The 65,024-nt window shown below is 38.7% G+C and overlaps 6 protein-coding genes across 9 annotated transcripts; 5 read left to right on the top strand and 1 right to left on the bottom strand.

Moving 5' to 3' along the window:
• The first annotated feature begins 2,734 nt into the window (after positions 1-2,734).
• On the top strand, positions 2,735-7,639 carry LOC103704941. Of its 3 annotated transcripts, none has more exons than XM_039116513.1 (5): positions 2,735-3,055; positions 3,136-3,782; positions 6,471-6,671; positions 7,130-7,190; positions 7,367-7,639. In XM_039116513.1, exons 1-4 carry the CDS (start codon positions 2,755-2,757, stop codon positions 7,172-7,174), a joined length of 1,194 nt encoding a protein of 397 aa, XP_038972441.1. In that variant the 5' UTR covers positions 2,735-2,754; the 3' UTR covers positions 7,175-7,190; positions 7,367-7,639. The 3 variants fall into 3 exon arrangements, with proteins under 3 accessions (XP_038972441.1, XP_038972442.1, XP_008786692.2); XM_039116514.1 differs by having other exon boundaries at positions 7,372-7,639; XM_008788470.3 differs by having other exon boundaries at positions 7,130-7,583.
• A 7,788-nt stretch (positions 7,640-15,427) lies between these two features.
• On the top strand, positions 15,428-17,581 carry LOC120104770 (scopoletin glucosyltransferase-like). Its single transcript, XM_039116525.1, has one exon. It carries the CDS (start codon positions 15,428-15,430, stop codon positions 16,496-16,498), a length of 1,071 nt encoding a protein of 356 aa, XP_038972453.1. The 3' UTR covers positions 16,499-17,581.
• A 4,496-nt stretch (positions 17,582-22,077) lies between these two features.
• Positions 22,078-29,623, top strand: LOC120104771. The gene is made up of 5 exons (XM_039116526.1): positions 22,078-22,123; positions 25,969-28,234; positions 28,317-28,628; positions 28,714-28,813; positions 28,895-29,623. Exons 1-5 carry the CDS (start codon positions 22,078-22,080, stop codon positions 29,621-29,623), a joined length of 3,453 nt encoding a protein of 1,150 aa, XP_038972454.1.
• On the top strand, positions 29,063-30,938 carry LOC120104765. Its single transcript, XM_039116515.1, has 3 exons — positions 29,063-30,150; positions 30,252-30,375; positions 30,463-30,938. The coding sequence occupies exons 1-3, from the start codon at positions 29,804-29,806 to the stop codon at positions 30,847-30,849; spliced, it is 858 nt and encodes a 285-aa protein (XP_038972443.1). The 5' UTR covers positions 29,063-29,803; the 3' UTR covers positions 30,850-30,938.
• A 4,728-nt stretch (positions 30,939-35,666) lies between these two features.
• LOC103704956 (scopoletin glucosyltransferase-like) lies at positions 35,667-37,754 on the top strand. The gene has a single exon (XM_017842226.2). The coding sequence runs from the start codon at positions 36,036-36,038 to the stop codon at positions 37,509-37,511; it is 1,476 nt and encodes a 491-aa protein (XP_017697715.2). The 5' UTR covers positions 35,667-36,035; the 3' UTR covers positions 37,512-37,754.
• A 10,657-nt stretch (positions 37,755-48,411) lies between these two features.
• On the bottom strand, positions 48,412-59,020 carry LOC103704957 (calcium-dependent protein kinase 26-like). 2 transcript variants are annotated; one of them, XM_008788500.4, is made up of 7 exons: positions 57,749-58,490; positions 55,548-55,691; positions 55,308-55,460; positions 54,574-54,689; positions 51,719-51,886; positions 49,530-49,754; positions 48,412-48,757 (listed from the first exon to the last, which is right to left on the bottom strand). In XM_008788500.4, the coding sequence occupies exons 1-7, from the start codon at positions 58,488-58,490 to the stop codon at positions 48,635-48,637; spliced, it is 1,671 nt and encodes a 556-aa protein (XP_008786722.2). In that variant the 3' UTR covers positions 48,412-48,634. The 2 variants fall into 2 exon arrangements, with proteins under 2 accessions (XP_008786722.2, XP_026659623.2); XM_026803822.2 differs by having other exon boundaries at positions 55,308-55,691; positions 57,749-59,020.
• Between the last annotated feature and the right edge of the window lie 6,004 nt (positions 59,021-65,024).

Here is a 65,024-nt window from a genome sequence, read left to right on the forward strand (position 1 = left end):
TTCCGTCACATTATAAGGTGATTTCAGATAACCTATATGGGAGAATATTTACAAGAAGATGGACATGGAGGAAAGGTTGAGAGAAGAAGGTTATGTTCCTAATACCAGCTGGGTGTTGTTTGACGAGGAACTTGAGAAAAATGAGAGGTTTGTGATACACAGCAAGAGGATAGAATTGGCATTTGGACTCATTAAGATATATGATGGGAACCCTATTAGATAAGCTTGCATTCAGGATCTATATAAGATAGATTATCGCTCAAGACTTGAATTAATTTCATAAGTTCAAAGGTAGCAACTGTTTTTGAAAGCATTACCAGGACAAGTCAAAAGGAAAATTACAGAGTGTACAAGTTATACAATCTAAAAACTCAACGTTGTCAATCAATCCTATCATGGTATATATCATCCCAACATGCAATATATTGTACTTTGGCATGCAAATTAGCAGCATCTTGCCATTTTGGAGAACAAAAGTCACTGAGTCATGATTCGATCATGAAATTATCTTAAACTCAGACTAAGAAAGGCAGAATCATGCAATGTAATGACAAAATTGTAGTTCTAGTTGCCATGGTGACCAATGGGACATAATGAGCCATAAAATTTATCTTAAACATTATTCAGTGTAAAAGTAGTTGATGCTGAATAATGCTCTTGAAGCAAAGCATATAGCTTCAAATAATGGATGACATTCTCTGCACCCACAGCTTCTACTACTCTTTCACAAGTTGATGAAGGCCAATTCCTTGACTCTCAACTTGTTGATCCTTGCAATATTTCATTTTGAATGTGCCTCCCCTAGCTCATTATGGTAGTTGGACAAATTTAGCAACACCACAGCATGGCTACTTGCACTATCTTCAGTTGCCTCCTCACTACCCTCCATATCTTCTGCCTCTCCTCCTCCTTGGATCTATTCATCGGCCCTTATCTCTACATTCATTCGCATCCCGGATGTTTGATGATATCTCGCTTTCCTTTTTTTTTTTTTTTTGCTGAAAAAAAGGGGTAGGGGGGAGGAAGGGACCAGCTCACCTCCGCGTAGCAGCCCTCACTGGGCCCCCGCCCCGTCAGGAGAATGTTCGATGCGGGTAGACTCCATTTTACTCATACCCTCCCCATCCAAAGATGAGTACGTCATATCTAGCACCACCAAGCTATAGGTGGAAGGAAAGCATAATCACCAACAAGCCATCCGGGCGTGGGGCATCTCGCTTTCCATTTTTCCTCTACACTTCAGATGCTAAAAATATTTTAGAAATTTTATCAAGATCCACAAGATGATCATACGTGTCTTTTGCTAAAGTTCATCTAACAGAGCCAAACAGATCAGTGACTGAAAAAAGATTGAAATACTTCAAAGGTAGGTGAGTCACTATCAAAAGGGGTAAATCCAAGGTCTTGGTGCTTTTTTCCCCTAATTTTTATTCGTGTATGTGATTCTGAAAAACAAGGTGGACCGTATTGCATGCTAAACACAGTGCACCATAAGAAAATCATTGGATGCCGAATGATCTTTTATCTCTATAATAGGATAATGCAACACTGATTGGGAGCTCTAACCTCTAAGTAAGGAGAAAATATATCCAACACCATGCGCACCACATCAGCAGGGCACCACAGAAACAAACTGAGTTAAGATGCGCAGAGCAGCAATCCAAGATAAACCGAGATATATAATTGGTGTGGTGAACTACCACATGGTCCAGGTATAATTTCTTCTAAATAAGAATGTACTAGAGGAGTTAATTATGTCCAAGCAAGTTCAACCATACCATTGGAAAAAACAAAAAAAATTTCTTTACGCATATCAATTGTACCAATCAATTTTAGATCTGTGCTAGCCGAAGCGCTTTGAGAGCTGCATGGTCGATAGGGCTGAAAATGGATCATATTTGTATCTATATTTTTTAACGGATACAAATATAGATATAGATATTAAATAAATATTAAAATTAATATTCATATTTATTCTAAACGAATACGGATACGAATTGGATATTAAATATATCCATATTTGTTATAAACGGATACAAATACGAAGCGGATATTAAACATATCCATATTTTTTTATTCGAATACGGATATAAATCAGATACTTTTTAGATATTAATGAAATTTGAGTAAAATTCAATGGTAAAAATTAGTAATAAAGATATAATTATAAATAAAAAATTTAATTAAAAAAATATAATTCTAAGAAGCATTTATTAATAATAAAAATTAATGATTTATAAAGATTATATCGCGCAAGGTTACTTCAGAATAGATGAAATGAAGAGAAAATAAGAGTGGAATAAACGAACGAGAGATTTGCGCCTTTAATGTGTGTAAGGTGATTTTAAAAATTTTATTCAAATTGGGCCTTTATATGCGGGTTGCTATCTTAAGTGATAATCATTTAATATATAATTTTCACTTAATTAATTTTTTGATTTAATTTAACTAATTTTTTTTATTTATTTTTGTTATACAGGTATTTGGATTTGAATTCGAACTCAAAAAAATTAGTTGTGTCTGTATTATATTTTAGAAAAAATTAAATTAATGATTTGAATTTGTATCTAACGAATTAAAAAAAGTAATATATGAATTCGATCCAAATCTGACATAGAAATAAATATGGTTTGGATATAAATATATAATCCGACTAAAAGCCGCGCTGCAGGGTTCAACAGTGAATTCGCGCCGAGGACGCTCCAGTGGAATTTTATCCTCCTCCCACACGATCGCCTTCTTTTCCCTCCACGTATGCCAAAGCTAGCGAGGGGAACCAGAAACCAGATGGCGCTTCTCTCTGCCAATCTCCTGGCCCCAAATATTACCCTACTCCCCTTCAATCCCCCCTCCTCCCACCTCCCAAGAAACCCTACCCTCCTCCCCAGCTCCCTTCAAAAGTCTCTTCCAAACCCCCCTTCTCACAACCGAACTGCCGTCGCCGCCTCTTCTTCCTCCTCCTCGTCCTCCCCAGCCGCCGCCGCCGCCGCCGCCGCCGCGGCTACTGACCTCCATCCCCCGGAGAAGAACATCAAGTCCCGGGAATCTCGATCCAGTCCGGATCCCCCTCGCGCCTTTTCAATTCCGATGTAAAATTTTATACCAATGCATCTAATTTCTTCCCACAAATTCCAGACTGGGAAGCGTTCGCGAGGCGAGTTTCCGGTGAATGGGATGGCTTCGGAGCCGAATTCACCGCTGACGGGAAGCCTGTCGAGCTCCCGGAGGCGGTCGTCCCCGAGGCCTTCCGGGAGTGGGGGGTCCAGCTCTTCGACTGGCAGACCCAGTGCCCGACCCTGGCCACCGATGCAGGTGACCCCGTCCTCTCCTACAAGCTCATCAAGCTGCTTCCGACCGTGGGATGCGAGGCCGACGCCGCCACGAGGCACAGCATCGAGGAGAGGGTCGCCGGGGGCACCGGCAATAAGGTTTCGGCTTTCGGCTATGACTCGAATGGTTGTTATGTTGCAGTATCGGCTTTGGAGGGTCGGAATGGGCGGAGATTCTTGGAATTGGAGCACTGCTTGGTGGATCCTGGGAATCGGGAAGCTAGGGTAAGGGTGATTCAGGTGGTTCGGGTGGATGAAGGGGAAATGAGGTTGGAGAGTTTAAGAGTGTTTTCAGAGCAGTGGTACGGGCCGTTCCAAAATGGCGAGCAGTTCGGTGGGTGTGCCATTCGGGAGTCGGGGTTCGCTTCGACGGCTGCAGTGGGGGAGTCTGAGGTTGCTGGAGTGTGGCAAGGAACAAGCGTTGCAGTTGCTAGATTTCAGAGTGAACAAACGGTGAGTTGCTTAAGTTTTGTGTAGATTTCAGTTTTCAGTTGGATATTGGAATTCATAGTTGTGCTTGCTTCCCATGTAGTAGAAAAATATTCTAATGTTGATTTCTTCAAAAATTTGTATCTTCGTTACTTTTGGAATGATACTTCTTGCCTGGAGCCAAGCCTGTTTCTGTTCTACATAAAGTGATCTGCTTCTGTTTCGGATTTTTTAGTTTCAGCTATATATGGTATTATAGGTTTTCTTTGTCCTGAATATTATGTTCTTTTTGAAATATCCGTTGGTTTTTCAATTATTTCTTAACAGTCAATCTTTTTGTGAGGATTGTTTTTTCTTATCCTTGATGGGCATAGAATCAATACTTTGTTGCTTCGAGTTTTTGTTGGGAATGATATGCGGATCTAAGTCATGAATGATGACTTCTGCTAGTATATCTTAGGGCTTCTTTCCTTGCTTGCCAGTAAAGGACCTAAACATAGATGCTATTCGACTGTCACTCTTACCAACAATCTTTCTTACTGATCGGATCTACATTGAAGGACCTGGAACCAGTACTTGCTGTACTTTGAGGACCCAAATTGTGTCATGTGCTTGGCAACCTCCTCTCTCTGCCACCGATCATTTGGATTGTCTCATATCATAGCTTGAATTTGGGCCTTCATGTCATTTGGATCCGATGTTTCATAGTCTTGTGGATCCTTGGAGTGATATGATGGTGGCTTCTTGCCTAATGATCAATCTCTGCTTATTTCTCTGCAATTCTTTTTTGCCTTTTCTAAAGTTATGAAGTTCGTCTTTATCAACTGCTGGACCTTTTATAGATGTCTTTTACATGTAGTTATATCAGGGTGATCACTAGCCAGATGTTGCTTCAATCTTGTTAGCCCTCCCTCCACTCTACATCATACCATTTGTGTTTTTAATGGTGCTAATTTGAAGTCATTACACCATGCTTCCACCCTATGTTCCCATATTTATTCATCTTTTTCCTTCTTGAATCCATTTTTGCAAGTTTGACGGATATCATAAACCACATTTTTTATCACTCTACATTGCATAAAGTCAATCAACACATTTTAACAAAAAACAAATTTTTATATATTTTTAGATAAATTAATAATTTATAATTTAATTTTATTTCATATATATGATAATTTATAAAATTATGTAAAAACTATGCACATTGTTGATCTAATAGATTGATTTTGATGACGACATAATATTTGAGTATGATACTAACGATTTTGTATTTTTGGAGTGGTTAATTTGTTATATAGGAAGCTCAATGAGTTCCTATATAAATTGGGTCTCTATACGTTCGTAAAGAGAGTGACTAGGTTAAGATACAAGTAGTTGGGAGAAGATACAATAGGTTGCAAGAAATTTCCTAAGGGCCAGTCCAACCATGGGTTAAGCATGATTGAACCGGGAAGTCATGACAAACAACCACAATGGGTTGGTCTGGGTCATCATGTTCAGAACATTGTTTAGACACTAAGAAATTCAAAGGTGGGGGCTGCAAAATGAAAATCTAAGCATCAAGGTTTTGTCTCCTAGGTGGAAAATACTTATAAACAAAAAACCATAGCATTTGGATACCACTTTCCTGTGCATCAAATAGTTCCAAATTAATGGAGGATGGAGAGCGTGAAAAGAGAGAAAGGGTAAGGATTGGTGCTAAGAGAGAGGAAGAGGAAGGACAAGGTGCTATCAGCTTTAGACATGGTGGAAAAAAGGATGGGAGTGTTGATTCATATGGAGAGATGGGTGGGTTGGTGATATTGGAATGGTGATGGAGGAAGATAGCATAGTAGCGAGGAGTGGTGGTAGAGAAATGGGCAAAACTTGCTTCTGGTGGTGGTGAAGGGCGAAGTAAAAGGTTAATAGAAAAAAAAGGGTTAAAGATTTATTTTTTGTTTTTTTGTTTTTTGTTAGTGTTTGTCGACAAAGTGGGGAAGGCTTGTTTGGTGAAGGGTCGAATGGGCAGCGATGAAGCTAGGGCAATGGGGCATGATGGAATTGGAAGAGAAGTGGCTAACACGCCAAGAGGTTTCTGATAATCAAATCCTATAGATTCAATTTCATCCACACTGAAATACAAAGAGGTATGAAGCTGTCGTGCTTTCCCAAACCTAGAAGAAGAAAATATGCTTGCCTAGATACTAATCTCAACTCTGTATTGATACCTAAAACATGTTTTTAGTCACTTGGTTGCATTTGGCGATGTTGCAGCGATGGTGAAGGTGGTGGTGGAGGTGATGGTGGTGGCGGCAGGTTTCAACGTGGATTGTGGCAATGGTGACGACTGAGGCATGGTGCTGATCATGGGCAGTTTTGGTTTTCAGAAAATCTGAAACCAGATTTTTCAGCTTTCAAAATTTCTAAAAACTTTTATTCAAAAGAAATCCATAAACCAAGAAAGAGTTTTCAGAAACTAAAAGTGGACACCAGGTTACCAAACATCATTCCTGTCTCGGTGCTATGTTTCTGGGGCAAAAAAAAAAAAAAAACTGAAAACTAGAAACTGCAACCATGTCAGACAGGTCCTAAGCTAAAGCAATTTTGTTATCTGACTCCAACAGTTTCGTCCATGTATATACATGTTCTATAAATTTTGTTTATTTTACAGGAATCCTAATAACTTTTGATGTTTTCTTTGGTCTGCATCTAACTTAAGCTTCACATTTCCAGGATATATTCCATGAACTTGTGGTGGATCGTCCAGGAAAGTCAATTAGAAATCAATTGGGCCTTGTATTACTTCCTAAACAGTTATGGTGTTATTTTAAACAAAATAAGGATGGTGAAACATGGGGGGAGGTTGGATGGTTGTTGAATCATGGTAATGCCATGACATCAAGATGTATTTTCCTCAAGGATGGAAGATTGCAGGCAAGTCTTTGAGTAATTCTTCAGTCATTTACTATTCTTTTTTCCTTCTATGCACACTGAAATGCCAAGAAGTCATCAACTTTAAGGAACTCTACGTGTTTTAATTCACAACTTCAGAATGTGGAGAAGATTGTAGTCCACACATGGAAAGGGATTCATTTTCCATCTAAATAAATTCGGTTTGCTTGAACTGGGTATAATACTTTAGGCAAATTGAAGGAATTTCTCTAATGAATGAGTTCTGAATCAATTTATGACTTTAGGAGAAATTAACCAGCTGTTTTATGAAAGTTGACAGAGGTAGAGAAGGCATGTTTAACTTTCAAATTGATACTGTGTTGTATGATCGTTATTAATTGCTCTCTGTAATACAGATATGGCAAAATTTTTATAAACCAATTACTCTTTCTTATCTTTCAAGTAACAAGTGCCTTCTTTCTATGGCTTTCTGTTCACAGGAGATAGCAATTGGACAAGAAATTGCAGTTTTAATGGGCATATAATTCGGCATTCAATAAAGTCTGTTCTTCAAACCTTTTATTTATACTTTTATATCTGTATCTGAACCACATTCACTTATCCAAGTTGTACATAAAGTGGGGCTAAATACAATTATCTAGATTTTAGTTCACTTTGTGGCAAAATTGGAACAAAAACCACTCAATTCTCAATTTCTAGAATATGTTGACAATTAGGGCAGTTGCTGCTTGATGTTCTTACCTTGGAGGCAAAATTGGAGTAGGCCTGTTGCATCTAACGAGCAGGATTGCATGGATAGTTCATTCAACTTGGAGTGGAACAGTAAGACCACCTCATTTCTCTATGTTCTAAGAAATCCATGCCTCTAGATTGCCAGCCCTCCTGTTCTTTGTGTGCCTGAGACTTGTTCATAATAGTTTGTGCTGCTGTTTTCTATACATAGATTTTAAAGAGTTCTGTTCTTCGTAGCATGTGCAACACATGAGAAACATGGATCGCTGTGGTTCTTACCATCCTTTCTTGGTGCTTTTACTAGATGTTGGCCATGTTGCTAACCCTTGTGGGACATTAGTCCTATACATGCACAAAGATTTTACGAACTTTTGTTTTTGTTCTCATTACATAGCTTGAAATATTTTTCATACTCTGAAATGCACTGAAGATATATTGGATTTTAGTAAATCCTTACGTGTTTATTTTTATTTGACATGTGGATATGGATAAAATTAAATAAATTAGGTACCAAAAATTTGAATACGAAAATGAAAACAAATTGGAGAATATAAACTTTTCAACATAACATTGCTTAGGTAATGGAGAGAAAGAACTATTTCTGTAAATTACCATTTTGTATTGCAATTACAAGGCATCATCATGATAAAAAAATATTCAATCATATCATAAATAATTGTTAAATGCTATGAACCTTTTGCAACAATTTTTAAAACTATAGCTATACAACACAATCTTTTTCAGCAGTTACAAGGTACCATCACCACATAAAAAAAATTGGCAATAACTATAGATAATCATTGCAATATTATAGACCTTGATGATGAATTTTAAAACTGTTACTATAGAGTATAATTTTTTTCATAGCGATCATAAGGTGCTATCATTTTTTTTAGTAGCAGTGCCGACGAACAGCTGTAACATAATATCTTTGGAGACATTTCTTTAAATCATTACTTGAGAATATTTATGGTAATGGATTTTGCCAAGTGTTATTAAAATTTCGTGGCTATAGAGTTTGTTGGTTATAATGCATATGACTCTAAATAGAGTGGAACAGAGAAAAATGATTCTTGTAGTCAGCCCCAACCAACTTGAGATTAAAACTTAGTTGAGTTGAGTTTAATTATTATTGGATAAATATTATTTTATATTTATTTATTTTAAATTAGTACAATATATAAATAATTAAAGTTATTTCAACTATATAAAATATAAGTAGAAATAACAGCCAAATTTATAATAATTTTAAAGGACCTCAAACTTTAATAACATGTACGGTTGAAATAAATTAGACAGATCAAACATCAATATATCCAAATTTATGTCCATTCTTCTTGGATGAATATGTGTTTGAATTTGGATATTAATCAAATATTACTTGTATTTGTATTTGTTTTAGATCGATTCTGGCATGTTTCAAATATTGACAAACATGGATACTTTATGGATATAAACCATATACTAAAATTTTGTGGTCAAAATATTATTTCATGAGTATATAAATCTCCCACCTTTGTTGTTATTTCAAAGAGCTACATAATCATATAGAAAGTTGACAAAGATATAATTGCATCCATTTAGTGAATGCTAATAATTGTTACTTTGATTATTAAGGATATAATCCACCAAATCAAAAATGATATTGTATAGGAAGCATATTGATCAAAGATATGTTATTATTATCCCTTATTTATCTTTTGAGTTGAAGACAGCTATATCAAATTGAATAAATTTGCAAACTCCGCTTGATACCAGATTTTTTTAAAATGTAGGTAAGGATTGGATATTGGCGGCCACACCCCAATAGAATATATTTGATCTATATGAAAAAATTGCGATTGGTTTTGGATCAAATAAACTGATTGATTTGCTCATTATAAAATAAGATGAGCTTGGAGCTTAGGGATGGCAATCATGTCGGGTCGGATTAGGTGCAGGTCACAACAAACAATCCCAAAATTTGAACTTGACTTGTATATTAAATAGGTTGGAATTTCAAATCTGAACTTATTATGTTTAATGATCAAATAACCTGACACACCCGTGTTGTGGTTCAAATCTGGCCCGAGGGTGACCACGTCGGAGGAGTCGAGGTAGCTTGAAACCAGTTCCTGCACGACGGTGTACCTGCACAAAGCCTCACCGGTGTTTCCGGTGAGGGTCCTCCGACGATCAAATTAGAGTGAGATTTTGTTGGTCCAGCTAAAAGTCCCTTAGGTGTTACCTGACGGGGCTATTTATAGTCTCTGTGGAGAGGCCCAGGTAGCGGAGGTATTGCCCGTCCTCATCATGAGAAGGGATGGCTCTAAGTTAGATGGCGCGCAGCTAAAGCTTGCTGGTAGCGTGTGGTGCCGTCCGTTCTTGGGAACGGTAAGGTGTTGACAGTCGTAGCAGGATATGGTCGGAGTAGCATGGTGCTGTCTTTGGCTGTCGTGGGCCAGCAAGCAAAGCATGACATGGCGGTGTCGCTATGTATGGCCACGTAGAAGGGTGTGGGCACGCATATGGGTGCGGCCATTGGCAGGGCCGAGCTTGTTGAGAAGTCGCATCATGCATTTGGTGAGGATGACCTAACGGATGCTAAGGTTAGTCTAACATCCCGAGTTTCGAGGTGTGCTCGGTAGAGCGCCCTGAGCTCAAGGGTTGGGGCGTATCATTGGAGAGGGCGCCCCGAGCTCGGTTGGGGTAAGTCGGCAAATACAGGAGGTGCCCCAAACTTGGTCGGGCGAGTCGGCGAATATAGGAGGCGCCCCGAACTTGGTCGGACGAATCGGCGAATATAGGATGCGCTTCAAACTTGATTGGGCGAGTCGGCGAATATCCGAGGTCAAGCTGGTTTTGGGCCGGACCGAAGTTCCGTCTGGCTAGCGTTGGTATCTATTGGGCCGAAATTGGGTGGCCCTTTGGTTGTGGGCAGGACGATCTATTTCGCCTCCCATCAACCCGCTTAATTTGTTCAACAGCTCGCCTAGGTACACGAGGTTAGCGAGCACGAGGGTGGACTAAGATAATGGGGCCATGCCAAACCATAGACGGTTGAATCTACCTTAGACATTGTTAGCAGGGCTACTTAGGTAATTATCTAGAATTCCTCCCTCAAACAAAAGAAAACTAATCTATTGCTCTTAGAACATGGCAAGGGAAAAAAAAACTAGGATCCCGAACCTAATCTATTCATCCATCAAGGAATAAATCTTTTAGCTCATGAGAATGAGGGCGATGCAAATAGAAAGAAATGGAATCAAAATTCTAAAAAGACCAATCAACCTAAGTTGCGCAACTGACGAGAGGAGATGGTGGGAGTGTTGGAGGTTGAGATTGAGGAGGGGCACAATGGTTTTATACTTATGGTACTAGTTGAAGGGCACTGGGTCCTAGCAATATTGTTAGTCATAGTACACCAGCTCCCTATATACATGCACCCCTCGTGTCGATGACATCCCTCCAGTCATCTCCGATCTCCCTCCCTTTCTTTCTCGTTAGTCTTTTTCCTCTTCTCCGGCGCCCACCTACCGACCCAAAGCCCTGATCGATCTCCTCCTCCCTCCTCTTCGACGCAAGCTCCGCCTTCGCCCGAGGTGTTTTCTCCTCCTCCCTCCTTTCCGGCGTTGACCGACCGGCCTTCAAGCCTCGATCGAGCTTCGCCTCCGTCCGAGGATCTACTACATAGTGCTCGAATTTACAAAAATGAGCAGCGACTAACCCTTGTCGTTCTTAGCATCCCTCAGATGACTCTTCCCTCGGATCATTCTTTCCACATTTTTCTTATCTCATGGCATCATCAAAGGCTTCAATATCACTCGTAGGTCCAATGAATAGATATGCTATTATGCTATTAATTTTTTTTTTTTCTAATTTCAAATAGACAGAGACTCTGATTTTAAGGTGACAATTGGGGAAGTCCCCGTCAGAACAAATTGGGTGCAAGTGTTTCTCGGAACGCCCCCATCATGCGTTAAAGTGGGTGCAAGTTTTTTCTCCCTGGAAAATGATGTGAGGAGACTAGGAGCTTATGGACAACTAGGAAGACTTTGACTCTCTTTTTTTTTTTTTTGATGGAAATTAAGAAGACTTTGACTCAAGACTTCCATGATTAGGAGCTTATGCCCACTGACCACTCATGATTCTGTTTTGATTTGTTTTATTGCCTGGTTGGTAGTGAAGATGACAAAACAGTTTCTCCATGGTATCCATGTGTTCCCTGCATTACGGTGTACCGCCGCTTTTGCTCAATTGATGGGAAGGACTTTGACATTTTCCAAGTCTTTTCCGATATTGGTAGGCTTTAATATTATATATATATATATATATATATATATATATATATATATATATATATATATATATATATATATATATATATATATATATATATATATTTTTGGCAGACATATTCTAATGTTAGTAGAGCTGCACGAGCATCTCAAGCAGTTTCTCACACTTCAGGTACGAAGAGTTATGCGAGATGTAGAGATAAATTCGTAAGTTTTTTTCAAACTTTTTAAAACTCTACTAACATATAACACGTATTATGATATATAATTTGCCAATATGCACTTTGTGTGTGTAAATAGAAGAGCATAGGAGGAAACTTGGTGAGGTAGAGTTCTATAGGATGACTCACACTCACCGAGATGACAGCTTTGTCCTGGAGGAGTCGAGAGATATAGTTATATGTATTCATCTTTGATTTGTTTAAAATTTTTTTCATTAGTTTTACCCTTTTTTAAATATTAATGTGATTGTTTTTTTTAGAGATATATAGGATAGGACTATATTTTTTATTTCAGAGCGCGTCGAGGGGTCATCATCATCCGGAGCAACCAGTCGTGTCGAAGCTCAGGTCTTTGCCAAATTGATGGGTCCAGAACGTTATGGTCGAGTGAGAGGTTATGACGTTGGAGTTACTCCCACTCAGTTGTCTGCAGTGAGCCGATATATCCAACATGCCAGACAAAATAGTAGCACTGCAGAGATTTGTAGTCTGAAGACAGAGATAAAGCAGATAAGGCAGAGCCATAAGACAGAGATAGAGGAGATAAGGCAGAGCCATGAGTTAAAGATACAATCTTTGTAGGATCAGCTTGATCAGATTTCATCTTTATTGCAGAGATTTGCCCCTCCGGTAAATAACTAAATCTATTTGAATATTTTATGTAATTATAACATATTTTTGTACGAGCATAATGACTTTCGTATTCTTACTTTTTAAAGTTTTTTTTTTCTTATGGGTTGCTGATACTTCATCTACTTGTAGAGGTGATGATGTCATCGATTGCTGATACATCGTAAACTATTTTTTTAGGAATTTAATATCTATGTTTTTAATATTTTTGAAGTACAATGCAATCAAATATAAATATTTCGAATGAAAAGCCTTTCTTTGTGATATGACTTTTGTTATTTATGTGATTGAGATTGTGTATTTGTTGTGTTGGAAAGTAATGTATACAGGTTTAAAAATTATTTTTATATTTCTTTTAAAAAAATAAACACTACTGCCGAGGCTTTTAAGCGTCGGCAATAAGCAAACCGGCGCGGAACAGGGTGGCCTTTGCCAACGCTTTCAAGCGTCGGCGAAGGCCCTAGCTTGGGCCTACGCTTTTAAGCGTTGATGAAAGTCCAACACGCTTTGGACTCCGCCAACGCTAATAAGCATCGGTAGAGTCCAAAATGGGCCGACATTAATTAGCGTTGGCGGAGTCCAAAGCGGGCCGACGCTAAGAAGCATCGGCCTATTTTTTATTTCGGCCGACGCTTATAAGCATTGGCAGACTTCAAAATGGCCGATGTTTAAAAGCGTCGGAATCCGTCTATACTGACGTTTTCTAAAAGCATCAGAAAAAAAAATCTCACCATTACCTGCCTGACGCTTTTGTGACGATGCGAGAATTACTAATGCTTATGAGCGTTGGTAAAGATTTTAAAAAGTGCCGGAAAATATTATTTCTTTTGTAATGTGGTCATATATATATATATATATATATATATGTGTGTGTGTGTGTGTGTGTGTGTGTGTGTGTGTGTGTGTGTGTGAGAGAATTGGAATGATGGGTCGGATTGATGGATCAAATTACTTTTTGCCGCTTTTCTGTGCCCCTTTATTACCTATCAGGCCCATACATTGGTTGACAGTTAATCCGTGAACTACCCTGTTAGTAACTGTAGTATTCTCCCTTTTTTTTACCATTTTAATGTCAACTTACATATCGATATTGTGAATTATTTCTCCAATAAGTATGTCGATTAAGCCTGCAGAAAACTGCAATCCATATCAATCCATATTTTAGGCTTCTACACCATCGCTTCACCTTCACCTCTTATAGCTGCAAACTATGTTCTAATATTGTGTACTCTGTACTATATATTGGTAGTCATGAACATGATGTTTTGAAAATTGTGTATCAATTTATTTAAAAGTATGTACTAGTTTACTAGATGACTATTTTGCTTGAAGTGTATCATTCAGCTAGTTGTATGTACCAATAAAAGTATGTTTTGAAATTATATATCAATTTACCTAAAGGTATATATTGTATTATTGCTAGGTGTATATCAAAGAGGTTTATAATATATATCCAAAAGTCGATAAATGCATGTGACCTAGCTATGTAGTAGTATGTACGGGTAAATATGATGTTCTAAAAATTATGTATCAGTTTATTTAGAGATGTGTATTGAGTTATTAGATAACTAATTTGTGTAAGTGTATATAATTGATTGTGTACTGTATACTAATGAACATCATGTTTTAAAAACTGTATATCAATTTATCTAAAGGTGTGTATTAATTTGCTAGATAATTAATTTATTTGCTGTATATTATCTAACTATGTAGTATATATATATAGAGTATGTTTTGAAAATAAGGAAGAAAAAGAATATCATATTTTTTTTAATCATAGAACCGATGATTTCATTAGTAAAAAGAGTTTTTGGCTTTTAGATTTTTTTTTCTTTGAGATGTTTTCTGGGAGAAACATGTAAAATAAAAAGCCATTTTTTTTTCTGGTCCATTTTTCTGGTCAAAAATCCCTTCCCTTATTGTACGCTCATTTTGCTTCGGTTGACTTTTTTTTTTTTTTTTTGGCTAAAAACGGGTTTTCATACAGTACGTGTACGAATACACCCAATAAAGTCAAAAAAGACTAACTCACGGAGAGCCAGTGGCAGCTCCCCCTCCCCCACCCAAAAAGTGTATCCTGAATGATGAGCCGCGAAGGCAGCCACCCAGTCGGCTGCCCCATTAGCTTCTCTGAATACATGTTTGGCCTGGATAGCCACCCCAACCCCACACATCGTCCCTATATCCCGAACCAAGGGATGGTCTGAGCCCCCACCCCTCAGCTCCTCCTGGATCCAACTGATAACTATGGCTGAGTCGCCCTCCAAGACAATCGCGCCAGCCTGCAGTACCTGCCTCGCATATCGAAGACCCGCCCAGGCGGCTCGTAGCTCTGCCCCGGGAACCGACGTACCGAAAAACTGACAGCCTCTTGCTGCCACGCTTCGGTTGACTTTGTGCCGTGACTTGTGCCACAAATTAAGTATGGAAGGCACTTAGAATGGCCATTTTCCAGTGATTTGCTGACCTATGGTTCCAATAAATAAGTGGCTACGAGCCGGCAGTCTCTCGCATTCCACTCCTGGCAGAGACTGGTTTTAGCTCCATAACCCATCTCTGCGCCAATCAATCCTTCTCTCACCTTTCCTCCGATTTCCACCCTCCTCGCCCTACCTCTATCTCATGGCTCAAGAAGAAGGCCCTCTGCGCGTGTACATCCTTCCCTTCATATGCCCCGGCCACATGATCCCCCTCCTCGACTTGGCCACCCTCCTGGCCCTCCGCGGCGTCGCCGTCACCATCATCACCACCCCAGCCAACGAGCCCCTTATCCTCCCCACCCTCCACCGCTCCGCCTCCCTTCCCCACCCCATCCGTCTCCTCCTCCTCCCCTTCCCCTCCTCCGTCCACCACCTCCTCCCCCAGGACGGCCAAGAAAACCTCGCCTCCATCTCCTCCTCCAGCTTCCATGGCCTCTATGACGCGACCTTCGCTCTCCACCTCCCCCTTCTTGACCTCCTCCGCCGATGTTGCCCGAGAACTCGGCATCCCTCGCCTCGTCTTCCATGTCTCCGGCCTCTTCTCTCTCACAGTCCACGACACCATCCACCTCCAATCTCCCCACCTCAGCGTCTCATCCGATTCCGAACCCTTCCTCGTCTCCGGCCTCCCACACCGCGTGGAGCTCATCAAGTCCGAGCTCCCGGAGACCTTCCTCCTTCCGCAGTCACTTGACACGAAGAGAGATGCCGAGAAGAACAGCTTCGGCATCATCGTCAACACCTTCTTCGATCTCGAGCCAGAATATGCTGAGATTTACATGAAAGAACCGGGCCGAAGAACGTGGCTGATCGGCCCGGTGTCCCTCGTCCACAAGGACAAGAACGACCTGAGCAACCGAGGTCAGGATCCCGACGCGGATCCCGCCCTGTTGCTAAGCTGGCTGGACACAAAGCCAGCCAGCTCCGTGTTATACGTCTGCTTCGGAAGCCTCTGCGAGTTTGGCGATGATCAATTAAATGAGATCGGCGCCGGGCTCGAGGCTTCCGGCCACCCATTCATATGGGTGGTGAGGAGGAATCCGGGGGAGAGCTTGTCACCACGAATTGAAGAGATCAAGAAGAGGGTGGGGGTAAGGGGAATAATAGTCCATGGATGGGCTCCGCAGGTGGTAGTACTGGGCCACCCAGCGGTTGGAGGATTCATGACTCATTGCGGGTGGAACTCGACGCTGGAGGCGGTGTGTGCAGGGGTGGCGATGGTTGCATGGCCGCTGTTCTACGAGCAGTTCATAAATCAGAGGCTAATCACGGATGTGCTCAAGATCGGGGTGAGGGTGCCGGGGGTGGGAGGGAACATGTTGCTAATGGGATGGAAGAATGACGTAGTGAAGGCGCAGGAGGTCGCGGGGGCGCTGGAGAGGGTGATGGGGAAAGGGGAGGAGGCGGAGGGGATGCGGAGAAGGGCGAGAGAGTTTGGAAAGAAGGCGAGGTTGGCGATGGAGGAAGGGGGGGTCATCGCACGGGGACTTGGACCGGTTGATAGATGAGCTGATGGCATGCCGGGAGGACAAGGGGAAGAAGGCAGAGGTGGTCTCTAGTGATGTTTGATTGGCGAATCTTTTACAAGTATGATGTTCCTAATTGCTATTCCTCGGAGTCCCGAGTTCTTGGTGATTTATAGATCAAGTAACTAGAGTATGAAATGAAAGGAAAGAGAAATTGGCCTAGAAAGACACCTTTAATGGCATGGTATCGTAGGGGTTGGAGAAGTAACTAGAGTATGAACCTTTAACTGTTAACTGGCTAGTTAACAGTTACCACCATTAGGAATATGAAGGAATGATAACACACCCAGGATCTGATACACTTGCTGCGGGCCACGGTGCGGAGCCCTAGGCTTGCGGAGGAGGGGATTCTTAGGGCATACCTGGCTTACCACATCTGGTTGGACCGGAATGCTCGACTGTTCGAGGGCAGGAGGCTCTCGGCGAGGATGGTGGTAGAGAGAGATGTGCTTCAGGCCGAGAAGGTCTTTTCTTATACTGTCGTGTCTTCACTTGGGATGACTAGGGACATCTGGGGTACCCACAGTGCTGTTTTAGCGCCCAGGTTTGCCGTTGTTTCTTGGATACCCCCACCCCTTGGTTATCTTAAAGTAAATTTTGATGGCAGTGTGGTAACGGGCAGGAGGTCGGAAGGGGTCGGATTTGTTATCCGAGACTATTTTGGGAGTTTGGTGGCAGCGGGAGGCCGGGGCTCGACTGGTCTCACGGTTGCTGGGGCAGTGCTGTGGGCAGCTTGGGCGGGCATATCCTATGCGAGGCGGGTGCTCGGGGCCGGCCGGGTGTACCTTGAGGGGGATTCCTCCATAGTCATAGATTGGATCCGGAGTGCTGATAGGTATGGAGATGGGCATCCGCTCATTCGGGAGACTCGCAGATTGGCGATGGAGATAGACGAGTTTTAGGCCGTACACATTTTCCGGGAGGCGAACAGGGCTGCAGACTGGGTCACCTCCTATGTTGCACGACACTCCGGGGAGTTCCACTGGACATCCACAGTGGAGCTACCGCCACATTTGCATCTTTTGCTTTCTTCTAATTTGGCAGGATGTACTCACGTTAGAGCTATATGAATTACCGTTTTAACCAAAATAAATAAATAAATAAATAAATAAAAATAACACACCCAGAATATAGGAGTATTGGAATGGAGGTAATTATTATGCATGACAATAATGCTCCATGTGGCACAAATCAATAAGAACAAGTATTAATAATGAGCATTGGCACCTATTTTACGACTACAAACAATGTGGGGAAAATGGTAGCGCTGCCCAAAATATAAAAATGGAAGGATGGTAATTGCCATGCATTATGCTAGTAGCTCATGCAATACAAACACTACAAGAAAAAATTAAAAATTCGGTAGTTTTAAAGTAATTTGCCAACGCTTATAAGTATTACAAGAAGATGCCCTGACGTTATAAAAAGCATCAAAGAAGTGTCGGCATTGCAAGTATGAAAAATAAAATTACAATGCTTACTGTTTGCATCATTTTTTTTTAGCGAGCAACAGTTTTAACAATTGCTAACTAACGATGCATTTTAAAAGGTCATGAGGTTAAGCTGCTTTCTGACCTACATTGTGGCCCATCATTAACGACACATTTAATGATCGCTAAGGAGCAACATTTTTAAGCATTGTTACTGGCTTTTTTGATGGTTCTTTAAAGCATTGTTATCGGCGAAAAAATAAAATTTTGGTATGATTTTCCTTGATTTTACCAATTTTTGGCCCATGTTAGGCATAAAAACGAAAAAAGTGATGAATGAAGATGGAGGGAATTATACCTGATTTGGCTTGGACTTGGGTTACAAAATCAATGAGTCTCTCTTTCTCGATTTTTTTTCCACAAAACCCACCATTCCATTCACTATTTTTGAAGAAAAGACAGGAGAATGGTATCCCTTGTCCTGTGTCTTTGGTCAAGGATGGCCCAAACTGACTCGAATTGAGCAGTACCAGTTTAGTTCAGGTCATTTTGCATGAGCTCCAAACTATAAGTCAAGTTAACCCAGTTCCGTATTGGTTCGGCTTGGTACACCCCCAACTGGGCGATTTAGGTCAGTTTGGCAATTCATGCTTGGAACAGAAATCCAATGCAATCAACCAACCATTGACAAAACATTTAATTTTAATCAAAACAACCATGTCATAAACCATTTGATTTAGGTTCTAAGAATAATTAAAATTGGTATTGACCGTCAAGCATAGGGTTATGAGGTTGTTATTTGGAAAGTGGCTGAACTTCTTGACTGTTTGTGCAAAATGTATATGGCATTGGCATTAAACTATAAATAACTAAATTTACGCTTTCTAAATTATGAAACTATGTAATTGATATGTATAATTGCAATGTATATAGGGTGGAAAGTAAGGAGATTAGACTAGTATTCTGGACGATTCAACAGCTTGAACCATTTGGGTTGAACTAGAGTCGATCCATCTGAATGGAAAGGTCAAAAAGAAAATGTCAACATATCCATGTACGTATATCACGATCTTCTATGCACTTCTGGGTCAGGTTGGTTCAACATGGGGGTCAACTCAAACCCACCCAATCCCAACAACTAGTTTTCTATTTTTCGGAACCAGAATTAGCCTGATTAATGTTGGAAGCAAACTAAATATTGGGTTGGTTCTTGGGTTATCCAAAAACAAAATAAAAATAAATTCTAGTGTAATAATTTATTGATTCTTTTCAAGAAAATCCATCCAGAACAAGTAATGGACAATATAAATCAACAAACAATCTATCAAACAGTAACATCCAATAATATATTCAAAGAACATATATACCATGTCACAATCATGATTAGAACAACCAATCATCCTATTTAACAAAACACAAGTTAACATAAACTTTGAGTCAGGATTTAATGGACTATGAGGTAATATATACTATATAAGAAATTTTAGATATTATATTGTAAGCTTAATGTATAATATTATACAATATAGATTGGTTTCGTTCAGGGTCGATCAAGTTAGCTGATGTCTTGACCTGAATTCGAGTTGATCCAATTGAGTTTTTTGACATGAGAACTAGAACCAAACCAACATGTGCTAAAACCCAAACCAAAGTGACCCAAGGAGGTTGATTTGGTTTGTTTTTTGGGTTGTTTTGTAACTATGAGCACTCGTACTTCTCTCTGATGCCACATGGTGTTTCTATTAAAACAGAAGGATCTCTAGTATTTGAAACCGGTCTTGAAGCGTGAATTAATACTGTCTTTAAGTGAATTTTACCTTCACTATATTGCTGTTGGTGATCCAGCAAATTCGCTCCAGGATACAACAAAACCGAAATAGAATCCTAGCCAGCAAAACTAGGATTCCCCATAACAACTGAATGAAAGATTTTGTAGAAGAAGTGAAGTTAATCTGTGAAGGACATTGGCTATTTATAACTCTGAACTAAACTCTGAACCAACACAACTATTGGATCAAAACATAATTGCTCGTGCAATTATTTTGTGCAAAACAGATAAAAACTGCCAAGTGCCAATCTTTGATTAATATAATATTGGCTTTTCCTCCACAAATTCCCACCAAAAAATTACTTTAACATGTGTAGGATATGAATGCCTATAAAGCTATTTAAAAGACTCTACACAAGCAATGTGGGACTAAAATCCCTCTCAACATTACCAACTATCAAAAGGAAGGAGACTTCCAACAGTTTGTTTCTTCTAATAGCACCATTGCCATTGCCACTGAGGTGAGAAGGTTTGTCAACCGTAGGGGCATAGTTGTTAGATGACGACAAGGCCAAATCTAATGACAGCCAAGTTTGCGGAAAGAGGAGGACCTAAGGCTGTATATGGTGGAAATCATGACGGCGCAGTCAAATCTCTTACTTTTTCCTCTTTCTTCTTCATCGTATATATTTTGTTGGTGCCAAGAGCAAGATTCCATCTCCTCCTCTTTTTCCTTTTCTTCATTTTCTTGAGGCAAGGCCACATTTAGGGCATAGGAAAGTGAGGTGAGCTATTGGAAACTAGGATGAGGAAGAGAGTGACTAGGTTAAGATACAACTAGTTGGGAGAAGATAGAACAGGTTGCAAGAAAGTACCAAAGGGCCAGTCCAACCATGGGTTAAGCATGATTGAACCGGGAAGTCATGACAAACAACCGCAATGGGTTGGTCTGGTCCATCATGTTCAGAACATTGTTTAGACACTCAGAAATTCAAAGGTGGGGGGGCTGCAAATGAAAATCTAAGCATCAAGATTTTGTCTCCTAGGTGGAAAATGCTTATAAACAAAAAACCATAGCATTTGGATACCACTTTCCTGTGCATCAAATAGTTCCAAATTAATGGAGGATGGAGAGCGTGAAAAGAGAGAAAGGGTAAGGATTGGTGCTAAGAGAGAGGAGGAGGAAGGACAACATGCTATCAACTTTAGACATGGTGGAGAAAAGGATGGGAGTGTTGATTCATATGGAGAGATGGGTGGGTTGGTGATATTGGAGTGGTGATGGACGAAGATACTATAGTAGTGAGGAGTGGTGGTAGAGAAATGGGCAAAACTTGCTTCTGGTGGTGGTGAACGGCAAAGTAAGAGGTTAATAGAGAAAAAAACAGGGTCAAAGATTTATTTTTTGTTTTTTTCTGTTTTTTATTAGCGTGTGTCGGCAAAGTGGGGGGTAGTTCTATATACACCCCCCCTATTGCTCAGGACACCCCCCAAAAACCAAAAAAAAAATACCCAAACTAACCTTTAGTGTAATTACCATATTGCCCTTGAAATTTTCTCATACACCCCCCTTCCTCCTCCTCCGTTTCGTTTTGAAAAGAAAAAAAAAAAACACCCCTCAAACCCCCCTTAAACCCCTCCTCCCCCGTTCCCCCTTCTCCCTCTCGTCGCCGGCATTCTCCCGATCTCCGACCACCTCGCCGGCTTCTCCCGGAACCACCTCGCCGGCTTCTCCCGAAATTTTTTTTTTCACGGTTCGTGCTCCGTTCGGCACTGGATCGCCGAACAAAAGGCTTCTGTTCGGCTGAACAGTGCCGAACAGAAGCCTTCTGTTCGGCAACCCTCAACCGAACAGATCTGTTCGGCTGCACAGTGCCGAACAGAAGGCTTCTGTCCGGCACTGTTCAGCCGAACAGAAGCCTTTTGTTCGGCGATCCAGTGCCGAACGGAGCACGAACCGTGAAAAAAAAAATTTCGGGAGAAGCCGGCGAGGTGGTTCCGGGAGAAGCCGGCGAGGTGGTCGGAGATCGGGAGAATGCCGGCGACGAGAGGGAGAAGGGGGAACGGGGGGGTTTTGGGCGTTGGTGAGGTGTTTTGGAGGGGAAGAGCGGGGTGGGGGGGGGGGGGGGTTTGGGGGGTGTAGAGAGCAATTTAGGTGAGGGGGTGGGGAGGGTGGGGGGTAATTTAGGAATTTTTAATTTTTTAGGGGTGTCCTTAGCAAATGGGGGGGTGTAGAGAGTATTTAATTTTTTTTTAATTTTGGGGGGTGTCCTGAGCAATAGGGGGGGTGTATATAGAACCACCCCAAAGTGGGGGAGGCTTATTTGGTGAAGGGTCCAAAGAGCATCGACCAAGCTAGGGCAATGGAGCATGATGGAATTGGACGAGAAGAGGCTAACATGCCAAGAGGTTTCTGATAATCAAATCCTATGGATTCGATTTCATCCACCCAGAAATACAAAGACGTATAAAGCTATTGTGCCTTCCCAAACTTAGAAGAAGAAATATTCTTGCCTAAATTAGTACAATATATAAATAATTAAAGTTATTTCAACTATATAAAATATAAGTAGAAATAATAACCAAATTTATAATAATTTTAAAGGACCTCAAACTTTAATAACATGTACGGTTGAAATAAATTAGACAGATCAAACATCAATATATCCAAAATTTATGTCTATTCTTCTTGGATGAATATGTGTTTGAATTTGGATATTAATCAAATATTACTTGTATTTGTATTTGTTTTAGATCGATTCAGGCATGTTTCAAATATTGACAAATATGGATACTTTATGGATATAAACCATATACTAAAATTTTGTGGTCAAAATATTATTTCATGAGTATATAAATCTCCCACCTTTGTTGTTATTTCAAAGAGCTACATAATCATATAGAAAGTTGATAAAGATATAATTGCATCCATTTACTCATATTTTTAGTGAATGCTAATAACTGTTACTTTGATTATTAAGGATATAATCCACCAAATCAAAAATGATATTGTATAGGAAGCATAATATGTTATTATTATCACTTATTTATCTTTTGAATTGAAGACAGCTATATCAAACTGAATAAATTTGCAAACTCAGCTTGATACCAGATTTTTTTTAAATGTAGATAAGGATTGGATATTGATGGCCACGCCCCAATAGAATATATTTGATCTATAAGAAAAAATTGAGATTGGTTTTGCATCAAATAAATTGATTGATTTGCTCGTTATAGGATAAGATGAGCTTGGAGCTTAGGGATGGCAATCATGCCAGGTCGGGTCAGATACAGATTAGGGCAGACAATCCCAAACTTGAAATTGACTTGTATATTAAATAGGACAGGATTTCAAACCTAAACGTATAATAATCAAATAACCTGATAGACTCTCCTAACTTGTTTAACAGCTTGACTAGGCACACAAGGCTAGCAAGCACGACGGTGGACTTGGATAATGGGGCCATGCCAACCATGGATGGTTGAAGCTGCTTAGCCATTGTTAGCAAGGCTATTCAAGTAATTATCTGGAATTCGCCCCTCAAACAAAAGAAAAGTGATCCATTGCTCTTAGAACATGGTAAGGAAAAAAAAAACTAAGATCTCGAACCTAATCCATTCGTCCATCAAGGAATAAATCTTTTAGCTCATGCGAATGAGAGCGATGCGAAAAGAAAGGATGGAATCAAAATCCAAAGAGACCAATCGACCTTAGTTGCCACAACTGATGAGAGGAGATGGTGGGAAATAGTTTCACTACCAGAAAACACGCGTATAGTGACGGGAAATTAGTGACGGACCGTTATCAGTTACTATTTGTGACGGCTTAGTGACCGACAGAAATTTGGTCACCGTGGTGTAAACTTAGTGACCGTTTAGTGACAGACCGGTTACAGAATGCGCGGGTGGGATGGGCGCCAAACCTTAGTGACCATCATAGTGACGGGGTATCTGTCAGCAATATGATAACCAAAATTGCAACCAGACAGTGACAAATGTAGCCGTCACAAATATAGTAACCCTAGTATTTATAAATTTTTAAAAGATTATTTTTGGCAGTAACAGATTATTGACAAAAATTTCTGTCACCAAATTTAATTTTTAATTCCAAAAATATTAAAAATATTATTTTTGAGTAAACCTAAATTAAAAGAAAAGATAAAAGGAGGAATATCCAAAATGAAACTAAGTGTGCCCGCCGTTCCGCCCAAATTTCTTCGATAATCCAAATTCCAATCGCTCTCTATAAAACTCAAATTTCTTCTTCTCATTTTAAAATCTCATGGTGTCGGCCATGACCCATTTGCACCCCTATTGCAAGTTTCCTGCTTTATAAAATTTTTTTACCATGCTTTATAGTTCAAAAATATTTTTGCCTTGCAAGTCCCGTCCAATCAGCCTTATAAATAAAAAATAATTTGATATGAAATTTGGCTTGCAAACCGATTTAGCCCAAATCAGCCTTAGATATACAATTTGGCTTGCAAACCAACTTAACAAAAACCCTAACCTTTTCCTTCCCTTCCCTTCCCCTCCCTCGCTGAGAGCAGCCGCCGAACCCCCCCCCCCCCCCCCCCCGCCCCCACTCCCTCGCCCCCCCGGTTCGGGACCCCAGCCTGGCGCATTACCGCCCCTGTAAACCTTCATCGGCGGGGAGAAATCACCACCATCCGCTGCAAAGCCGGTCGTCTCGACGCCCTTCGCATCCCCTCGTTCCGAACCCGCAGCCCGCTCAGACTCCCGCGGTAAGAACCTAACCCCCCCCTCCTCCCTCCTCTTCTATGGCCATCTGGCGATTAGGTTTAGGGTTTTCTCTGATCCAGTTATCCAAGTTCTTCAGGCCGCCGTTGCCCTCTTCTTCTCATTCTTCGATCCGATCCAAACCAACCGGGCGTTTGATCCCTTGATTTCTCGAGTTCTTCCCCACTCCCTCGCCCCCCCGGTTCGGGACCCCAACCTGGCGCATTACCGCCCCTGTAAACCTTCATCGGCGGGGAGAAATCACCACCATCCGCTGCAAAGCCGGTCGTCTCGACGCCCTTCGCATCCCCTCGTTCCGAACCCGCAGCCCGCTCAGACTCCCGCGGTAAGAACCTAACCCCCCCCCCCCCCCCCCCCCCCTCCTCCCTCCTCTTCTATGGCCATCTGGCGATTAGGTTTAGGGTTTTCTCTGATTTATCCAAGTTCTTCAGGCCGCCGTTGCCCTCTTCTTCTCATTCTTCGATCCCACTGCCATTTGTATGTTGATTAAACATATGTTTCCCGAGAGGAGGGATTTTTCATCCCTTCTCTTTTTTGGTTTTGGTATGTATGTATGTAGGTGTTCTTCTGGTTAGTAAATGCATCTATTTGTTACTCTGCTGATAGAATTAGAATTTTCAAAATTTTAATTGCTACTTTGATTTATGTTCTCCTTGTTGTCCATTTGCAGTCCAACTTGCTTGAGTGGAGAGACTTGTCTAAAATAAGCTCTGTTTAAAAAAATCTTAAACCCATATGCCAGCTCTGTTGTAATTTCATATGAAAATAAGCTCATGTATTTTAGATCTTTGATGGTTTCTTTTGCCAGCTCTGTTGTAAATTTAAAATAAGCTCTGTTGAAAAATAAGCTGTTGAAATTTTGAGGGTTGATGGGTTGGGATTATGTAAAGTTCATGGATTTTAATTTTTTCGTCATGTTATTCATTTTTACAATCATTGTTCATCTGCAAGGAATAATGGAAAGTGGTGGAAAGTGGTGTTGCTTCATGGTTGTGAGTTATTTCCAGTGTGCAATCAAGAAGCTGGTCAAAAAGCTTGCTAAGAAGTACCATGCTTTCCTAGCATCAGAGGCGATCATGTATATTCACATTTGTTCTATGTGAAGCAGATAGTATTCCATATGTAAATTTGGATGATTTGACTTGTATTCCTTGTCTTTGTAAAGATTAAATGCTTTTTGAATATTGCTGGTATTAGATGAATGAACAGATAACTTGTAAAGGTTAATTCCTTATGTTCAGCTTTTTGTAAAGATTGAATGCCTTCTTAATGTCAATGATGCTGGGACAAGATTGAATGACTTATTTTTGTCATGCTTATGATAACTTCTCATCTTCATAAATATCATACCAGTTTTTGTTTCTTTTACATTTTTTACGATCTTGCCTTTCGTGTTTTTAATGGTTCGGTTTTTCTTATGTTGTTTTCTTTTTTTATCATCTCTCTAATATTTTCTAGGCTTTCTTATGTTGTTTTATTTTTTTGATTTTTAGAGGAACTATGTCAGTTGTTGAATATAAGAGCTGAGTTCTGTGATGGAGTTAAAGGGTTCCTTGAGTTTGCATTTACTCAGTTAGAGTATTGTAGTGGTGATAAGATTAGATGCCCTTGTATAAGATGTGACAACCAGAAATTTCTTAACCGTGATACGGTCAATGTTCATCTGTTGAGAAAGGGGTTTACACCGGGATATTCAACATGGTTTGCACATGGGGAGTTACTTGGTGCAGTTGCTCCTGTAAGTACAAGTGCAGTAGAAGCATCCACATCAATGGATGTTGGTTGTGAACATGGTCAGCAATATAGAACCATGGTGATGGAAGCTATGGGTCCAGAAGAGGAACTTCATTTGAGAAGTGCATTTGAAGTTAATCATGAGGAAGAACCAAACAAGGATGCTGCAGATTTTTATTCTTTGTTGAAAGATGCAGAAGTACCTTTGTGGGAAGGGTGTAAAAAACACTCTAAGTTATCTGCTATTAGTCAATTATTAAATTGCAAGTCTGAATTTAATATGAGTATATCTTGCTATGATCGAATCATGAAAATAGTGAAGAATATGTTGCCGGAAAGTGAGAAGCTGCCCTCTGATTTCTATCAATCAAAGAAGATGCTTCGGAAGTTGGGGTTGGAGTATACAAGTATTGATGTTTGTGAGAATAATTGTATGCTATTCTATAAGGAAACAGAGAATTTAATTGAGTGTACTATTTGTGGTCATCCTCGTTATAAACTCAGAAGAAATGATGGTGGTGGTAGAAGAAAAGATGTTCCTTATAGAAGGTTGCGATATCTTCCAATAACACCAAGACTTCAGAGGCTTTTTATGTCAAGCAGAACGGCTGAACTCATGTCATGGCATGTGAAGGGAGGTGATTCAGATGAGATGGTGCATCCTGCTTGTGGGGAGGCTTGGAAGCACTTTGACCGCATTCATCCATCCTTTTCTACCGAGCCTCGTAATGTTAGACTTGGGTTATGTACGGATGGATTTAACCCCTTTAGCCAATCAGCTCGTCCTTATTCTTGTTGGCCAGTTTTCGTAACAGTTTACAATCTTCCACCATCAATATGTATGAAACGACCCTACATTTTTCTAAGTTTAGTCATTTCTGGACCTAAGAGCCCTGGCAAAAGTATTGATGTCTTGCTTAGGCCTTTGATTGATGAACTTAAAATATTATGGGAAGTAGGGGTCACCACTTATGACATCTTTAGAAAAGAGAATTTTCAAATGAAGGCAGTTTTATTATGGACTATCAATGATTTTCCTGCATATGGCATGCTTTCAGGATGGAGTACGCATGGAAAGTTGGCCTGCCCGTATTGTATGGAGAACTCAAAAACATTTACACTACAACATGGTGGGAAGACTTCTTTTTTTGACTGCCATCGTCAATTCTTGCCCATGGACCATGCATACAGATACCAAGTTGATAGTTTCTTCAATGGTAGAATAGAGACAGACCCCCCACCTCGTCGACTGTCTGGTGAGGAGTTGAAAAATAGGATCTCTGCTTTGCCTAATATAACTTTTGGTTTGAAAGCTCCTAAGCACACCATTCCTGGATTCGGTAAAGATCATAATTGGGTGAAAAGGAGCATATTTTGGGAGTTGCCCTATTGGCATACACTACTTATTCGACATAATTTAGATGTCATGCATATTGTTCGGAATGTGTTTCTCAATATATTTTACACTTGTATGGATGTAAAAGGGAAGACTAAAGATAATGTGAAAGCAAGGCAAGATTTGGAGTTGTATTGCAAGCGTCCTAAGTTGAGGATTCAATTTGTTAATGGAAAGCTAGTTAAGCCTCCAGCTTCCTATGTATTGTCCAAAGACCAAGCAATGGAGGTCTGCGAGTGGGTGAAAGGGTTAAGACTGCCTGATGGATATGCTTCAAACATATCGAAGTGTGTTAACCTGGATGATTATAAGTTTTACGGGTTAAAAAGTCACGATTGTCATGTTTTCATGCTGAGATTGCTTCCAATTGCATTCCGTGAAGTATTGCCAGCACCAGTGTGGGATGCATTGACAGAATTAAGCTGTTACTTTAGAGATTTATGCAGCACAACTTTGCGTGTCCAAGATATGGAGGTTCTTGAGAAAAATATTGTGGTAACTCTCTGCAAACTTGAGAAGATATTCCCTCCTGCATTTTTTGACTCAATGGAGCACTTACCTGTTCATCTAGCTTATGAAGCTAAGGTTGGGGGGCCCGTGCAGTACAGATGGATGTACCCCTTTGAAAGGTAACAATTTCTGTAAATCCATTAATATAGTTTCTTTGTATTCATTAAATTTGAGAAATTAACATATTAATCTTATTTATAGGCTTATGCATGATATAAAGCAGAAGGTAAAGAATCGAGCATCGATTGAAGGTTCTATTGTCGAGGCTTACATCATAGAAGAAATATCAACTTTCTGTTCGCATTATTTTGAGCCTTCTATACAAACAAGGTTAAATCAAGTTCCCCGTAATGAAGATGAAGGGGAGTTTGATCTCGTGGATCGTCTATCCATTTTTACTCATCAAGGTCGACCTTTTGGAAAACCTTCTGCAAGGCATTTGACTACTCAGGAGTTTAATGCTGCTGAGTTATATGTTCTTCTTAATTGTGTGGAGGTTCAACCTTTTGGAAAGTAAGTTACACAAGTACTTAATTATAATCATGCTTAAAAATGCATATGGAGTACAATATATGTGATTATAGCTTTTGTCTTGTAGGTATTTTGATGATTATATCCGGCAATCTTGTCCAAATATAAGCCAAATTGATTTGGAAAGACGACGCGAAATGGAGTTTCCGGCTTGGTTTAGATCATATGTGAGCTGTAAATTCATAAATATAATAATAAATTAGACTTTCACTTGATTTATTCTTACGATATTATTTTTATCATGCTAGGTTAATGACAGTAAAAATCATGTTGATGGGCGCTTAAAGGACCTATCATATGGCCCTGGGAATAAAGTTAAATGTTATAAAGGCTACTTTGTGAATGGGTACAGATTTCACACCAAAGAATATGGAAAGGATAAAAGAACCTTCAACAGTGGTGTGTGCATTAAGGGAAGCAGTTACAATGACTTTGAGAGTGACTATTATGGGATGTTGGTTGACATTATCGAGTTAGACTATTTTGGGATTGGTAATAAAGTAGTGTTATTCAAATGTGACTGGTATGACAGAGATAAGGGTATGAAAGTGCATCCTCAACATGGCCTCGTTGAGATCAATTACAAACTAAGACTTCCAACCAATGATCCGTTTGTATTAGCTCAACAAGCACATCAGGTGTTCTATACTGGTTACCCAGGTAAGAAGAAGAATCGAAGATTGTGGTGGGCAGTAATTAAGACAAAAGCTAGAGGTAGGTTCCTTCCTAGTGGGACAGAAGAAAATTTTTCTGATTTTTATCAAGAAGAAAACTACAGGATTCCTACCCCAATCTCGATGACAGATGAGCTTGATGACCCAGACATTTTGGTTGGTGTTAATAGAGATGCAGAAGATATTGATGCAGCAGAAATTGAGTTGACAACTAACCAAATGGAAGAGGATCTTGAGGATGAAGAAGAAGATTTTGAAGATGAACAAACTGAGGAAGAGGAGCATGAGGCTGAGGAAGATTAAAATACAACATGCATATTTATGAATGCTAATATAACTAATTTTAGACTTATAAATTATAGTTGTGCAGACATGAGAAAGAGCAAAGAGAAAGCAACAGGTCCACTGATTGTTCTTTACTTTGATTGAATTTGTTGACATTTACATTGTGAAATAACTATAACTTTTTATTGTTGTGCAGTTATGGCCAAGAAAAAAGGGAAAGCAATAGGTAATGGAAAAGCAGCTTTAATACTGGCTGCTACTCAAGTTCCTCCTCAACCTCCTAGGTTGCCTGAGCGTGTCGAGGAATTTCATGATGATGATGATTACATTCCTGATGGGGACATGATTGAAGAGTTGGATGCAAATGAAGAAATAAATGATGAAGAAATGAATGGTGCAGTGCAAAATCATGAGGATACAATGAATGAGGATCAGATGAATGATGAACTTGGAATTGATCCAAGACAGAGCAATGGCCCAGAACCAACCCTTAAAGCCCCTGTTGATGCAAATGGAAAAGTGATTGTTAGGTGCAAAAGAGGAATGTATGAAAATATCACTTTCTTATATCACTAATTTGAATTTATGTGTTTGTTGCATTTAAAGTATTTAATTTATTTTCTAATGAATATTTTTTAAATTGCAGGTTTCTTGATTATGAGGTCAGTCACAAAGCTGTTGCTATCATGCGCCAATTTTTTAATGGTCCGTGGTTGTCATGGAGGGAGGTCCCTACACATGCTAAAGTTGGAATGTGGAACAAATTTGAGGTGATGTAATTAATTTATATTTCTTATCATTAACTTTTGCCCTTAACAAATAGTAAGTCTGATTACTTGCGATCTATATATTGTTAGGAGATACACACAATTCTTCCAGGACAATTGCATCATGTGCATGAAGTTTGGAACAAGCATTGTCAGCGACGATTGACAACCTCATTAGGGAAGGTCAGAAGCCAAAAGCTTCTGGAAGCAAAAGGAGATTTAAACAAAGCCCGTGATAAACCCCCTAATTGGATCTCTAGAGAAAATTGGAATAAGCTAATTGATATTTGGATCTCTCCAAAATGGAAGAAGAAATCAGAAGCCAACAAAAATAATAGAAACACCATGAAGAACGGTAGCATCTCTAAACACTGTGGAGGATCAATCACATTTGTGAATCATGACGAACGATTGGTACATATCTTTATTCAATTAGATTTCTATAATAATTTTTATATTATTGTTCAGTCATCTTAAATTAGCCCATTATATGTTAATGAATTTTTTCTTTTCTCTTTTGTAGAAATTAAAGTTAGGCAGGGAGCCAACAATAGTTGAATCTTTTAATCGGACGCATAAGACAAAGCAAGGCATGGGAGGATATGTAGATAAGAGAAGTGAAGCTGTCATGGTAAGTATAATTTTTTTATGATTCATAAATATTATTGAACTTGCTCATGTTTATCTCTTGTTTGATCCACCATAATGTTTTTCTCTTCTTTTAAATCAACTGGCAGGCAAAGTATTCAGCTGAATACTCCAAAAAATATGGTGATGCCTCCACCTCAGATGCTCCTCCACGTGATTATGACTTGTGGTTTGAGGCAACTGGTGTCCCAACTCATGGCCATGTCTATGGCTTTAGTCCCCTAGAGGATCTCACTGGAATTATTGGGCAATCATCATCTGCTTCCACCTCTACAAGTCAAGCTCCAGAGCTGTACACTCATGAAGACCTTCTACGTATTCTTGAGCAGGAAAAGAAAAAATGGCAAGAGGAGGTTCTTCAAAAGATGAGAGAAGAGATTGGCTTTGGACCAAGGCATGCAGATCGGGGGAGTAATGGTGATTCTGGTTCTGCTGATCATGCTTCATTATAATTGTTTTTGCCTTAGATGATAGGTCTTTGCATTCCTAGGAGGAATGAAATCTCTGTTGATCTTTATGACATATTTTTAGACTTTGATTTTGATGGATTCAGGACATGTTGATGCCAATTTTGAATGACATTTAAAATGACTTTTGCGTAATGTTGAATGCCTTTGCTATTAATGATATTATTGTTATTATTATTATGTGCCAATCAATGTACCAAATGTACCAGGTTATTAGATTGTGATCGGTGACCAAATTTTGGTTACTAAATTGTTTACCAACTATTGTGACGAGCAGTCATAAACTTAGTGACAGGATTTTGGTCAATAAAAATTGATTTTGCTCAGCGCGTTTGTAACCAATTAGTGACCGTAAACTTATCACTAGGTCAGTGACGGGATTAATGACAAATGTAGTGACAAAATGTGTGACCATGTCTGTGACGACTAAATCTGTCACTAAAGGTCGTGACAGATTAGTGACCAAACTTGTGACCGCATTCTGTGACAAAATCAGTGACCAAGTTGCCTTCGTCACTAACTCCGCAACTGGATAGTGACGGGAAATACATAATTTCTTAAATATTTAATTCTTGAATTTGTAACGGCTTAGTGACGGCGGTTCTGTCACGGAGGTTAGTGACGGGAATCGCCGCCGTCACGGAGAATTTAGCGACGCGTGTTTTTGCAACGAAGTCAGTGACGGGAGCTCCGGTCACAAATTCCATATTAGTAACCGGAAACACGGTATAGTGACGGGAATCTCCGTCACTATACGCGTGTTTTCTGGTAGTGTTTTGTACTTATGGTACGTACTAGTTGAAAGGCCCTGGATCCTAGCGATATTGTTGGTCGCAGAACACCAGCTCCTTATATCATTGGCCATGGACAACGGAGAACACATCGGAGGAGGGTGCGGCGGTCAGAGTCGCACAAGATAAGAAGGGAAGATGGGAAGGAGACGGAGAGAAAGAAGAGCAAAGAATAAAAGGGTGCTCTTAAAACTCTCTAAAAGAGGTAAGTGGCATTTAAAGCAGTAAGTGGATGCGATACAAATGGGTTAAGCCAACTTGATCCAATTATTAAATGAGTTAAGAGTCCGAAATTCAAATCCAATCCATCTAATAAGTAGATTAAACTAGGTGCAGATCGACCTTTTTTAAATTCGAATCTATTTAGTTCGAATCCAATCTATTTATTGCTGGTCATATATATGTGAATTGGAATGATGGGTCAGATTTGTTGAAAAAAGAAGAATAAGAGAAGAGAATTATATTTTTGCCTATCTATTACAATGTACTAGAGTAGCCTTTACATAGAGTAGGAGGCTGATGAAGTTTGGTAAGGCCGACTAAGTTGGGCATAATCAATCAATCAATGGATTCTAACATGATTGATGGATCAAATCACTTTTTGCCGCTTTTAGCTACCTATCAGGCCCATACATGGGTTGATAATTAATCCGTTAACAACCCTATTAGTAACTGTAGTATTTTTCCTTTTTCTTTACCATTTTAATGTCAACTAACATATCGATATTGTGAATTATTTCTCCAATAAGTATATTGACTAACCCTGCAAAAAACTGCAATCCACATTTTAGGCTCCTACACCATTGCTTCGCCTTCACCTGCCATAGCGGCAAACTATATTCTAATATTGTGTATTGTATATTATGTACTGATTGTGATGAACACGATGTTTTAGAAACTGTGTATCAATTTATTTAGAAGTATGTACTAGCTTGCTAGATGACTAATTTGCTTGATGTGTACTATTTGGCTAGTAGTGTGTACTGATAAAATATATGCTGAAGGTATGTATTGGATCACTGCTTAGTGTACATCAAAGAGGCTTATAATATGTACTAGAAAGTCGATGAATACATCTCACCTGGCTATGCAATATGTATTGGTGAATATGATATTCTAAAAATTATATATAAATTTGTTTGGATATATGTAGAGTCATTAGATAACTAATTTATTAAGTGCGTATCATTTGATTATATATTGTATACTAATAAACATCATGTTTTAGAAACTGTATATCAATTTATCTAAAATTGTATATTAATTTGTTAGATAATTAAATTATTTCGTATATATCACCTGACTATGTAGTACATGTATATATAAAGTATATTATAAAAATAAAAATTATTATATTTGTTTTAATAGTATGACTCACGGTTTCATTAGTAAAAAAAAAATTGGCTTTTAGATTTTTACTTTGGAATGTTTCCCATGAGAAACATGATAAAATAAAAGGCACATCCTTTTTCTTTTTTTTCTCCTGGTCCCATTTCTTTCCAAAAATACACCTAAACAAAACTCAAAAATCTCATCTCATATTGTACTCTCATTTTGCTTCAGTTGTCTTTGCGCCATTGACTTGTGCCTCGAATGAAGTATGGAGGGTACTTAGGAGCTGTTGGAAGTAGAGCTGTTGGAAGTAGAGTTGTCTGAAGTAGAGCTGTTATAAAAATCTGTTTGCTGTTTGGTAACTACATTCGTAAAGTGTTGTGGTACTTTGTTTTGTGTTTGGTAAACAAACTGAAAAAGTACTTTTGTATGGCAAAATTACCATAAAGTATATTGCATAGTGTTATACAACAGAACATAATAAAACATAACATATATCAATACATAAATATACGATATAGTATAATATTATTGTAATATAAAATAATATTATTATAATATAGCATAATAGTAATATAATTATTAGAGTAAATTAATATTTGGTAATATAACATAATATTAAATTATTTTACATAACATATTAATGTATTATGATATAATGTAATATATATTATATTTATAGAATAATACAAAAATAAAGGTATAAAATATTATAATTATTAGTATAAATTTATTTTCCATAATATAACATTATATTAAATTATTTAAAATAACATATTAATATATTATGATATAACGTATTATAATATTATATTTATAGTATAATACAATAATAAAGGTATAAAATATTTTAATTATTAGTGTAAATTAATTTTTTATCCTCCGAATGACCATTTATCTCTCTAATAATTTTTCTAGCTAGGTGATAAAATTGATTAAATGATTACTAGATGTTTAGACGAGAATCACATAGATGAAGAATTATTTAGCATATTCTACGTGCGTACTTTAATAAGGCTTGGAATACACTTCATATAGCCTGGCACATAGTTACGTCTTCGTGGCACACAGTTTAGCCTTTCTGACACATAGTTACGTCTTTCTGGTATATAGTTAAGTAATTTTCGTATACAGTTACATAAGGATTGAACACAATTAATCTAGCATGGTATACACATAATATATCTTAGCACATAGTTAATCAAGGCTTGCACATAGTTAATATCCATCCTCTCTAACTTTACCTTATTCATACTTTTTTACATTGTTAACGTAGTAGCAACAAAAATACAACAAACATTCATGTTTGGTCAAATACAAAACAAAACAACATTTGGAATTGCACTGCACTCAGAAGTCAACGAGCTATAAGTTGAGAAGCAATATAATCATGCAGAATATCCATCTCACGGTACCCAATATTTGGCTTTGCTCTGCACTCAGTTCTTCCTTTGGTTCATTAATCTCTAAACAATCAGAAGCGTACAGAGAGAGGATCTCTCTCTATAACACAGAGAGATCCTCTCTCTGTAACAGAGGGAGATCTCGCGGTCACCCGGGGACCGTGAGATCAGTAAGGGGAGGCACCGTGGACCGCGGTACTGCGGTCCACGGTGTCGCGGCTAGAGCATGGACTGCGGCTCTCTCTGTAACAGAGGATCGCGGTCACCCGTGGACCGCGAGAGGGGAGGCATCGTGGACCGCGGTGCTGCGGTCCACGATGTCGCAGCTAGAGCCTGGACCGCGATGCCGCGGTCCTGGTGCTCTTCTTCGCGGTCTACGCTCGAGGAGGACCACAGCGCGCGAGGTCGATGATTAAAAAAAAATAATAGATTGATTTTGGAAGGTACGGAGAAGGAATAAAAATTTTTTTTCTTCTAAAATGTGGTTCAAGAGATGCATACAAAAATAGAAAAGAAAAATATCTTTTCTACGGAAGGAAGTCTGACGGTTAGGGTTCTTTGTTCCAGTAGATTTTTAGATTTATAAAGGAACAAATTATGTAATTATTATATTTTAATATGGGCATTTTTGTCAAAAATACAGCTTTCCAATAATGCTGAAAACAGGAAAAGCTTCAAATTAAAGCTTCCCCCAAAAGTTGTTTTCAACTTTCCGTAAAAGCTAAAATAGCTTTTCAAAAAATTTATCAAATATTATTTTTTATTTACAAATATTTTTGGGGATCAGAAAGTATTTTTTGACGTTACAAAAGCTTTCCAGTCATTTTCTTCAGTGACTTTCTGAGGTATGGTTCCAATAAATAAATAACAACGAGCCGGCTGCCTCCGCTCCGTCTCGCGTATTCCACGCCTGGCAGAGGCTGGCTTTGGCTCCATAACCCATCTCTGCGCCGACCAATCCTTCTCTCTCTTACCTTTCCTCCGATTTCCACCCTCCTCGGTCCTCGCTCTCCCTCTCTCTCATGGCTCAAGAAGAAGGCCCTCTCCGAGTGTACATCCTTCCCTTCATATGCCCCGGCCACATGATCCCCCTCCTCGACTTGGCCACCCTCCTGGCCCTCCGCGGCGTCGCCGTCACCATCATCACCACCCCAGCCAACGAGCCCCTTGTCCTCCCCACCCTCCACCGCTCCGCCTCCCTTCCCCACCCCATCCGTCTCCTCCTCCTCCCCTTCCCCTCCTCCGTCCACCACCTCCTCCCCCAGGACGGCCAAGAAAACCTCGCCTCCATCTCCTCCTCCAGCTTCCATGGCCTCTATGACGCGACCTTCGCTCTCCACCTCCCCCTTCTTGACCTCCTCCGCCCCAGCCCCCCTGATGCCCTCATCTCCGACTCCATCTTCTCATGGTCCGCCGATGTTGCCCGAGAACTCGGCATACCTCGCCTCGTCTTCCATGGCCCCGGCCTCTTCGCTCTCACAGTCCACGACACCATCCACCTCCATTCTCCCCACCTCAGCGTCTCATCCGATTCCGAACCCTTCCTCGTCCCCGGCCTCCCACACCGCGTGGAGCTTACCAAGTCCGAGCTCCCGGAGCCCTTCCTCGTTCCGCAGTCACTTGACACGAAGAGAGATGCCGAGAAGAACAGCTTCGGCATCATCGTCAACACCTTCTTCGATCTCGAGCCAGAATATGCTGAGATCTACATGAAAGAACCGGGCCGAAGAACATGGCTAATCGGCCCGGTGTCCGTCGTTCACAAGGACAAGAACGACCTGAGCAACCGAGGTCGGGATCCCGACGCGGATCCCGCCCGGTTGCTAAGCTGGCTGGACGCAAAGCCAGCCAGCTCCGTGTTATACGTCTGCTTCGGAAGCCTCTGCGAGTTTGGTGATGATCAATTGAATGAGATCGGCGCCGGCCTCGAGGCTTCCGGCCACCCATTCATATGGGTGGTGAGGAGGAATCTGGGTGAGAGCTTCTCACCACGAATTGAAGAGATCAAGAGGAGGGTGGGGATAAGGGGAATAATAGTCCATGGATGGGCTCCGCAGGTGGCGGTACTGGGCCACCCAGCGGTCGGAGGATTCATGACTCATTGCGGGTGGAACTCGACGCTGGAGGCGGTGTGTGCAGGGGTGGCGATGGTTGCATGGCCGCTGTTCTACGAGCAGTACATAAATCAGAGGCTAATCACGGATGTGCTCAAGATCGGGGTGAGGGTGCCGGGGGTGGGAGGGAACATGTTGCTAATGGGATGGAAGAATGATGTAGTGAAGGCGGAGGAGGTCGCGAGGGCGCTGGAGAGGGTGATGGGGAAAGGGGAGGAGGCGGAGGGGATGCGGAGGAGGGCGAGAGAGTTTGGAAAGAAGGCGAGCGCGGCGATGGAGGAAGGGGGGTCATCGCATGGGGACTTGGACCGGCTGATAGATGAGCTGATGGCATGCCGGGAGGACAAGGGGAAGAAGCCAGAGGTAGTCTCTAGTGATGTTTGATTGGCGAATCTTTTACAGGTATGATGTTCCTAATTGCAATTCCTCAAAGAGTCCTGAGTTCTTAGTGAACCATAGGTTTTTTGAAAATAACATAGAGTGCAATGTTATGTACTGTTTTTTCATCAAAAAAAGTTGGAAGTCTTAGGACCCCTAGTTATTGTTGACGGTTCTGTAGTCCATCATTCTTATTGGTTATAAGTGACTTTATTTATATGCTAATAAATAATGCTGCTACATTTTGGATGATCTGGTGGCTTGAAATTTGAATAGAAATAACAGGTTGTGGTAAAAATAAAATGGTGTACTGTTGCCACTGCTTCCAGCTTGTTGATGCACTCCTACAAATTTGTTAGAAATCCACTAATTAACAAAAGGAGATATTGTTGCAAGCCTGATTTCCTTGCTGATGCGAATTAGGGTTTAGATTGTATTAAAAAAATGATTGATCTTTCTTTACTGACATCGACCGATTAGATCGCACTCTGACCTCTTTCTTTCATCTATTTGCATGGATCTCAAAATGCCTATTATGCGATCTAACAATTGATGTTGTGAAAAGAAAGATCAGCCAATCTTTGGAAAGATACAACTTGAATCTTGAGAATCATGATCTATCATATTTTTTTAAAAAAATCCTGCCAGACTGTGTGATAATAATTTAATATTAGTTTTTAAGATAATCATCATAAAAAATTCCTTTTGGTATGGTTTATTTTAATGCTACGGCAGACAGGACATGTAGCACGTGCTATTAATCAAGTGAGAATCATTTAATATTGTAGCTCGTGGAAAAAAAATTAAAAGATAATATGGAAAACGTTTAGACGAGATCCAACCACAAACAGCATCATTCTTTGTCAACGGTAGAGGATTAAGGTGAGAAACAAATACGTCCCACTCATCTCCCCTTTCCCTTCCTGTTCCTCTTTCATCTTGTCGGCTGCACCAACATGATAGTATTACGCGTTACTCCACTCTTTGGATCTTGTTCTACTATGGGATCATTATGAATCTTATAGATAATCCTTGTAGATTTTCTTGCATGCATCAAACACATATCTATAACACCTATTGAGCTATGCATAGTTGTTTACACCACATCTAGATTGATGAAGTGATCTATAGACTAATCAGCAACAGGATTCGGAAGCTCATTCAGTCGCAACAGTAAACCTTCAAAAAGAATATTTACAGACTAAAGTACTAGGCCAATAAGCTAAAGTTACACTTAGACAGTAGGCCAAGTTGTACATAGCAAGGTGACATATATGGCTAACAAGCTAACTACTACTGAAAGAATGCCAATCTCTGACCAAATATCAAAGAAGCGGGCCGAAACACTAAGGATCGAATGCAGGCCGTTAAATAAAGGGCGCCTGCTAAAATAACAAGGGATGTAGGCAAATGCTCCAAGAGTGTAGCCTGAAACACCAAGAAATATAATTGATACACCAAAGATACAAGCCAATATAGCAATGGTACAGATTGAAATACCAAAGGTGCAGGTGAAAATACCAAGAGTGCATGCAGAAGCATCAGGGTATAGATCAAGTAACTAGAGTATGAAATGAGAGAAAAGAGAACTATTGGCCTAGAAAGAAACCTTCAATGGAATGATCTCGTGGGGGTTGGAGAGTTAACAGGAGTATGAACCTTTAACTGTTAATTGGCTAGTTAACAGTTACCATTATTAAGAATATGGAGAAATGATAGCACACCCACAATATAGGAGTAGTGGAATGGAGGTAATTATCATGCATCACGATAATGCTCCAAGTGGCACAAATCAACAAGAACAAGTATTAATAATGCGTATTGGCACCTATTTTACGATTATAAAGAATGTGGGGAAAGTGGGAGCACTGCCCAAAATATAAAAAAGAAAGGATGGTAATTGCCATGCATTATACTAGTGGCTCATGCATTTTATGATCACAGTGAACGCTGTACATGCGCGGGCCCATTGACGTGCCAATCATTGCATGGGCGTTTGCGCATGGGCAAATGGTGTTGGAAAAATTTAAATGCACACCGGCCCGAGATTCGGCCGCATGCATGTTTGAATTTTGTAAAACGCCCATTAGGACGTTCGCGAAATCATCTTGGGCGCATACGCAAAAAGATAAAAAAAAACTTCTCTAAACATCTCTATAAATATTTCTCTATAAAAATTTAAAAAAATACCAAAAAAATTTTGAAAAAAAGTTTTCCTCTTAGCCACTTCTGATTTTTATTTTACAATTCTATTTAGTTTATTTTATTCTTTTTATTTCGTTCTTCGCTGGATCTGCAAGTCCGATCGAATTCGATTTAGCTTCTTCCGAGACATACCGAAAAAGAAATTTAGGGTCGTCGTATCTTTAAAAAGGATTGTCGCGAGATCCGTATGTGAAGGTAAACACTTCTTTAGGATAGTGTCTACGCGTTTCGACCTGCCTTCAATCGGACTATGTCCTCTTACTTTTGTTTTAAATTTAATATTAGTGGATCTGGAGGATTTGCAATTTTATGATTTGAATTGATTAAATGAACAGATTTATTTTGTGCTAGAATATTTTTTTTGTGATAAAATAGATTCATTTTGATACCGAATATAATATATATATATATATTATTATTTTTTCAAGAATTTCTATTAATTGCAATTATTAGATTTATTTGCTTAGTTAGGGAATATATTGCCAACAATCCAAAGAAGTATTTATTTATTTTTTTATTAGTAATATATAATTCAGTAAATTATTCTAAAAAGATAATAATTTGTTTAACCTCCAAGAGGTTTATCATACCTCCATTTGGACTCCTTAAGGAGTAATTTCTAGATCCCATTCAAATGAAAAATTTGGAAATTGGTTAATGTATAATAATTAATTCATTGAATTGACTTATTAGATTTCAATCAATTATTTTAATAAGATAATAAATCATATAATTTATTGAATTGACATTTTAGATCTTAACTACAATAATTGATTTGCTACCATAAAATTAGTAATCAATTATTCTAATAAGGTAATAAATCATATAATTCATTGAATTGATAATTTAGATCTCAATTACAATAATTGATTTGCTACCATAAAATTAGTAATCAATTATTCTAATAGCATAATAAATTTTATAAGTCATTAAATTGATATTTTAGATTTCAATTACAATAATTGATTTTGTCAGGATCAAGCGCTACCATTACACCAAAACTCGCAGGTGTTAGTGAAGGCGCCAAGAGGCAGGAGTTTCCTTGCTAGCTTATTAGAATAACTCTTAATGAGTTATAAAATATCAATTTAATGACTTATAAGATTAATCTGGACTTATAGAATCGGTAGGATGAGTTTGTTTGTATAATTCTTAATGAGTCCGAGACTCAAGAGGCAAGAGATTCTTTGCTAGTTTCCTTTTTAGGACTTACCTATATGTGCAGTCATGAGGCCGCGATTATGAAAAATGGGCGATTTTCTAAAAAGTACGTGACAGATATCTGCGCATGGCCATATTAACGCAACCCGCTTAGAACCCAGATCGGGCTATATTATGTATGTGTGCTGTTGATTTAATCTGAGCCATAGACCGAGGTTTAAGGTTAAGACCACCTTGGCTTCACATATGTAATCAATTGTTACTAAGTAAAGGTTCAAACCGAAAGGTACCTACACCTATTACATAATATAAGATATCCAGCATTTTGTTTTAATTTTAAAATTATTTAAAAATTAATTTTTGTGGGAGATTGTTGGAAAAATTTAAATATGCATGCGGCCCAAGATTCGGCCACGTGCATGTTTGAATTTTGCGAAACGCCCGTTGGGGCGTGTCCGCGAAATCACCGCGGGCGTGTCCGCGCTTATGCGGACACGCCTGCAAAAAGCCCCTCTAAACACCCTTATAAATACTCCTTGATTTCATCTCTTTCGGGACACGAAAAATTAGAGAAAAATACCAAAAAAAATTTGAAAAAAATTTTTTCCTCTTAGCCACTTCTGATTTTTATTTTTACAATTTTATTCAATTTATTTTATTTTTTTATTTCGTTCTTTACTAGATCTGCAAGTCCGATCGGATTCGATTTAGTTTTTCCAAGACGTACCGAAGAAGAAGTTTAGGGTCGTCGTATCTTTGAGGAGGATTGCCGGGAGACCCGTACGTAGGGGCAAACACTTCTTTAGGACAACGTCTACGCGCTTCGACCTGCTTTCAATTAGCTATTTTCTCTTACTTTTATTTTAAATTTAATATTAGTGGAGCTGGAGGATTTGCAATTTAATGATTTGAATTTATTAAATGAATATATTTATTTTGTGCTAGAATTGATTTTTTTATGATAAAATAGATTTATTTTGTTACCGAATAATATATATATATATATATATATATATATATATATATATATATATATATATATATATATATATATATATATATATATATATATATATATATATATATATATATATATATATATATATATATATATATATATATATATATTTTTAAGAATTGCAATTATTAGATTTATTTACTTAGTTAGGTAATATATTGGTAACAAATAGTGCATGTGTAATTGGCGTGGCAACACACCAAGCACAGCGCATGAGATTAAGTTGAGCTTTAGGGATTTAAACACAGCAAAGGTGTGGTAACAGGCATCCCTAACCAAAGCATCAACTCTCTACAAAGCCTCTCTCTAATCTTCTTGAAGAGCCTCCTGACCGCTATTACATCTTTCTCATCAGATACCAATGATAGCCCAGCATGCAGTTTGAAGCCAAAAGCATCTATTCCATCATAAGAGAAATCACAGAATCCTTTCATTGAAAAGACTTGTCGCGCTCTCGAAACTCGACAAACGCTGCACACCTGTACGGCAGACTATACAAATATTCAAGGCTACAGATCATATCAAAGTAATAACAAATTTATTTAATCAATAATTTATTTAATTTATACTGACAATAATTACAATGCAACATATGCTAATATAAATGTTAATAACTGCAAGAATTTTCGGAATCTAGCGCATCCTCTAAGTCCCAAGCGATCATATATCTATGCATCTGAATGTAAAAACAGAGACATATAGTAATGAGCTATATTAACCCAGTAAGCAGCATAATACCCCAGAGTGGGGTCAAAGCATGCTAGATATTTAATTAAAACATAAAATAATGACTGAAAAATAAATCATCAATAAATATTTTTTAAAAAATATATTATTATTTTCATAAAAAAAACTTTGATACCAGAATCCCAACATCAATAGGTTATAGCCACGTAAGCCAGTGGCATGGGTTGCATAAAGCGCCAAAAACTACTATTATTAACCATCGGTGGCAATGGTATCCAAATAACACTATTCTAATCACCAATAGTACGGTGTTGAAACTAGTTTCTCATAGATTATAAGTCGATAAGGCCAACAAATAATCTTCATTGGCGGTGAGCTTCTTTTCATCACAATATTTCTGTTAATTTTTTCTATTATTTATTAAATTCCACCGCATACCATGGGTTACTTGATGGTAAACGATACAGGTGTGATTGCTGGCCCACCCAATTACAATATGTTGAGATAACTAGAACACCACTGCCCTTGCGTCAATTTGGATCCTAGGCAATTATCTTCAGGTCATATGCTCGTGATAAACCCGAATAATTAACCACCCAACTATATTAATTAGAGTCTTCTGAGCCTATTCTTTCTATTAAAACACAAAAATTTAGCAACCCAACCTCTCAAATCACAGTAGAGTTCCGTAATTTTTTTTATTTGAAAGAAAAGATAAGTTCCTTAACAAAATAAAATATGAAAATATGGCGGAAGATTGCCGTTTATCCTTTCCATACATCTTTGGAACAGTAAGAGCGAGGACAATCTTATGGAAAAAGTGAATAATAAATAAATAAATAAATAAATAATAAGCATTCAATATTGAAGAGAACAGGGAGTGACCGTTTTTGGTTTCTTTAAATATATATACTTGTATAAATATATACCTACATATGATTATGTATATAAGCAACTGCATGCACATGTGTGCATTACAGTTTCCTCCATGAAAATTGATTTGGCACGTAGTTTGTGAATGGTTTTATTCAAGGTAGCATTTAAGAAAAGTTGTCTTGTAATATCATTGTTAAAGATTATTTGGTATATTTGTTAATTATATTCACAATGAAGTTAACATACTTCTTCTATGAACTAGTGAAATGTACATGTCCAAATAATCCATTCATTACAAGTCTTCTTGAATCAATCAAATGTTGAGAAATCATTTTTGCGGGGAAAACCCAAGTCATGCCTCCTCAGAGGCGCTCGACCAAAGAGCGCCGACCAGAGAGGCGCTCGACCAAGAAGCGCCGACCAAGAGAAGCAACCCCGCCACAGGACACTCCGCTAAGCAACCGGCTCGGCTCGGCACCCGTGCCGGGCCCGTGCCTTAGCCAAATATCCAATCTCCACCTAATCCTCTAAAGGATCTGATAACTAAATACATGACTCCACTGCAATCTGCCACCATCCCTAAGTCATCAAGGCACGTGATCTCCGCAGGCATTCGGCACGCCCTATCATTAATGCATGAGACCCCCTCAGGCCTCCGATGCACTCGGTCATTAAATGAACACGGCTCAAGATGATCTCCGGATCACTGAACCATCAAAGCGTATGGCTCTTCCTGACCACCGGTTCACTCAGCAATCAATGCACTTGCCATCTACGAACCCCAGGCCCACCACGGCCGACGGTTCAACCACCCCAACGGGTCCGATCAACCGTGACAACTCCCTGACTCCGGCCTGATCCGGCCTTATTCTCCACAACGCCATTAATGAGCGTGATCGTGCCCAATTATCACAAAAGAAGACAAATTCCCCTGTCACCTCCCAGGTAACATAATATCTTCCTATAAAAGAGAACCTGGGGGAAAAGGAAAACAGTCAAACAGAGACACAAAAAAGCAAAACATTCTCCTTCTTTACCCTCCACATATTAGCCCCCTCTGACTTAAGCTTCGGAGGGCCGGCGCCGGAAAGCCCGGCCACCGGCTTTCTTGCAGGATTCTCCAGGAGGACGCCACCAGTCGACGCACCGCCACCTACTGTCCCGGCAGCGGAGCTCCTCCCTTCTCAGTTCGCGGCAGCCCCCGGGTCCAATTTCCAGCAACAATCATAAATATGGATTTTGATTGGATTGATATTTTTTATAAACGTTTTGCACTGGGAGAAAAACATGGAATTAGTTATCGTCGTTATTTTTCACTCGGTCTGCATGCTTTCTTTCAATAGTCTATATCCAATCCAGAGATGTGATCGAGTATTGATTGAACTAGTGTTTTATTCTTCAGATACAAGTTAGAGGAAAAGCATGCAGCTGCCATCAAAAGCTAAAGCTGGAAAGGGTTGTAAAACGATGACCCAACTTTTCTGTGAGACATCAGTAACGACGAATAGCACTTTTCGCTTGTCCGCAACCGGCTTGACGTAAAATATCAATCCAAATGAGCCTAAAAGTATCCCAATTTTCTTTTGTCAGCCCTTTCTGGCTAAGCACCATCTTTGACACAGTCTTTGCACCATCTTGATAACGTATAAGTTTGATTTCACTGTTGACATGACATTCTGCAAACAACTTTCTAGATTTCCATATTCATAGAATATATTAGGATAATTATGGATTATTTAGATTTTGTTTAGCATCGTTTTCAATTTTTTAAAAAAGAAAATTAGAAACAAATAATTTATTTGTATTTTTTTTCAAGATATCAAGTTTGATGTCACTTTTTTCTTCTCCTCCCCCACCTTCTCCTCCTTCTCCACCCCTCAGCCTCATCAATTGGAAGATAGAGATATGCTAAGTCTCATGCTCCTGCACTCTCAAGTCGAAGTCCAACAAATTTATGGCATGGAGACGGAACCCGACATTGCCCAATGCCGTTAAAGTCCCACCAGTGTATTGAAGGGGGAGCGGTTGCCCATGGAGGCGCTGCGGTGGTGACAGATCTAAGGCTCGAAGCATCGAGAGAGGAGACAAAAGGAGAGGAGACAAGAAGGGGAAGATAAGAAAAGACCCACTTTTAAAAAAAAGTATATTGTTGCCAAAATCCGATCTAAAAACTTAAAGAGCACCAATCGACACACACAAAGAAGAAAGAGCAGCAATCATCGGAATTGTGTATGGCGGAGGATTCTCTAATGCTTAAGTCGGCGAAAAGGATTTTGGAGAATATAAGAGAATAATATCTCAATAATAGATCAGAAAGGAAAGTCTTTTGTACCTGGTATATGAAGCCTCTTTTTATAGATACGGAGTCCTTGACCAATCGATATTGGGCTCCTGAGTTCTAAGCCAGGTGGAAAACAACCAATTGGTCATTCTTATCCAATTCAGACCGTGAGGACTAGTTCAACTAAAATAAGTTCTCGTTCCTCTTTAATAGCACATGTTAGCTCGTGATTGAAGGTCAAATTTGAGCCACATCACATGCTCCCTACTTCTATATCCGAGCCATTCCTCCAACTCTGACTAAGAAAGTAAGTTAGGTCATCCAATAGTAGATAGCTAAGGCCTCCCGTCTCGCTAGGTGCATCTTAATCTGGTTATAGTCTATAAGGGCATCCATGAATCTTAATAACTCATGCCCTAAGGTAGCATAAACAAGCCGATCTATCTTTGATAGGGGAAAACTATCTTCGGGATAGATCTTATTTAGGTTAGTAAAATCGATGCATACTCTCCACTTCCTATTGGCCTTCTTCACCAAGGCGACATTGACAAGTCAAGTCAGGTAGTCCACCTGTTAAATGAAGTCAGCTCCAAGGAGCTCATCCACCTCTTTATTGATTGCTCGTTGCCTCTTAAGGGCAAAGTTCCTCATCTTCTATTGGACAGATCTATAGTTCGGATCCACATTCAACTTATAGACCATAATATATAGATCTATACTTAGCATGTCAGTAAGGAAATACATCGGCGTTGCCTCTAGCGATCTGGATCTTTGTCCCCTCATCCAAGAGGGATCCAACTTGCACAATTTGTCACCATCCTCACCATATACCCAGTTTGGGATGAGCATCCTTTCGGGCCACCACACATACTCCCGATTTCTAATCTCCATCAAAATCAAACTCCTCAAGGTATTGAGTTAAGTATATCTCTCAAGTTCCCAAGGTGGTCTCCTAGCTCGCCTAGAAGTCCCTTCTTCACACCTATGCTTTTTCTTCATGCTTTTCCTGGATCTATGCTCACAATGGCCCTAGCGCTTCTTGTCCGCCCAATCTTCAACTGCTTCCTTCCAAGTTGACATCACCTCTTCTGTGTTGATGGACTTCTCAATTCTTACCACGAGCTAAGATAGGTCTTTTGGGGGCTTCTTTGAAAGGGAGACACAAAAGCACAAGTTCCTCAGGTCATTCATTATCGCGGCTACAACTATGGCCCAATTCAAGTCACATACCTCCAGTACCTCAGCATTATAGCAATTAATGTATTACCTAAGCAACTCATCTTTCTTCTACTTGATCACCATCAAATTTGCGAAGGTCTTTTGCACCTCCTGTTGCTAATGAAGGGACTAACAAACTGCCAGGTAAGCTAATCAAATGAACTGATCGAGCCAAGTTAGAGGCCCGAATACCATGATCAAGCCACCTTTCTTAGAGTGGCAGGGAAAGTATGGCACATGATAGCATCCGATGCACCATGCAACAACATCAAAGTTTGAAGCTTGAGATAATCTATAGGGTTTGAGGTACCATTATAGTACTCAAACTATAGTATCTTGAACCTCAAAGGTAATAGCTCCATTATGATCTGGGTTCATTGTTGAGCTCTAGATCTTCTAGTGCTTTTGTCCTCTTCCCCCTCAAGTCTTTCATCATAGTTCTTATCTCCTCGATTCTTCTGTCGAGGTTAGCCTCCTTGATAGAGGTCTTCTTAGGTCAGCCTAACAAAGACTAGCCAAGACTTGAGCCCATCTTTGAACAGATCAAAGCTTAGTTGTCTTGGTGAGTTTTTTCATTTCTCGAGCAAAACCTGCTATTGTTTTGTGCCGGACAGCTAGGTTGATTCTATGTGTTGAGTTGGGGATTTCCTCCCTGCTGGAGTAAATTCTACACCATCATTGTCATACCCATTGAACGACTAAACTGAATTACTCAGCAGATATAAGTGCCACCATGGGTTGAAAAGGCTGAGGATCTGGGACGTACTAGGAGTCTAGGAATCATGCGACGTAGGCCGATTGTCTTGCTGAGATTATCTGCTACTCTTCGGATTGTTGTTTCTTTTCGACTTCATGTTTCAAGGTTCTTTATTTCTGACATACAAGAAGAATAAGATCTGAATAATGGATCAGAAAGAAGAATCCTTAGAGCATAGCTGGTGGTACTTCTCAACTCAAAAAAGATACAAATTGATTAAGAGCAACCCTTCTTCTGGATCGATTATTCTATCTTGTCCAAGCAGTCGTAGAGCTTTAGCACGATTTTGGGACTGCACAAGAAGTCTTTGAACCACTAGCCCAGTCCAAGCGTGACGATGAGCAAAAAGCTTTCCTCTATGCCAAGCTGAAGTTCCGAGTGTGTAGAAACTCTTGGCCAACCATACTCTAATGAATGCTAGTCTGAGCTAAACCGGATCCATGGTAACTAACAACCATTTGTTATTGCACGAGTTAAGGCTAGGGATTTTGTAGAATGGAGGATATTAAGATCTAATAAATAATAGATCACATAAAAAAGTCTTTCATACCTGGCATGCCAAACCCCTTTTCGCAGACTCCCCCACCGGACACAACTCAATGACTCCTATTCGTTCTTCTTTGTGCGTGCAGATTGGTGCTCCACGTATCTTCAGATCGAGTTTTGGGAGCAATAAAGGGAAATGAAAATTTCACTTCCACTGTTTTCAGAAATAATAGAAGTTAATTAAAAGAAGAAATCACAAAGATGCACACCAAAGATGTTTCCTACATCAATTTCCATGTTTCTGTCAAAAAAATTCATACCAAACAAGGCAAACACCACTATTTTTCCATATTCATTTCACAGCCCAGATACAAAAAGGGAAGGAAAGGAACACTGGAAACAATCAGCTCGTCGAAGAGAAGCTGTACATAAATAAAAGTTCAGCAAGCCCCTGACACATCCCTCATGCTAATATTCAAACTGTTCCGCATTGTCCGTCTTCCAACTCCCATGTTGCCCTTTTGCATCACAGCAACAAACTCGCCATAGTCAATACGACCATCCTGAAACAACACAACAACAGGACATTAGGTTTTCATAACAAAGATAATCTTTAAGCACCTACGCTGCTTCTTTTATTTTGCGAGTTATGCCGAACTTTGGAGTAGTAGTAACCTACAAATATATTCCGTAAGGACTTGAACTAAAATGGAATGAAATTAAACAACTATACTAATTAAACATCCGGTTGCATTGCATGAAATATTAAATGTCACTGAAAAGTTAAAGAGGCGAAAATATGACACAAACATTATACAACAACAGAGTTATTTTTCCAAAGATCTACAACACTTTAAATGAACCCCATCATGTAAAAATAACAAGTTGATGGAATAAGAAGCTTTCAGAACAAAAAGGTACATTAACAACTTTAAAAAAACAATCATGGTAAAATAAAATAAACTTTGTTCGCACTGGTGGACATTGTATGAATCATTCAGCTGTTGATTATATGCTCTAGAGTTATGTAAAGCTCTGAATCAATACAAGAATCTGCCATCTTATATGGAGCTAATACTGAAGAAATAAAATGTTAACTGAAGCATCATGTTAGCCAACACAAACCGACATAATTTCAAATTCTGAGACAATTTCAAGAGCTTTTCTTCAGTGAAGAAAAATAATAAATTTGATAGACATGGCACACCTAGTCACATGCACCAGCAATGTGTGCAACATTACAGTTTTCAGCTATTAAAAGCATTAGACAGCATTAAATTATAGCCACAAAAAGGTGTACTCTATATCAAAAAAATTTTAAAATATGAAACTTACATTATCCTGGTCAACTTCCTTGATAACGTCTTCAACAAAAACATCAGTCATGTTATGCTCTTTACAAGCTTGCTGAAGCTCATCAACTGTAATATAACCACTTCCATCCTTATCAAAATACGAAAAAGCTGCCACCAAATGTTCTTCACGCTCTAACTTGTTGAGATGCAATGTTGCAGCAATGAATTCCCCATAGTCTATGGTACCACTGTTGTCCACATCAGCCTAAAATTTATTTTAACTAGTCAGACAAACCAGGCAAATGGAATCACATTCCTTGCATTATTGACAAAATAATCCTTAAAACAGAAAATTAGTTATACATACAACCAAAGAGCTGTGAAAGGAATATTAGAAATAAATCTAGCAGTGTAGAGTAGTTTTCGATTCCAAGAGTATCTCCTACATACAAATGACCAGATTATTATTTCAGCTAGGTGAATAAATGTGAGCATAAATTTCTAAAACCTTTTGATGTGCAGAAAAGTGGCCTAATTTTAGAGCACCGCATACAAAATCCACATGACAGTGTTCTTGAATATTTGTGAAACAGAATAATTAGAAGAGGACATAACAAAATTTGTTGATAATGATAATTGAGATATAAACCAAGCAACAGATCAAGTTATGCAATCAATACCAATCAATTCCTTTCCCAAAAATGAGACAATGAGACATGAGTCTCTTTGCATGCTAGTTAAAATGAAAAGGAACAAGTTTCAGCAAGCAACCAGTTATTTATTCCATCTCATGCCTCAGCGAACATATATAAGTTGACCAGTTTAGATCAATACAATGATAATCTTTAGATTAGTATGTTACAAGGTATGATGACATATTTTGGAACTTCAGATTCACACATCAGGCAATACATTTAGAAAAGAAATTTATTTCTAGCTTATTTTATAGCCAAGATACAGCATGAAAGAGAAGTATTAGTTGACAGGTTCTTGGGCAAAGCCATTTTTAAGAAGCTAGCTAATGAATTTGCAAAGTTTTCTTTTTTTTGTGAAATTTAGAACAGTGCAGCCTGCCATAATATTTTCAAATTCTGACAGACCTCTATAGAAAAATTTATTTTTATGCCACAGGACTATTGCTGTTTCGACATTTCCCAGAAAACTATTCAAATCTAGAGGTTTCTTTACTGTAAGTTAGCTGAATCCAAACAAGATTGGCCATATTCGGCTTGAAGTACTGATAAATGACAAACTAATTATCCATCATACTCATATTTTCATGCCCTTCAATATCAATTTTCCCAACTTTTTTCCAAGATATTATACTTACCAACCTCATAAGAGCCTTAAATGACACCCTATTCCATAGCTTTTCCTATGCAACAAAACCTAATTATACAACTTTTTGATTAATACTCACAAGAATTAACTGAGCAATATCTACAGACTATGCAAATGGTGTACTGTCCGGTCAAGAAAATACGTAGCGGTTACGAAAATATGTAGTAAATACCTGTTTGTCCATTCTCTCTCTCACACACACACACACACGTGTGCGTGCACACAGACATGCACACAGATTTCAGTCAGAGGGCCATCTTCCCAAGTCAAACTCAGAACCTCTCCCCAGAATATATACTCAGGAGAGATGTGCCAACCAGCAGACAAAAGACTAGCTGGTTTATTTTAATCCAAACTCATCACATAGCTATCATATGCCCATTTAAATGTCCAATAATTATCAATAAAAACAGTTAAAAAAGGGTTTTGTATAATCTTATTTACCTATTTCAAATTTATTCTGCATATATTCAGACTTATTAAAACCACACAAAAAACAGAAACCATCATGCAAATAAGCCTTTGGTTCAACTGATTCCAACAGGAACAAACCAAAAAACAGGTTACACTTCACATAGCTGATGAATTATGTGTATGCGTGAGAGTGAGAGTGAGAGTGAGTGAGAGAGAGAGAGAGCTTAAGAAATTCACAAAATTAAGAGGAAATATTTTAAGAGTTCTTAATTGAAAAAAGACCGAGCAAGACCCAGAATCATCAACATGTCCACTTAGAAGGATATCATGGAAAATGAAGTAATAGACTGCTGGAACTGATGTTTCTCACAAAAAAAAGTATAGTATGATCAATTGTGACCATGTCCATCATCCTTTTATTCAGATACTAAATAATCATGAAAACAAGATAGCAGTCTTTATTGCTTGACTTACTGCTTCCATAAGATCACGAATCTCTGTATCCTTCAAAGTAGAACCATATCTTCTCAGACCTGCTTTCAGCTCATCATATGTAATAGCACCACTATTGTCCGTGTCCATTGCCTTGAACATTTCTCTCAATCCAGCAATCTCCTCCTCTGAAAGGCTTTCAGCTATTACCTAACAAGATGCAAAACAAGCCATCAAACAATCATAAACACATAGTTCTTTCATTCTGGAGTGCAAAATACAATATATAGAAACCTTGATAACGTGACAGTAAAATAGCAGTGCAACCAGAACTACATCAAGCTCACACAGTATTCACAAAATAAATTAGTAGCATCATGTAAAATGAAGAAGAAGATCCAATTCTCCCTGGTCAATATTATAAGGGAATTTTTCTAAAACAACTCAATTTTTTTTTCAATTTGAAAATTTGGATTCTCTTCTTTTTTTGGTTGGGGATGGCGGGGACGGCCCAGATTCAAATGACATTTTTGAGCATGGCCTTAATCGATACACCCGAATGATATGTTTAAGAAGAGGTAAATGAACTTATCAATGTTAAATTGTTAATGGATGCACATGGTTTTTATACGAATGCACATATTTTTAGTAATTAATTTACAGTTCTTTTTGGAGCATGTCATGACATTTGTAGGCTGGAATATGTCTGATAAGTCAAGGGCAAAAGCATTTGAAAATTTCAAAAATGCTCAGTTAATGCAAAATAACATAAAAGTGGGTGGAATCTGCAAAAGTAAAAATAAGATGCACTATTTCTGCAAAATTCTCATATTATTATTATGAATCCATACTCAAAGGCATCTCCTCATTATAATTAGAAGAGGCTAGTAGAATACATGCATACAAATTCACAAGGATTGCATCTAAGAAAATAAATCAGCACCTGGGACACATCACGAAAACATTAAGGTACGTAAAGTTTTTTTTTAAAAAACACAGTTTTGTTGTCAATGGAGGCAAACTGCAAAGGTTGACATGGGAAACTTAACTCAGAACTTAGTACGCGTTATGCTAAGTGTATGTCCCATGCCACATACTTCATAGTATCAGTTGAGTGTTGAGCAATAATAATGAAACACATATGTTAGAGGTTTTCATCCACACATTCCATTCAAGAAAAAGGATATGAAGTCCTTAAAAGAATAATTTTTCTTTTTAAAGAATAGAGAAGCAATTAGGATCATTCACAAACTTAACAAGGACAATGGCTGTTATTCTTGGAACATTTTATTGGAGCCTTGAATTGATGGAACACAGCAAACTCTCACATAATGAACAGTCCCCATGATTTATATCACCTACACAGAATAGATTGTAGATATCATATGAGGATCAGGCACTTATTTTTTAGACTTGAATAATGTAATCCCGCATTTCACCCATCATCCGTAAGCAAGCAGATACACATATATGATCTAACATTATTAATATTTAGGATTTTTGCATATATACCACTCAAAAATCCCTTATTTGCTAATTTACTTCAAAAAGGTGAAAGCATATATGTTCCCTCCAGAAATCTTAAATTAGTATGTATGTCTTTCACATCTTGCATTACACTCTTGAAATTATAAGCTTATTCTGAATGGGACCAAGTTAGCTGAACTTGGCATCGACTATTTTTTCCCTATATTATTTATGATTTTTGAAACTTTTAAGAAGCATATTTGAAATTACATGTCAATGTCCTATATGTTTTGATGATTAGAATAAATAAGAAACTAAGAACCATTTAAACTGAATATATGCAGGCATCCATTAGGGAAAAAAGAGGTAGCCCAGTGCACAAGGCTCCCGCCACTATGGGGTCCAAGAAGGTCAAATGTACGCAGCCTTATCCTACATGCAAATAGGTTGTTTTCGTGTTTCAAACCCGTAACAATCAGGTCACAATGGGGTCATTGCTTGGTGCCATGGCAAAAGCTTGGGCTGACAAATGCAATCTCCCCTCCTAGGATCTTGGATTGTTGAAATATAGCTAGGTAAAAACCATTAGGAAGTAAAGGAAAATTATAAGTGACATTGTTTTAGTTTAAGAGTAGGGGAATGGATGAAAGTTTCATAATCTTGGCGGTGTATTATATGTGACCTTCAGAATTTTGAAGGGATATATACAAGGTTCACCGTCTCAGTACCGGACCCCGTACCGGTGCCACACTAGTATAGTATCGGTACAGTGGTACGAAATTTTTTTAGCATACTGAGTGTCGGTATACCACCCGTACTGGATATCAATACTAAACTGGTACAGTACGGTACGAAATTTTTTTTAGGATACTGAGTGTCGGTATACCGTATACCACCCGTACTGAATATCAATACCAAACTGATACAGTACGGTACATCCTGTACCGCCCGGTTCGGGCCGGTACGGCATACCATGGATATATATATTTGCAAGTATTCGACTTCTGGATCGTATATATGTGGATTGCACTTTTAGATGGATAAATAAGCGAATAAGAAATTACTGAAGGGCATATATGCAAAAGTCCCTTTTTTAAAATATTGCAAGGGAGACATCCTAACAATGAAGTGTCACCGAACTGACTGCTAAAAAAAAAAATTACCTGCTATATGATTACATCCTACATAAAGGGAAAATTTCAATTTAGAAGTGAATTTATGCAACCATCATTTACAAATGGGAAAGAAAATGGAACCATTTTTAAAGTATCATGAATCATTCATAAAAAAAGAGAACTTATCATAATGTCAACATATATAGAAGAGCAATGTTTTCTCAATATTATCGTGCTTTATTGTAGGGATTAAAGCTGCCTAACTGCTCAGGAAATTAATGTATAGCTAACTTCACATTAAAATAGTGCACTCACTAGTAAAGCCATCTTCTTTAATTTATTCATTGCAGAAAATTGTTTGAGGCGAGAAAGGACTGCAGGATCAAGAGCTCTGTCAGGAGCAACTCCATTTTCACATATCCAGGGATGACCTGAGCATAGGGGAAAGAATATACAAATGTCAAAAAAACATTTCGATATATTGGAAGCAATATTTTTGGCAGTTTAATCATACCAATGCAGTCAAAATATCAGATCATCTACTCCTTCCTAATTCTTGTTAAAAATGGTAAATTAACCTGGAAATTAACTCTCCTGTAACCCATTAACAAAAAGCTCTAGAACTGGAGAAGGTTCAGAACTGTGCTAAAAGCTTTGCTTTAGAATTTTTAATTGAGTAAACACCAAGAACACTAAAAGAAAAGAAAATCAAATCTTTATATGTATCTTCTTCTCAACTTTCTAGTATCTTATTACATATCTTCGATTTTTTATATGTTTAAACTAATGAAAGTGAAAACTCGGATGAAGTCATCCTGTTGCATTTATAAAAAAATGTCTCCTAATACCTCAAATGTATTACCCTGAACAACTCTGGAATGCATGGAGATTGAGGTCACAAAAAGACCACACATTCCATTGTCACCATTTTATAAGGGTCTGACAAGATAAAGGTAAGCAGTCCATCCTCTCATAAGGGATGCCATACATATATAATGCATAAATGAGTATATATTTTCACACACTTATGAGATGAAAGAGAAATGTACATAGTACTGCATGCGCTGTCAAGCGTTCTGAAGGACTAGAACAGAGCATTTTTCTGATAAGATCCTTGGCACTATCAGATATTAATGGCCATGGATCTGAGGCAAAATCTATTACTCCCTTCAGAATTGCATCAAATATTCCTTGCTGTGTTTCTGCAAAAAGTGAAATTTCAAATTTAGTGATTGCCAAATTGCCGTGAATCATGAAGCAGTGTGAACAAGTGTACATAAAAGTCATACCCGCCCAAAAAGGTGGTACACCACTCAACAATATGTAAAGTATAACACCAGCTGTCCAGACATCAGCCTCTGGTCCATAATGCTTCAGGAGTACCTCAGGGGCAACATAGTACGGGCTTCCAACCACATCAGCAAAGACCTGACCTGGAGTTGCACAATAACCAAGTAGAGGTAAAGCCTGCTATGTTAATCAAATTATACTAAACCATTACAAGAGTGAAGAGAAAGTATATAACAAGAATAGGATCTTTACAAAGAAGTCTCTCAAAGTATCATCTTGGAGTGCTCTAATAAGTAGAGTATAAATGCTACAAGAAGATGATACATGATGAACCACACCTTCCACCATTTTAACATAGTTATCGAGACTCAAAAACCATTATGCATTTAACAAGATCCCTATTTTATTCATACAGAACAGTATTTCCAACAAACAACAAATTTTTGCTCTAAATATAATAATCTTTACAACAACTAATATCCATAAGTAATATAGATAAACTATCATATTAGTTTCCACGTTATTTTTTTTACACAACAAAAAGAAGAAGGTAACCTTTCTTCCTTTCAGCATTAAAGCAAATGTTTAAACATCTGTGTGGATTTGAATATTATTTTGCAAAATACGGAATCATGCATCACAAATATACACGAAATTAGTGTAGAAACACAAAAACATCTTCTGCTACTCCAAAATCACATTTATCTCGTTTCTGAAAGCAACAAACCTTTGCTTCCAAAGCCTTGAAGATTTCAATTAAAAAAAACAATTTGAAAAAGCAAAATGGTTTCATCATGCAGAGGTCAGGTCCAGTACATTTTTCTTCTTGGGTTTTTGTAAACAAAAACAGAAAATGAAAGCAATACCAAATGTGTCCTCATCTTCCCATTTTGTTTTCATTTTCAATTTGCATTTCGTGACATAGCAACTGTGCATTTGATTATTTTTTAGAACTAAGAATGCTAGTTCAGCCAAGTCAATTGGCGCTCTATAAGATAAATACTATCATTGTACAGGATGGCACATGCTCTATAAGATGAATACCATCATTGTACAGGATGGTACAGGTCACAGGTCACACAGCATGTATCACACTACAGGCCCTTTTACACAATCAGTTCAGCCAGACAGGGAAAGTACCTGTATTGATACGGGCTGATACAGGATTATACAGCACCACTTATTGCCATTTGGAAATCATTAAACATTGACCTTAGTTTATTAAGTAGCTAAAGGTGATGGGTACAGCTATAAGGGTGAAAACATTAACATGAAAATCAAATTTCTTTTTATCACACTACTACTGTACTACCTGCAATAACAGACACAAAGTAAAGTAGCGACTGTTATCAGTCAAGTAAATAACAGATACACTCATTAGTAAGAATTATATCATCGATCTGCTTCCACTTCCCTTTTTTTTGGTGTTAAATTAGTTATTTAATGATCCTTTGTTTCTTCAGAAAGAAGATTAAATCAAGAAGGAAATTAAACTGCAACTATCTAAAGAAATCATCTTTCAGATGCATGTCTATCTGCATTCCAGAAAACTATTCAAGTATCCCAAACTTTTGGAATGATAAGATTTGGATTTGGGGGTGTAGCTGCTAATCTTTATCAGATTTCAGTCATTTATCTTCAGAGTTCTAGAGCATATTTTTAGAGATGACAAAAAATGAAATGAAGAAACAAGAACAATTTAGCCACCAAGATTAAAAGTTTCACGAGCTAGACAGAGCAAAAGGTACACATTGCCACTTGATAACATTGACAAGTATATCTGTCGCAGTTATGTGGCAATAGTTCTATCTATACTGTCCTAATTTAGCATAATATATGGGTACAAAGTACAACAGTCCTGCAATTATTAACTTCTTTAAAGCATCCTACAGTAGCATTCCTTAGTGTTTTATTGCCTCAAGTACTTTATCATGACAGATACCCATCATTTAATAAATAATCTGCGTCCATCCAACCATGCCAAGAATATACCCACAGGTAAAGCATGATAGATAATCCCTGAATAGAGAGATATCGAAAAAGCCAGTAGAACACATAATTATGCAATTAATATGCATGAGATATCTTAAAAGGAAAAAGAAAAAGGAGACAACTAAAAAACACAGCAGAAAAAATTCATCGACAACAGCTTTGGCGCTAACCCAGACTGCCAAAATTGGAAGAAAAAAAATTATTTTACCTGGCTTGAAGAACACTGAGAGGCCAAAATCGATGGCTTTGAGCGAGGTAACGTCATCCTTATTAACAAGCAAGAAATTTTCCGGCTTGAGGTCCCGGTGCATGACTCCAAGGGAGTGGCACGCCTCCACAACCCCGACGATGATCCTCGTGAGCTCGGCCGCCTTGCGTTCGCTGAAATGCCCCTTCTCGATGATCCGGTCGAAGAGCTCCCCGCCGGCGCACAGCTCCATCACGATGTGCACGGAGAGCGAATCCTCGTACGCCCCCTTGATCGTGACCACGTTCTTGTAGCCCGCGAGATGGTGCATGATCTGGATCTCCCTCCTGACATCCTCGACGTCCTCTTTGGAGATCAATTTCCGCTTGGAAATCGACTTGCAGGCGTACTCGATCCCCGTGGAGATCTCGGTGCAGAGGTACGTGATGCCGAACTGGCCCTGCCCGAGCTTGCGGCCGAGGGTGTAGATGTCCCGGAGATTGGGGGTCTTGTGGCCGAGGACGTAGTTGGAGTTGGGGTCGACGCCGCGCCTCATGACGGCGGCGGCGGCGGCGGGGGAATGGGCCTCTCTGGGGCTCACGGCGGCCTCACGGTCGGGATTCTTGGGTGTCTCGTAGCTGGAGCAGGAGTGAGAGCCGTTGGAGGAGGAGGGATTCCGCTTAGAGGCCGCCGATCGGTCCGACGACTTGCCGAAGCTGTAGGGATACTTGATTCCAAAAGATCCCCGGCATGTGTTGCCCATCAAACGACCAAAAAACCCCAACTATATGGCATCGATCGAAAGATCGACCGCCAAGAAGAAGAGAAACTCAGATTCGAAGTTTTCCTAGCATAATTCGCAGAAAAAAAACGCCAAAATTCCTTCACCAACACCTCCAGCAGCTCAACCGAGCTCGAGAAAAATGAATATTATAATGACTTGGATCAAAAGCTAGGTTTTTAGGTGGGATTTGAGCAGAAATTTGGAGAAAAGAAGAAATATCAAAAGATATCGAAGAGAGAACTGGGAAATTGAGGAGGGAGAAGAGAGCTAGAGAAAAAGGAATTCGTGATGAATATTATCAAAAGCTGGGTTTTTAGCTGGAATTTGAAAAAAACTTTGGAGAAAAGAAGAGATCTCAAAACGAATCGAAGAAAGAACTAGGGAATTGAGGAGGGTGAACCGGATTTAAGGGATGGTGGGATTCGATCTAAGGATCCTTCATGGCGGCTTCTCGGACCACCATTTCTTGCGAGAAAAGTTTATAAAGTTAAATTTAAATTTTCAAATTAATTAATGTTTTAAATGGAGGTGGGAAGGAAAGAAGGAAGGTCCACCCGTGTTACAATATGACGCGGTGCCAGCTGGCATTTTGGGGATCGAGGGCGGCGGATTTGGGTGTGAGTCTTATACACAATTGAATGTTTTATAAATATCTTGACTTTCTTTGATCAGGGCCGTTCAATTGGTCAGATCATCATTAGGTTTAGTTAATTAATTGCTCATGGCAATAGTTGAGTTTTGACCAGAGAAGATGGAAAAGTAGGTAGGGGACTACGAAGAGTGGTTCCTAAGAAAGCTCAGGTCGCTTTCTCCCGGTCCAAGTTCTATGCGGGCATCTTTGTTGAGCCGCTAGCCTCCATGCGGCTAAGATTAATATATGCTCTTGTTAACATGGAAGGTTGTATAGATTAAGAAGGGTTATTTTGGTCAATTTGGAGAAAATTGGTCAAGTATACAGCTGACCGGAGAAAAGACATTGGTCCACAGCCTTGTAGGTTCATAAATGGAAGAATTGGATGAGGTTCAAGTGGCTTGCGTACAACAATGGTTCTTTGAAGTAACTATTTGATCTGGACATGTGATCCACTCTTTTCGGTCAATAGTGAAAAAGACCTTTTTCGACCTAATTGCGTTGGCTGGAAGTAGAGTGAGCAATCTTCTCATCCCGGGAGAGCAGTTGGGATGCTGCCGGGGTTCACAGGTTTTTTTGATGATGTCCTTTCTGAGAGAGTCCTGCCATGTCTCTATCATCAATGGGACGATAGATAGGAGGATTTGGAGCCTCACAGAAAGAGCGAGAGCTACAGCTAACGATCTTTAGGCCATAGTGGACTCGGGATTAGCTCGTCGGCTGGGGGCGCATTGGATCTGGCGGCTACGGGTACATCCACCTATGGCTCTCTTCTTGTAGAAAGTAGCGTGGGGTATCTTACCGACCAAAGGGATCCTGATTAGGAGAGGGGTTTGGATTCCTGCCGGCTGTGAGGGGTGCCTGGGGAAGAAGGAGACCATCAGCCATGTCTTATTCACGTGCCCGCGGGCACTTCAGGTATGGGGCTTGGCCTTGATCCACCGGCAAACTTTCACCTCCACAGATACATTTCTGAGTCAGTTGAGGGACTCAGGATGGAAACCTAGCGGGGCAGAGAGAGGGGTTGTATGGCTTACATGGCATAGCACATATAGTTGGATAGGAACGCAAGAATATTCAAGGGCAAACGATTCTACCTGAGATCAGTGGTGGATAGAACATTTGCACATGTAGCTGAGCTAGCGAGCACTGCAATTAAGATCTCACCTAGAGATGATAGGGACATCTAGGGCCCCCTTTTGGCTCTTGCAGTGCCCAGGCATGCGATGGTACCCATGGCATCCTGGGAGCCCCCACCCCCTAGTTTTTTCAAGGTGAATTTCGATAGCAGTATCTTAGAAGGTGGCAGCAGGTGTGGTGTGGGCTTTGTGATCAAAGATCAGGAGCTCAGGCTAATTGTGGCAGGGGAATGACGCATATTTGATGAGTCTGTCCAAGCGACGGAGTTGCACGCGGTGTGGGAGGGCCTCGTTCATGTTAGAGTGCATTTGGGGGCTCAGAGGATACTTTTGTAGGGTGATTCGGCTACAGTGATTGATTGAATCAGGTGCGGGCATGCCAGGCCAGATCTACAGCCACTAGTCTAGGATGTTTGCCATCTTTTGGAGAGTCTTGGGGTCGTACATGTATTTTGGGAAGCGAACAGTGCGGTGAACTGGGTCGCCTCCTTTGCAGCACATCATTTCGGGGCCTTCTCATGGGACGACACTAACTCCATTCTGTATGGACTGGCTCATGTTTTGCACTCTAATTACTCGGGGTATACTCACACCCGAGTGTAGTAAGATGCCAGTTACCAAAAAAAGGACTCAGACACCCCCTCATAAGCAAACGACATGGCATATTGATGTATGTTTGACAATGTGGCATTTATGTGAGTCGGTGCTTTTTTTGGTTCTTTGTAGATGGCTAGAATGGTAAGATCTTGTCTCAGATGATACGAGATTGGGACTAAGAAAAATATTAAAACCATTTACACAACATCGATTATAAGGATCACCAGCCCAATTGGCATTAAAGTAGGCATAAAAAAGTTAATGAGCCTTTAGTTAGATAAAGATCACCGTAAATTGTATCCTCCGTGTGGTAAAAAATACTCTTGACCGTAGGCCAATGCGTGGAAGTGGGCCTAGTCATAAACTAACATACTTATTTGATTGCAAAAATAATGTCAGAGCACGTAACAGTAAGATACTAAAGTGCACCCACCATAATGCAATATTGGACTAGATCAGAAAGTGACAAACTATCAACAAGAGAGAATTGCCTTTGTAGGTACAGATGTAGAGACAAGCTTAGAACCATCCATGTTGGTTTTAAGAAGAAGATCAAAAGTATGCTTTGATTGGGTTAGATAAAGTTCAAAAGTAGTGGTCTTGGCTTCAATGCCCAAGTAGTGAAGAGGGTTTAGATCCTTTATGGCAACATAAGCATAATTTCATCAACATAAATCAAAATGACTGCCACCTATTCTTTGGTGCTCTTGGTAAGGAGTGAGACCTTGACCTTAGACCCACAAAAGCCAAGAGTATATAAGTGAGAGCTCAACCGCTGAAACCAAGCATGTAGTCCCTATTTAAGACCATAAAAAGAATACGTGTAGCTTGCAAACATAAGCCGGATGGTCCGCATCAGTGAAACTAGGAGATAGTTTCATACAAACATTCTCAGTAAGATGTCCATGGAGAAATGCATTTTTATCATCTAGCTACTAGACGGGCCAACCTCCAAAAAGGAAAAAAGAAAAAATAATGCAAATTGTAACAAGCTTGATAACTGAGTTGAACATCTCATCAAAACAATGCCCTCAAATTGATTGAAACCTTTTTTTCAACCTGACAAGCTTTATAATGTTTTTTAGAGTCATCAGATTGCTTTTTGATTTTGAACGTGGGTTCCGTGCAATTCGAGGATATGAGCGCATTGGCTATTTCCGACGCTTCAATCGCCATTTTGACACCGGGTCATTTTTTATGTCTTTACTGGACGATCTACACCTGTTTGCAGCCAAATAACATGCTGCAAAGGAGAGGGTGAAACTAGCAACTAGGTACCATGAGAGAGCAAAGCATCGCACTTGCATACTATGTCTTCATGCCATTGAGGATCACATTGAGCTTAAGTAAAACAAGTAGGGTCGCTAGGGATAGTGTAAGCCACAAACGCCAAGGGATATTTTGTGCTCAAGCAACAGGGCTTAAGCATGCCATCCTTGGAACATTTGATCATATGAGAATAAGGAGTAGCAAGTTCGGCAATGGCCATAGAAGGTTGGTTAGATGTAGAGGAGGCAGGATAATGTTCTGGTGAGGAGGATTCAATAGTAGCTTCTTAGGTATGTTAGGTCGGTTCGTGGTCATGTGTTTATAAAGAAATGTGCTGAATTTGAGGACATGGGGCTGAAGATATAATGAATTGTTGTGGGCTGATGATGACTGATCATTAAGCTTGAGTGCAAACCATGATAGAGAACAGGTATTAGGAGAGCTACTGATTTGCTCAGGAGTGTCATTAAAGAGTGCCATGAATATGGAAACATTGTTTCATCGAAGATAACATTATAGGATATGAAAATGCACCAAGAAAGAGGATGACAACATCGATACCCATGGGAACCTATGAGATAATCAAGAAAGACACACAAAGAGAATCATGTTCTAATTTATGTTTATTATAGGAATGAAGCTATAAACATGAAGAAGATTCTAATCTAGATTTATATTATACAATTTTTCACAAGGCTAAGTAAAATGTAATGTGAGTGTGGGTAAAAATTTAATAATAAAATTAGTCATTTCAAAGGTCGTACCTAAAGTTTAAAGAAAGATTAAATTGGGCAAGAAGGGCAAGGCTTACTTATATTGGCAATGTTTGCCTCCAAATTCTCATTTTGTCGAGATGCATTGGGCCATGAAAAGCAATGATCAATGTTGCCCAACTATGCAGTCGAAGAGGATTTTTCAAAATCTTTGACTAATAATACAGCATAATTAAAAGCTAAATAGATAAATATATACTTGAGCAGTAAATTAATAAATCTAAGCAGAATAAGCAATGCAGATACAAAAAATTTAAAGTGGTTCGGTGCCATCCTGTGCCTACATCTATTTTTTAAGATTTATTGAAAATTTTACTATAATCAAAAATCTAGATTACATCATAGTTGTTTTTCGGATTCACAATCAAATCTAGTTGATTTTTTAAGATCAATCAACCAAAATCTTTACTAATTGTTTTCTAGGTTCACAATCAACCTAGTTGATTTTTCAGATAATCAATCAAAATCTTTTTTGAGCCTATCCCAGGCTCAACACAATCTAATTCAAAATTTAGATGGACCTTTCTTCCAAGAAGTAAATAATATAATGTACATACATACATACATACATACATACACACACACACACACACATATATATATATATATTATATGTGTATATATATATTATATGTATATATATATTATGTATATATATATATATTATATGTGTGTATATATATATATGATATGTATATATATATACACTTATATATATATATATATATATATATATATATATAAAAAAAATTGGTTACGGGTTTAAGATTCAAAATTTGATCTACCAAGCACTCCTCTATAATATTTTCTAGTCCTCCACAACATTATGATAGCCTCGTAACTGTTTTAGGGAGGACTAATTTTTATACATTAATAATGATTTTGTTCTAAGTATTTTAGGACATATTTTTCTCAAGTTATTACTTTGTTGAAAAAAATCATTACTTTTCATTATTGACCATTATTTCTATTATAACTGCAAAATAATATGTTTATAAGGGTCACCTATTTTAATTCAAACATGTTCCAACCTAACAAATCTAGGCAAATAGCAACCAATAGCACTTTTGGGAGGGGTTTATCAACAAAAGGTTGATGGCATTGCAACGTTCTTACAAAATATGTGCCAAAATGTTTTACATATATATATATATATATATATATATATATATATATATATATATATATATATATATATATATATATATGTACACATTACACCTTAGAAGTCGAGACTAAGGTGTCCTCTTAAGTAATTCTTTGGTCCTATAAAATCATTTTTAGTTAATTAATTTTTAATAAACTCCACAACACTAGATATCATATATTTTTAGAAAACCATGGGTGGTCTAAACTAAGTTAGCTAGTTCAGAAAATTGTATCAAACAACTAAATATGTAAATTTCGGGATTTAATCTTTTCTTGTTCAAAAAGTACACAAACTACTAAACCACCGCGGACAAGGTATCATAATTTTATTAAAAACACTTGGTGACCCAGACGTCTAAACCAAGTTAGCCAGTTTAAAAAAAAATTTTCTGACAACTAAATATGTTAATCCTAGATTCAAACTTGTGCCTGTTCAAAACCTACACAAACCACTGCACCATCGTGAAAGAATTCAAATTTGTATATACTTTAAAAATATATACAAGAATCTTTCTTGCACATTACCATTTTTCATAATAAATTCACTCAACAAATTATTTTTTCTCTTTGATATAAAATCAAAAAATAATTATAGTTCTTTTTATTCTTTTAGATATTTTCATAAACCTTACTACCTAACATAATTTACAAAATGAATAAGTTGTACAATTCTTTATATAAAAAATAAATTCTTTTATCTATCATCCAAATCAAAAAAATGAATAGACACATATAATATCACTAAGTTCTACATGTCTTTATACATTTTATATAATATTTTTTAATAAAATAGGGGATGGTTCATGATTATTTTACATTGGCTGCAAATAAAGAGGGCTGGAAATATTGACAAAGGATAAGATTAAAAAATATCACTAATGTACGTATTTAATTTCAATAAGATATTACTACATTTAATTTTTAAATATTTTACAAATTATTAAATATTTTAAAT

Source organism: Phoenix dactylifera, unplaced genomic scaffold, assembly GCF_009389715.1.
Source record: "Phoenix dactylifera cultivar Barhee BC4 unplaced genomic scaffold, palm_55x_up_171113_PBpolish2nd_filt_p 000097F, whole genome shotgun sequence".
Lineage (NCBI taxonomy): Eukaryota > Viridiplantae > Streptophyta > Magnoliopsida > Arecales > Arecaceae > Phoenix > Phoenix dactylifera.

Coding starts and splice junctions, on each gene's coding strand:
- LOC120104771 (XM_039116526.1), top strand. CDS start 22,078: ATGGAGCATGATGGAATTGGACGAGAAGAGGCTAACATGCCAAGAG. Junction 28,629..28,713: donor GAGGTTCAACCTTTTGGAAA/GTAAGTTACACA, acceptor TTTGTCTTGTAG/GTATTTTGATGATTATATCC. Junction 28,814..28,894: donor CGGCTTGGTTTAGATCATAT/GTGAGCTGTAAA, acceptor TTATCATGCTAG/GTTAATGACAGTAAAAATCA.
- LOC120104770 (XM_039116525.1), top strand. CDS start 15,428: ATGACGCGACCTTCGCTCTCCACCTCCCCCTTCTTGACCTCCTCCGCC.
- LOC103704941 (XM_039116513.1), top strand. CDS start 2,755: ATGCCAAAGCTAGCGAGGGGAACCAGAAACCAGATGGCGCTTCTCTCT. Junction 3,783..6,470: donor GATTTCAGAGTGAACAAACG/GTGAGTTGCTTA, acceptor TCACATTTCCAG/GATATATTCCATGAACTTGT. Junction 6,672..7,129: donor TCAAGGATGGAAGATTGCAG/GCAAGTCTTTGA, acceptor TTCTGTTCACAG/GAGATAGCAATTGGACAAGA.
- LOC103704957 (XM_026803822.2), bottom strand. CDS start 58,490: ATGGGCAACACATGCCGGGGATCTTTTGGAATCAAGTATCCCTACAGC. Junction 51,887..54,573: donor TAAAGAAGATGGCTTTACTA/GTGAGTGCACTA, acceptor GCATCTTGTTAG/GTAATAGCTGAAAGCCTTTC. Junction 48,758..49,529: donor AGGAAGTTGACCAGGATAAT/GTAAGTTTCATA, acceptor GTGTTGTTTCAG/GATGGTCGTATTGACTATGG.
- LOC120104765 (XM_039116515.1), top strand. CDS start 29,804: ATGGCCAAGAAAAAAGGGAAAGCAATAGGTAATGGAAAAGCAGCTTTA. Junction 30,151..30,251: donor GTTAGGTGCAAAAGAGGAAT/GTATGAAAATAT, acceptor TTTAAATTGCAG/GTTTCTTGATTATGAGGTCA. Junction 30,376..30,462: donor GAATGTGGAACAAATTTGAG/GTGATGTAATTA, acceptor ATATATTGTTAG/GAGATACACACAATTCTTCC.
- LOC103704956 (XM_017842226.2), top strand. CDS start 36,036: ATGGCTCAAGAAGAAGGCCCTCTCCGAGTGTACATCCTTCCCTTCATA.